The 72089-nt window shown below is 40.3% G+C and overlaps 2 protein-coding genes across 5 annotated transcripts; one reads left to right on the forward strand and one right to left on the reverse strand.

Moving 5' to 3' along the window:
- Nucleotides 1–16536: 16536 nt before the first annotated feature.
- On the forward strand, nucleotides 16537–19267 carry LOC104115490 (uncharacterized). 4 transcript variants are annotated; one of them, XM_070174963.1, is made up of 9 exons: nucleotides 16537–16641; nucleotides 16825–16899; nucleotides 16989–17102; nucleotides 17189–17459; nucleotides 17533–18146; nucleotides 18253–18312; nucleotides 18546–18629; nucleotides 18731–18838; nucleotides 18920–19267. In XM_070174963.1, exons 2-9 carry the CDS (start codon nucleotides 16837–16839, stop codon nucleotides 19226–19228), a joined length of 1623 nt encoding a protein of 540 aa, XP_070031064.1. In that variant the 5' UTR covers nucleotides 16537–16641; nucleotides 16825–16836; the 3' UTR covers nucleotides 19229–19267. The 4 variants fall into 4 exon arrangements, with proteins under 4 accessions (XP_070031064.1, XP_070031065.1, XP_070031066.1 ...); XM_070174964.1 differs by lacking the exon at nucleotides 16537–16641 and adding an exon at nucleotides 16731–16749; XM_070174965.1 differs by lacking the exon at nucleotides 16537–16641 and having other exon boundaries at nucleotides 16756–16899; nucleotides 17533–17977; nucleotides 18047–18146.
- Nucleotides 19268–19614: 347 nt separating this feature from the next.
- On the reverse strand, nucleotides 19615–52572 carry LOC104115491 (AP3-complex subunit beta-A). Its single transcript, XM_009626144.4, has 11 exons — nucleotides 52252–52572; nucleotides 51965–52041; nucleotides 48181–48430; nucleotides 47081–47692; nucleotides 45657–45830; nucleotides 44117–44243; nucleotides 43880–43989; nucleotides 23497–23697; nucleotides 21659–22665; nucleotides 20744–21013; nucleotides 19615–20194 (listed from the first exon to the last, which is right to left on the reverse strand). Exons 1-11 carry the CDS (start codon nucleotides 52465–52467, stop codon nucleotides 19837–19839), a joined length of 3402 nt encoding a protein of 1133 aa, XP_009624439.1. The 5' UTR covers nucleotides 52468–52572; the 3' UTR covers nucleotides 19615–19836.
- Between the last annotated feature and the right edge of the window lie 19517 nt (nucleotides 52573–72089).

Raw genomic sequence — 72089 nt, forward strand, 5'->3', positions numbered from 1 at the left:
TACAGGCTCAACAGGCAGCGATAGCCCAGTTGTAGAACCAAAGCCGAGCGCCGAGTAGGGTTGAGCCCGAGCCATCCCAGGAAGTCACTCGCAAAAATAAACCAATCACGGAGAGGCCGAATGAAAATGAATCGGGGACTAACCCCGAGATCATAAAAATGCTTGAGGAATTGACAAAACGAATAGAATCGGGGGAGAAGAATATCGAAGCCAATGAAAAAAAAGTGGAAACCTACAATTCTAGGGTCGACCAAATCCCAGGAGCACCTCCGATATTGAAGGGCCTTGATTCCAAGAAGTTTGTTCAAAAACCTTTTCCTCCGAGCGCAGCGCCAAAGCCGATCCCGAAAAAGTTCCGCATGCCCGAAATTCCTAAGTACAACGTAACGATTGACCCAAATGAGCATGTGACCTCCTATACATGCGCCATCAAAGGGAACGACTTTGAAGATGACGAGATCGAATTTGTCCTGCTGAAAAAGTTTGAGGAAACTCTATCCAAGGGAGCTATGATATGGTATCACAACCTACCTCCTAATTCTATTGAGTAGTTTGCTATGTTTGCATATTCATTCGTAAAAGCACACGCCGGGGCTATCAAGGTCGAGACCAGGAAGTCAGACCTTTTCAAAGTGAAGCAGAGGAATAATGAAATGCTCAGGGAATTCGTGTCCCGGTTCCAAATGGAATGGATGGACTTGCCCCCGGTCGCAGATGATTGGGCTGTTCAGGCCTTCACCTAGGGACTCAATGCTCGAAGCTCGTTGGCATCACAACAGTTGAAGCAAAATCTGGGGGAATACCCGGCTGTCACTTGGGCTGACGTTCATAATCGGTATCAATCAAAAATAAGGGTCAAATATGATCAACTCGGGGCCCCGTACGGGTCCGTTTATCCCATCAGATCAGTTGACGGAGTCAGGAGAGACATTGATCGTGAACTACGGTCGAACAGGGATCGGTATTAGCCATACAATGGAGACTGAAGAGGTGGTGGATTAGGGCGAAACCCCGTGAAAAGTGAAAGAAGATATGACCGAGGTCAAAACAGCCGAGGACTCATAAGCAAAAACAGTTTTGATAGGCCCATCGGGCCGAAAGAAGTGCCAAGACTATCGGAATATAACTTTAACATCGACGCCGCCATTCGTATCCGCCATTGGATGTATCAGAGACACTAAATGGCCTCGACCTTTACAGTCTGATCCAGCCCAAAGGGATCCTAACCTAATGTGTAAATATCATGGCACTCACAGTCACAGGACAGAAGATTGCCGATAATTGAGAGAGGAAGTAGCCCGGCTATTCAATAGCGGGCATCTCCGAGAGTTCCTGAGCGACTGAGCCAAGAACCACTTTAGGAATAGAGATTCTGGTAAATAGACTAAATAAGAGGAACCTCAGCACGTCATCGACATGATCATCGGTGGGGTCGGTGTTCCCCAGGGGCCGATGCTTAAGCGCACCAAAGTATCTATCACAAGGAAATAATGAACTCGGGATTATGTGCCAGAGGGAACCATGTCCTTCAACGACGAAGATGTTGAAGGGATCCCCACAATGATGCACTCGTAATATCAGTACTTATAAATAAAATCTTGAGTTAAGCGTGTATTAATTGATCCAGGTAGCTCGGCCAACATCATCAGATCGAGGGTCGTGGAATAGCTCGGCCTGCAAGATCAGATCGTGACCTGCGGTCCGAGTCCTAAATAGGTTCAACATGGAATGTGAGACCACTAAAGGAGTGATAACATTACCGGTGAACACCGTCGGGACCATTCAGGAAACAAAGTTCTATGTGATCGAAGGGGACATGAGGTACAATGCTTTGTCCGGGAGACCATGGATTCACAACATGAAGGCGGTACCCTCGACTTTGCACCAGGTGTTGAAGTTCCCGATGCCGGGAGGAATAAAAGCAGTTTACGGAGAACAACCGGCCGTAAAAGAGATATTCGCAATCGACGAGGTGGTCCCGATATCCACACTTTTGACACCGAAGGAGCTGGGTCCAGTCACCAAGGGAAAACCCAAATAGCAAATACTGACACTGACTCCGTCCCAACCGAAGAAGCAGGAGATGGGAGAGGACGACAACTACGGGGTTCCCAGGTCTTTCGTAGCTCCCGATGATTCTGACTCTACCAAATCGATAGTCGAGGAACTGGAGCAAGTCGTATTGATCAAACACTTGACCGATCGAAAGGTATACCTGGGCACAGGGTTGAATTCCGAGCTCAGGAAAAAACTCATTCAATTTCTTATAGCTAACGAAGATTGTTCCTCTTGATCCCACCTTGATATGATAGGGATCCCGTCAGAAATAACCAATCACAGGCTAAGCTTGGACCCGAAGTTCCACCCGATCAAGCAGAAGAATTGACCCCAATCCGAGGTCAAACATGCTTTCATCAAGGACGAGGTATCTAAACTCCTTAAAATAGGATTTATCCGGGAGGTAAAATACCCGGACTGGTTAGAAAACGTAGTAGTAGTCCCCAAAAAGGGGAACAAATTAAGAATGTGTGTGGATTATAAAGATCTAAATAAAGCGTGTCCCAAGGACTCTTTCCCTTTGCCTAACATCGATCGCATGATCGATGCGACGGCCGGCCATGAGATCCTCAGTTTTCTCGGTGCCTATTCTGGGTACAATCAAATTCGGATGGACCCGGATGATCAGAAAAAAACTTCCTTCATCACCAAGTACGGCACCTACTGCTATAATGTGATGTCGTTCGTACTAAAAAATGCCGGCGCCACTTACCAACGCCTAGTGAATCGGATGTTCGAAGAAGAAATAGGAAAATCAATGGAGGTTTACATTGACAATATGTTGGTTAAGTCCCTGCGAGCAGATGACCATTTGAAACATTTGCAGGAAACCTTCAGCATATTGAAGAAATACAATATAAAGCTGAACCCGGAGAAATGTGCATTTGGAGTCGGGTCCGGTAAAATCCTTGGATTCATGGTATCCAACCGGTGGATCGAGATCAACCCCAATAAGATCAAGGCCATCGAAGATATCACTGTTGTGGACAAAGTGAAGACCGTGCAAAGGTTAACCAGACGTATAGCCGCCTTGGGACGATTTTTCTCGAGGTCATCTGACAAGAGCCACAGTTTCTTCTCACTGTTGAAGAAAAAAATAACTTCACATGGACCCCGGAGTGCCAACGGGCCTTGGAGGAGCTTAAGAGATATCTATCAAGCCTGTCGCTACTTCACATACCGAAGACAGATGAACAGCTATACCTATACTTGGCAGTATAAAAAATAGCGGTAAGTGGAGTCCTGGTCCGAGAGGAGAAAGGTACGCAATTTTCAATTTACTATGTTAGTAGGACCCTTGGCGAGGCCGAAACTAGGTACCCTCACCTAGAAAAGCTGGCGCTCGCTTTGCTAAGAGCCTCTAGGAAGCTAAAACCGTACTTCCAATATCACCTCATATGTGTTGTAACCACTCACCCATTAAGGAATGTAATGCATAAACTCCAGTTCTCGGGACGGTTGTCCAAATGGGTTGTATAGATCAGTGGGTATGACATCGAATATCGGCCTCGGACCGCCATTAAGTCTCAAATTTTGGCAGACTTTGTGGCCGACTTTACACCATCCCTAATACCCGAGGTTGAAAGAGAGTTGTTATTGAACTCGGGGACTTTTTCGGGAATCTGGACCCTTTTCACGGACGGCGCCTCGAATGCAAAGGGGTCCAAACTTGGAATTGTATTGAAACCACCCGCAGGTAATTTAGTTAGACAATCTATTAGGACTATAAAATTAACTAACAATGAGGTCAAGTATGAGGCCATGATTGCAGGTCTCGAACTGGCCAAAAGCTTAGGAGCAGAGGTGATCGAAGGCAAGTGCGACTCCCTCCTTGCGGTGAACCAAGTTAATGGGACGTTCGAAGTCAGAGAGGAACGAATGCAAAGATATCTGGATAAACTACAGTTAACGTTACACCGGTTCAAAGAGTGGACTCTACAACATGTGCCTACGGATCAAAACAGTGAGGCCTATGCTCTTGCTAACTTGGGATCATCGGTCGATGATGATGAGTTCAACTCGGGGGTGGTCGTACATCTCATGAGATTGGTAGTGGAAGAAGGTCATGCCGAAATAAACTCAACAAGCCTAACTTGGGACTGGAGAAACAAATATATAGAATATCTCAAGACTGGAAAATTGCCCTCGAACCCTAAGGAATCAAGGACTCTGCGTATGAAGGCAGCCTGGTTCAGCCTGTCCGAAGACGGTACATTGTTCCGGAGAATGTTCGATGGCCCACTCGCAATATGTCTAGGACCTGGAGACACCGAGTACATTCTGAGGGAAATCCACGAAGGCACCTGTGGAAATCATTCGGGCGTCGAATCATTAGTTCAGAAAATAATCAGAGTCGGCTACTATTGGATCGACATGGAAAAGGATGCAAAGGAGTTCGTACAAAAATGCACGCTCCGATGATTCATCAGCCCGGGGAGCTTCTACATTCGATTTTGTCGCCCTGGCCAATCATGAAATGGGGGATGGACATCATCGGCCCCCTTCCATGGGCACCCGGTAAGGCTCAATTTTTATTGTTTATGACTGACTATTTTTCTAAATGGGTGGAAGCCCAGGCGTTTAAAAATGTCAAGGAGAAGAAAGTCATTGATTTCATCTGGGACCATATAATATGTCGGTTCGGAATGCCGGCCGAGATCATGTGTGACAATGGGAAGCAGTTCGTCGGCAGCAAAGTAAGAAAGTTTCTCGAAGATCATAAGATCAAAAGAATCCTGTCGACGCCTTATCACCCTAGTGGGAACGGGCAAGCGGAATCCATGAACAAAACCATACTTCAGAACCTCAGAAAGAGATTGACCGATGCCAAAGGAAAATGGAAAGAAATCTTGCCCGAAGTCCTATGGGCATACCGTACGACCTCGAAGTCCAGTACCGGGGCCACCCCGTTCTCGTTAGTTTACGGTGACGAAGCTCTAATACCGGTCGAAGTCGAAGAACCGAGTCTCAGGTTTCGATATGCAACTGAAGAATCAAACAACGAGACCATGAATACGAGCCTGGAACTGTTAGACGAAAAGCGTGAAGCATCCCTCATCCGAATGGCCGCCCAAAAAATGAATCAAGAGGTACTACAATCGAAGAGCCAACCTTCGATACTTCAATGTCGGGGATTAGTGTTGAGGAAGTTCACATTAAACACCTGAAACCCGAATGAAGGAAAGCTGAGACCGAACTGGGAAGGTCCGTATCAAATTATCGAGATCACTGAAAAAGGGTCGTACAAACTCAGAGCAATAAACGGTGAACGACTACCAAACAACTGGAATGTAACTCACTTGAAACGGTATTACTGTTAAGGTATGACCCCATTTACTTCTTTTATTTATTTACATTTTGAAATAACGCTTACAGGTAGTCGTCAAAGAACGATACAATGTTTTAGGCCTGAAAGCACACGTTGCACTCTTTTTTCCTTGAACCGGTTTTGTCCCAAATGGGTTTTTCGGCAAGGTTTTTAACGAGGTAACAGTAGATCGTTCTAACTTAGAATCGAACACTGGTTTTCAACAGTATTCTAGGCTTCTCTATGATCGACCTCGAACACCGGGGGTCATCACCCAGGGATAAATGACTTTGGCAAGGAAAGAAAATTTATGCTCGAATATTCTAGGCTTGATTGATAGGATTTACTGTAAGAGCCAAACGGTCAAATGAACTGTTCCCACATAGAACACCCAAGTCCGGACACAAAGCTTGAGCACATGTGTAACTTTGTATATTACGCATAAAAGCGAAAGGAAGTTTTTACCTTGCGGATAAATATTTTACCCCTTGAAAATTTTTCTTTCTTACATTCGATCCCCCAAAGACATCGAGCCCAAGGGCCACCTCACTCGAGGACTGCTATCCAAGGTAGGTTTGCACAGCCCGGGATAATAAAGTCCAGGGGCACAAAGCTTATTTGGCAGTTCCGAACTTTAAAGGCTATGACCACCCCCATTCGGGAACGGTTATCTCGGTTAAGCCTGAATGACTCAGGGTAACAAGACCACTAGGCAACACCCGAACTAGAAAGGCTACGGCCATAGTAAAACATCTCGGAGATGTCCGAGACTCGTAACAAGAAACGAGGCCTTCAGAATTTCTAAACCGGTTCAAAAGGCTACCCTCGGTAAATTATAATCTAAAATGTTCTAAGTATTTTGGGGAAAGTTTCTGGTCATACCGAGCCCCCACGAATCGTAAACAAAATAATATCAAAAGAAAGGCTTGTTCGAACCTCCGGGCAAGACCTAAATATTACATGCTAAGGCATTTCGATATCTTTGCAATCATAAAGAACAAAGCGAAAGGAAACAAGCTTAAAAACTGTCGAAGGTAAAAAAGAGCCTTATATATATATATATATATATATGAAAAGATCTTTACAAAGGCCAAACGGCCTTGACAAAAACAAAAGTACAAGAATACAAAAACAAAGAAAAATATACAAGGCACTTAAACGGCTTGGTCTCCACCGGAGCCCGCCTCATCACCAGTACCATCAGAGTCTTCTTCACCCCTGGATCCTCCGAATCCTCGGAGTCTTCTTCATCCTCAGGATACGCTAGTTTCTTGGCCTCGGCTTTGGACCCATTAGCACTTTTGACCTTGGCCGATAAATCAAAACCCTAAGCATGAATTTCTTCGAGGGCCTCCCTTCGGGACTGCCACTTCACGTATTTGATGATATCTTTCATTCGGTCCTGGGCTACCTCGGCATCGGCCTTATACTGGGCCACCATCTCGTTAGCATCAGCTTTGGTCACTTCAACCACCGACTTGGCCGCTTTAAGCTCCTTGGCAAGAGTCACTCGATCGAAAATGGACGAGCTTAGCTGGGACTGAAGCTCCTCAACTTTTTGGGACCGAGCCTCAGCTTTCTCCTTCACCACTTGAAGTTGGGCCTCTGCCGAGGCCAACTGCACTCGAGTAGTCTCCTTTTTTGAGGCCAGGAGGTCCATCCTACCTCTCCACTCTTCGGCCTCGACCTTGACTGCATCCATGTCGGCTCGGAATTGATCGACCCGATCAATCTTCTGCTGGACCTGCGGGTTTCGACCATTAGTCACCATGTCTAGCTCATCATCACTAACTTCAAAGATTTTTACCTGTTCAACCAGGTCAGCGTGTTCTTTTTGAGCCACCTCCAATTCAGCTCGAAGGCTCTTAGCCTATCCTTCATGCTGCTCGCTGAGAAGTTTGTAGGTATCTCTCTTCTCAATAACCCCTCTAACTTCGGCTTCGATCTTGTTCAACTCATCCCGATACCGAAGAAAAGTTTCATGGTGAAGCATCGAGGTCTACAAATACGAAGAAGAATATTAGGATTATCAATGAATTAGTTCAAGTATAAGAGGAGGAATTGAAATCATCGAGAGATTGTCTAAAGTTACCCGGTTCAGCACATGTTGTGCTTCGTTGAACACGCAGGGCGCGTCTACCTCATTCATTTTGTCTTGGTCTTCCTCGGTCACCAGGCACCGAAGGTAACTGGCCATCCCTATGGGGGCATAAAAAACCCGGGCATCCTCCGGAACAGAGATGATGATGGATCGCTTCCGGTCAGGATCCACGCTCGGGGAAGGGAACCGGTTGATCAGTTTCTGGCTCGAGGTAGGCCCACTTGCTCCCGAAGATGGACTCTTCTTTGGTACCTCTAAGTCATACAATCCAGTGACGTCCCATGTGGCAGTTGAATCCACACCATCAAAAAAGTTATGGAAAGGGTCGTCCGCCCCATGGGACCCCTCGTTGGGGAATTCTTTCGCCGTTTGGGCCTCGTTGTACATAGACTCAGTAAACAAGGGTGACTCGGTGATGTCTATCACACCGAGTGCCTCCTTTGGGGCACTGCCTGCATCCCGGGAAGCCTTGGCCCCGGCCTCCTCATCGACCTCTTTAGCTTGAGGTAGATCGGCCTCACGGTTCTCTGGTTCAGAGGCCTCCTGCCCTTCAAGCTGCGACAGCATGCGGGCCATCAGAACAAAGGATTCTTCTTCTTCTTCGGATTCGTCTCTCAACCGATAGAGTGAATTCGAAGATGGTGCTCTGGCACTGGTGCTTTCTTTTGACTTGTGCGCCACCCTTCTTCTTGTATTCATTTTCTCTGAGCTCGGGGAACTCAGGGCCCTTTTTCTTTTCTTATCTTCAGCCTGTCTCAGAGCAGGAGGGTACGGTAGGTAAGTCCTCGCCACCAATTGGAGGCCTCAGCTCGACGTCCTTAGATAAGCCTACAAAAAGAAGTAAAGTATAAGGCCGCGTAAAATTTCTCTCTATCTACTCTGGTTGGTGAGTCTATTTTGGCCGCGCGGGTTTATAGGGATTGTGTTGTCACGTTGCGGGGTCGGGAAATCGTGGCCGATCTTATTGAATTGATAATGGTATATTTTGATGTGATAATGGGGATGGATTGGCTTTATTCATGTTTTGCCAAGCTTGATTGCCGAACCAGAACTATTAGGTTCAAATTTTCAAATGATGCAGTTATTGAGTGGAAGGGTGATGATGTAGTACCGAAAGGTAGGTTTATTTCTTACCTTAAGGCCACGAAAATGATCAACAAGGGGTGTATTTACCATTTGGTCCGGGTTACGGACACCGATGCTGAGGCACCTACACTTGAGTTCGTGCATTTTGTGAATGAATTTTCGGGAGTCTTTCCGGATGAACTCCCTGGGATCCCACCAGACAGGGAGATTGATTTTGGGATTAATGTGATGCTAGACACGCACCCTATATCTATTCCACCCTACAGGATGGCACCAGTAGAATTGAAGGAGCTGAAGGAACAATTGAAGGATTTGTTAGAGAAGGATTTCATCCGACCAAGTGTATCACCATGGGGTGCACCGATTCTCTTTGTGAGGAAGAAAGATGGATCATTGAGGATGTGTATTGACTACCGACAGCTTAACAAAGTCACAATCAAAACAAATACCCATTACCAAGAATAGATTATTTGTTTGATTAGTTACAGGGTGCTAGGTACTTCTCCAAAATTGATTTACGGTCTGGGTACCACCAATTGAAGATCAGGGAGTAGGATATTCCGAAAACAGCTTTCAGGACCCGGTATGGTCACTTTGAATTTCTGGTAATGTCTTTTGGGCTAACAAATGCCTCGGCGGATTTCATGGATCTTATGAAGCGGGTTTTCAAGTCTTTTCTTGATTCATTTGTGATAGTGTTTATTGACGATATTCTTGTGTATTCACAATGTCGAGAGAACCATGTCGATCATCTCAGGGCAGTTTTGCAGACTCTTCATCAGCACCAATTGTACGCAAAATTTTCAAAATGTGAATTTTGGCTCGAATCTATCACCTTCTTGGGTCATGTTGTCTCCAGAGAAGGAATTAAGGTCGATCCTCAAAAGATTGCAGCGGTGAAGGCCTAGACCTACAACGCCAATCGAGATTCATAATTTCTTGGACTTAGAAGGGTATTACAGGAAGTTTGTGGAGGGGTTCTCTATCTTGCTTCTCCGTTGACTAAATTGACTCAGAAAGCGGTTAAGTTCCAATGGTCTGATGCTTGTGAAAGGAGCTTCCAGGAGTTGAAATCAAGATTGACTACGGCACCTGTGTTGACCTTACCAGAGGGTGCAGATGGATTTGTGGTATATTGTGATGCTTCAAGAATTAGGCTTGGGTGTGTATTAATGCAACAGGGCAAGGGGATAGCTTATGCTTTCAGGCAACTCAAGAATCATGAAAAGAATTATCCAACACATGACTTAGAACTTGCGGTGGTGGTTTTTGCATTAAAGATTTGGCGTCATTATTTGTATAGAGTCCATGTGGATGTATTCACGGGCCACAAGAAACTTCAATATATTTTCAAAAAAAAAGAGCTGAATCTAAGGTAGAGAAGATAGGTTGAGTTGCTCAAGGATTACGACATTGATATTCTGTATCACCCGAGGAAAGCCAATGTTGTGGCGGATGCTCTTAGCCGGAAATCTATGAGTAGTTTGGCTCACTTGGAGGCATGTCAAAGGTTGTTGGCCAAGGAAGTTCATCGATTGGCTAGTTTGGGAGTTCATCTTGCGGACTCTAGTGAAGGAGGGGTAATTGTACAAAATAGAGCTGAATCATCGCTTGTTGTGGAAGTCAAAGAGAAGCAATATAATGATCCATTTTTGGTGCAATTAAAGGAGGGGATTCAAAAACATAAAACTATTGCTTTTACTCTTGGCATGGATGATGATACACTAAGGTACCAAGGGTGGCTATGTGTTCCAAATGTAGATGATCTCTGGGAAAGAATCATGATTGAGGCTCACACTTCTAGGTATTCCGTGCACTCAGGGTCTACGAAGATGTATCATGATCTCAAGGAAGTCTATTGGTGAAATGGCATGAAAAGGAATGTGGCGGACTTTGTGGCAAGTTGTCCGAATTGTCAGCAACTAATGGCCTGGTGGGTTGGCACAAAACATAGAAATTCCAATGTGGAAGTGGGAAATTATTAATATGGATTTTGTGGTGGGATTACCACGCACTCCGTACAAGTTTGACTCAATTTGGGTGGTTGTGGATCGACTCACAAAATCAGCACACTTTTGCCGGTTAAGGCTACCAACACAGCGGAACAGTATACTCAGTTGTATATCAAAGATATAGTCAGGTTGCATGGCACTCCAGTTTCCATCATTTCCGATCGAGGGGCTTAGTTCACGGCAATGTTTTGGAAGAAATTTCAGCAAGGTTTGGGTACGCATGTGAATCTTAGTACAGCCTTCCATCCACAGACCGACGGGCAAGCAGAGCGGACTATTCAGACGCTTGAGGACATGTTGCGTTCTTGTGTTCTTGACTTCAAGGGTAGCTGGGATGATCATTTGCCACTCATAGAGTTTGCTTATAACAACAGCTTTTATGCTAGTATTCAAATGGCACCATTTAAGGCATTATATGGTAGAAGATGTAGATCTCCCATTGGGTGGTTCGAGATTGGGGAAGCAGAGTTGATAGGTCCAGACCTCGTGCATCAGGCTATGGAAAAAGTTAAGTTCATTAAGGAGCAGTTGAAGACTGCTCAGAGTCGTCAGAAGTCCTATTCGGATGTTCGTCGTAGGGATTTGGAGTTCAAAGAATATGATTGGGTATTCTTGAAAATTTCCCCCATGAAAGGTGTAATGCGATTTGGTAAGAAAGGCAAATTGAGTCCGAGGTATGTCGGACCGTACAGAATCATTCAGAGGATCGGTGAGGTAGCGTACAAGCTTGAGCTACCACCTGAGATGTCATTAGTGCACCCGGTATTCCATGTGTCTATGTTGAAGAAAGTAGTTGGAGATCCATCAGCTATTGTGCCGGTTGAGACCATTGAGGTTAATGAAGAACTGTCATATGAAGAAATTCCAGTTGCCATTCTTGATAGGCAAGTCCGAAAGTTGAGAAATAATGAAATTGCCTCCTTGAAGGTGTTCTGGAGAAACCAGCAGGTTGAAGAGGCTACTTGGGAGGCCGAGGAAGAGATGTAAAAGAAGTATCCTTACTTGTTTGTATAAGCTATGTAACCTTTCTATAAAACTATCGCCTACGGATTCTTGTATCACTTGTTCAGTTAATGTAAAGGTGCTTCTTTCTAAATATATTGTATGTGAGGCAACGGTTGGTGTTGTTATGAGTTATGTTATGTCATTGGATTATATATATATTTTGAGGATGTGTTTTTGGGGCTCTTTGACAGGTGGATAGGCCCAGTTACAATGGAAACTCTGGCAAAATTTCTTTAGAAATTTAGGGAGTTAGCCAAATTTTGAAACGACTAGTGAGTGTGAATTAACAGTTGGGCCACATTTGATGCTAATAATAGATTTTAGGTTGAACAATGCATTGAGGTGTAAAGGAAAATTTTTGGCAGAGAAATGCATTTCTGCGGTCCATTATGCGACCGCAGAATCACTCTGCGGGCTGCATAATGGCCGCAGAGTGAGGCAGGTATGGGCTGGGTTGGATGCCATTCTACGATCGACTATGCGACCGCAGAACTGTTATGCGGTTCATTATGCGACCGCAGAACAGGTCTGCGGGCCACATAGTGACCGCAGACCCAGGCAGAATTTTTCCAATTTTTGGCACCAAATTGTGTGGCCGGTATGCGGATCGCATATCCATTCTGCGGTCGCATATGCGACCGCATACCCTGTTCCGGAGCTTCATTTTTGGATTTTTATAACCCAACCCTACTTCGATTAAATAGACGCAATGTACCCTTTTTGAGTTAAACCTGATATTTTGAGAGTGAGAGAGTGCCCTAGAGTGGGAGAGTGATCTTCAACAAATTGTCCTTCAATTCTTGCTCAAATCTTTGAAGACTAACAAGGAAAACTCACGAGTTCTTCATCCAAGAGGTAAGATTCTACACCCTAGCTAAGGATGGGTAATTAGCAAAATGATTCTTGGGTATGGGAGTTGTTTATTTTGCATGCATGTGTTATCAAAGGGTGTAGGAAGATTGTGAGCTAAAAATGGTAAATAGTGGGTTGTGGGGTGATGGAATCCTCCATAAAAGGACCTTGAAACCTTAATGCACACCTAGTGTTTGATAAAATGCTCAAATGAGCTAGAACCATGATCATCCTCCTAATTTTTGGTTCAATTTATTATATTTCTAAAATAGATTGAAGTTGCTAAGAATTCCGAAATATTTTAGAGTTTAAGGAAGCTAAATTGAGGTATGTTGGCTAAACTCTTCTTTAAGAATTGGAACCCCAATATCCTTGTAAGTTCCAAGATATTTATTGCAAGTTGAGTATTCCGAATAAGTTTTGTGGCAAAGATATATGTTTAATTTGTGTTTCAAATGCTCTCATGATATTGTATTATAAATTGAGGATGTGTTCCAAACTATGGATTGTGTATCTACGTGTTATGATTCCAAGTCATGATTTATGTGGAAAATTATTTTGCCAAATTATGTAGAGATTGTGATTGGGGTTACACCTCCACCCGCATATATTGGGGTGAGGCGGCCGGGCCACTTTGTGTATGATTTTGGTATTGTTGTTGCACCACCACCCATATATATATATATATATATATATATATATATATATATATATATATATATTGGGTGAGGCGGCATGGCCGCTTTGTGTAGGTATTGGTATCGTTGATGCACTTCCACCCGCATATATTGGGGTGAGGCGGCGGGGCCGCTTTGTGTGAAAATGGGTATTGTGTTTACACCTCCACCCGCATACATTGGGGTAAGGTGGCAGGGCCGCTTGAGTAGAGTTTTAGTATTGTGTTTACACCTCCACCCGCATACATTGGGGTGAGGCAGCGGGGCCGCTTCATGTGAAAATGGTTACAGAGGATCTCATCTTGAATTCTATAAAAGTTAATGATGCTTTGGTTTAAACGGCTATCTATGCTATTCTATTGTCGCCTTGATTCATCATATTCATACTGTATTGCCGAGTTCTTAAATTGGTGTTTGGTTTTCATACTAGTACTATTCGACATGTACTAACATCCCTTTTGCCGGGGGCGCTGCATCTTTAATGGATGCAGGTGGTTCCACAACGGACGATACTGACCAGTGATAGCAGTGCTCATTCTTCCCAGCTGACTTGGTGAGCCCCATCTCATTCCGGGGTTGTGCATCTTTTGTTTCTTATGTGTTTTGAGGTATAGCCAGAGCCTTGTTGCCGGCACTATCATTGTACTCTTTGGTATTTTTAGAGGCTCTGTAGACTAAGTGTGGGTTGTGTATGGGTGTTGGGAATGTTAAACTAGTTGTGTTGTGATTAAATCACTTGTTCCACTTTGAAGCATGAAGGGGGTGTGTGTGTGTGTGTGTGTGTGTGTGTGTGTGTGTTTGAGAATTATTAAATGAGGTAACTAATGAAATAGTTTAGTATTATGTACATGATCACCTTATTGTCTAATTAACAAAAATATGTATTATCCTTATTCATGGATGAGTTGGGTAGAAGAAAATTTAACAGGCTTGCTCGGCCGGGTTCACTCGGTTGAGCGCCGGTCGTACTCCCCGATTTTGGGGCCTGACATAAAGGGAGTAAGGGCTTAATATTAAAAGAGGAATCCTAATAATACCTACTCGGGAAAGAAGTCTCACTATGGGAACAGGCCTCCCAACGGCCCTTCGAGAGCTTGCGCCACGAGCGCTCGGAATATGGCATCTGTGATGCGATACCCTCGACCCACTCCTTAAGTCGAGGGTCAGCGATCGGGACCCGTGCAACGGCTGCACTACCACAAAGCATCGGTAAGAAAAAAAAAAGTAAGTGTAAAATCAATATTCGAAAGTAAGTCATACTTACGTGAGGTATTCCACTTCTCGGGGAATGGCATGCACTCGGCTGGGATTAAGTTTGAAGTCCTCACTCGGACAAAATGGCCTTGCCAGCCCCAATCATGATCCTCATCAATACTTGAGAACGGGGCTTTACTGGCCCAACGCACAAACTTTATCAGTCCCCTCCCCCCTCCCGGAAGATTCGGGGACTGTATAAGCGAAGAAGATGGTCGATGGTGATCGAGCACCCATCGATTTTGTTCATGAAGAACCGGAGGAGGATCACGATCCTCCAAAGCGAAGGATGAATATGACCGAGGCATACCTCGTACCTCTTATAGAAATCTATGATGACCGGGTCCACTGGGTCCAATGTAAAGGGATAAGTGTAAATACTTAGGTATCCCTCGACATGGGTGGTAATGGCTTCATCGGGGTCGGGGATCACTATGTCCTTATCGGCCCAGTTGCAGTCTTTTTGGACTGTAGGGAGGACTTCTTCAGTGATCGAGCAGATGTATCTCGAGACCTCCTCACACCGGCCTTGTATGGAGGACGGTTTTTCAACCTTGAAATCGACGTTGACCGAGCATCCTCCGGGGATGAACATTTTCAAATGGGGGTTCAGGTACTGGTTTGTCGACGGCAGCGCGCGAAACAGTCTCCTCGGCCTCAGTAGCCGGCCGTGAAGTATAAGGGGTTTCTTTCTAGGGAACGATTTTTGAAGTCTTTGCCATTTCTTTAAAAATTGGAGGAAAATCTGAGAAAGGTGTTGAAAGAAAGAAAGTTGAAAGATTGGACTTGATGGCTTAAGATGAAGACGGGTAAAAATTCTTGCGAAGGATCTCGAAAAACCGGAGTAAAAGTGCTAGAAAGTATTGAAATCTTAAAGGTACGAGGGTAGAAGGTTTGGATGTAAAGTTAAAATGAACAAAGAAGGGGGGTATTTACAGTATTTCAGCGGCTGACATGCATTTAATTCCATTAAGACTTGACTGACGAGACGTTTCGGTTGTTTTGTCGTTTATGTCACGGTGCATCAAAGCAACAATCAGAAGCTCATGTCGTTTCTCGTCGTTTACTCTCCGAAAAACGAGGGGACTATCTGTATACGAGTGAAACTGAGCTCATGATGCATCCTAGCCTCCGACAAGATAAGCCAAGCTCGAGACATGGCAACAAGGGACCGAAATCGAGCCAAAGTCCCACTGGACTAGAACCCGGGGGCATGACACCTACCTTCGAGAATATCGAGGTCGTGATCTCGGAATCGGTTCTAGCCTCGAGCGACTTCGAAGAACATTGTCAGATAATCCAGCATAGCCAACAGAAAGCCGAAATATCCGGGACCGGCCGAATATTATGGCGGGGATCTCGGCGCGTATCGATAAGGAGCCGACAATCAATGAATCAGAAGATTTTTTACCTTTTATAGAGTTGTACCTAAAATAGGACTCCCATACTATATAAAGGGGGTCTAATAATTCATTTTGACACATTGTAATATGCACTCAAAAGCAATATATTATTATTTCTCTGTCTTTAAGCTCTTGTTCTTCTGTTTATCGACACCGGTCGTGGTGATCCCGGCTCGAGGGCAATTATTCCATCAAGGCTGAAATTATCCAACTCGTATGGTTTGAATTTATCTTATCTTTATTTACTCAATAGCAACTTAATTTATCGCTTTGTGTCAAGTTAATCCGTGTATCCTTAAAACCAATTACAAATTTAATTGTTATCCGATTTTGAGGATACACAAATTAACAGTTAGAAAAGTGATTATTTGCAAGTTCTTCCCAAACGGAATCCTCGTGGTTGAATCCTTTATCTTCTCCACTCATGTTTCTTTTTCCACTCTGTTTCGTCATTATCGAATTCTTGTGGAATATAAATTCTAAATTGCCATAAGATCAAACTATATAATAGTAGGATTTGTCGGCATTACCGAAACCTTTGTTGTCGAAGAAGATCATAATTGGATTTGTTAAAACCAGTGAAATTCTTCTTAGCTCAGTCGGTAGAGCGCATGGATTTTAAGCATCAATGTTTTTCATTTATTCAAGTAATACCCAGCTCTCCAAAAAAAGTCTCATTAATTTTTCTATTATGCTCGTGATCATGGTACATCACTTTCTTTAAATATAAAATATAAAATAAAAAAAATTAAATTAAAAAAAAAAAAGGGGGTCAAAGCCAGAGGAGTATCGAATTGGCGATGCTCTACCAGACAAACGGTTGAATGTTTAAACAGTTCATGGACATCACGTCTGAGTCACCTCACAATGTCCTTAAAGTTTGTAGGTGAAACTCACGTTCATTCATTTTGGGTTTACTTTTGCATTATCATATATTTAAAAATATGGGGATGCACCAAATATTCACAGATTCTTCCCCCCTCAATTAATTAAGGTCAGTACCCTCTCTTTTATAATAACCGTACCCACGGAATTAATTTTGTGGGATTGGATGGTTTTGATTCAGCAGGTGGGTTGGTGAATGATGAAATTCGAAGACTTGCTGAGCGACGAGAAAGAGAAAAGATTAATTCTTGAAGAAGAGGTTCATTAATTAATACTACAGCAGGTGGTTTAGATTTCTTCTTGTTAGATAGATGTTCATATTCTTAAGTCTTAACTGAATCATAACAGGTTGAAGAACTTGGACAAGAATTAGATGGGCAACTTCAACTGAAAACAGTTCTGCAGTGTGCGTTACAAGGACCTGTTCGCTCTTGTCCCTGCCTCTCTTCCCTCCCCCGCAGGGTATCTATCTATTTTTTTGAACTTATATTATATACACTGACTGACAGAACATTCCATAAAAAATAATTAAGAAATTATATATGTAGGTTCAACATCTGCTTGAAGAAGTGGTTATGGCGGAGGAAGAGATTGTTTGGCTGGAGAGGAAAGTAAACGTGCTGAAGCTGAAGCTGTACAGAGAGAAAGAGTTGGCTGAAAGATGGGAAATGCTGCAGCTCAAACAAGTAATTTCAAACCCAACATTACCTCCGCGACCGCCACCAGTCAAAGATATTGAATCACAAAACTATCAACAACTCAGAAAACAATATAGAATTCGAAGAGCCTCTGCCTTGGACTTCCACACCATTTCTTCTGGTAAAGCTAATTCTCTGCTATGGGCCTGAAATCATTGAGCATACCTTTAACACTATCAATTTTTTGGGCGCAGAGGAAATCGCTGAGAGTAGTTCCAGAGGTTCGAGAAGCCGCAGACACCATAGCCAACCAGATATGGAAATAGAAAATGAGAAGCCAAATAAGCTGTCGGAAGAAGTAATTAAATGCTTAATAAGTGTATATCTCAAGTTGAACAAAGCATCACTGGAGAGCAAAGGTTCATCTACTGCTGTTGTCAAACAGTCTCTAATTTCCTCCAAGAAACCCAAAAGCAGCTTCATATGCAAAACCTCATTAAATTGTACGACAGCAGCAGCAGCAGCACCCACGTTTACATTCAATGATTACGCGTCAAATCTTGATCCTTACGGGATATTGCTAGACACTGATGGAAGTCAAAGAGAGATTGGATCATATAAGAATTTCATCCAAGTCTCAAGAACTTCTCTCAACACAAGCCATATATCTGAATGTCTTCCGGAGATGGGAAAGTTGAGGTACTTTTCAAGATTACTTCATCATTCTCGTCAACCATACTACATCATTCTTTGTTTGAAATTTTATAGGTCTATGGTGCATAAACTTAGCAGTGTGGACATAACTTACTTGACCTACAAGCAGAAGTTGGCATTCTGGATCAATGTCTATAACGTCTGCATAATGCATGTACTGTAAGACATGAAAAGAGATTTTGAAAAAGTAATAGAAAATCCCCCCAAATTGATGCATGACAAACACTGATAATGTAATTCATTATTTATGCTCACTTCAGGCATTTCTGCAACACGGTTTGCCCTCTACAGAGGAGGAACAGCTGTGTCTCGTGAATAAGGTACGCACATTGTACTCTGAGACAGTTTCTCTAGGTTTCTCATCCTAACTATTTAGTAATCCCTTACTACCAATTTAATAAAACTTAATTTTATTTTGTAGTATTCAGTACCAACTTAATGATACTTGATTCAAACTTTTTAGTTGTAAACTCTGTAAAAGTCAAAGAAGTGGGTCTGCAAAGTTGAATTTTCCAAATTCATGGTAGTTCATGACATGCTTGTATTTTTGCAGGCTGCGATTAATGTTGGTGGTATTGTACTTAATGCATTGGCCATCGAGCACTTCATCCTCAGGCATCCAAGAGACGCTGAACATGTGAGTGCACAGCTCTAGCCAAAGCTTACATGACACTTAAACACTATGAGCTTTCATATCATTCTCTGTCTTGACGAATTCAATCATTTTGGATTTATAAGGGTTTGACAGATGATAAAGAAAGAGTATTGAGGAATACTTATGGTCTCGGGTATCCAGAACCTAATGTCACGTTTTCTCTATGTCGAGGAAGCTGGTCTTCACCAGCAGTAAGTTGATTACAACAACACAACAAAATCTCATAGTGAAATGCAAGTTCATTCAGTCTTAACAATGTTGTGCTGTTGCAGCTAAGGATCTACACACCAGATGAAGTTGTTAATGAATTGGAGAGAGCGAAAGTGGAGTACTTGGAGGCTTCGGTGGGAGTGACAAGTAAGAAGAAGATAGTGGTTCCCAAGCTCATGCAATGGCACATGAAAGACTTTGCCGATGATATGGAATCACTTGTAGAATGGATATACAGCCAATTGCCAAACTCTTGCTCTCTGAAAAGGTCAATGATGGATTGCCTAAGCGGGGAAACGAAATGTCCACTTGCTAAGATGATAGAGGTTCAACCTTATGCCTCAGAATTCCGATACTTACTGCCCTTATAATTGACAGATATACTAATAAACTCAAAGAAGTAACGACCACTTTTTCTGCGTATGCTGCCAATATTTTTTAGTTTCAACTTCAGTTTCCATTATACATTGTCTCACGAGTCACAACCACCTGTTCCACAATTCCCACTCAACGATATTTGTCAAGAGGGCTTTGGCTTGTCTGTTCGGGTTGAGAACTTGGCTAATGTCTCAAGTTTAACCCTAGGGGAAAGCAAGTCTATTTCGGCACCAATAGCTTATTTTGTTTCGGCTGGCAATTTAGAGAATATAGTGTCCCCCTGACTCCTTTTTTCCTTTCTTTTTTTCCTTTGAAAAGTTAAATCTAGAAAGCTCTGTTAAAAACATCACTATTTTTTCTTTCTTTTTTTCTTTTGGGATTTAATAAGTAACACCAATGCATTGATACAAGCAAAGCAACAGAGAACAAACAGTTCAATCCATCTTTACATCTGCAGTAACTTGACTTCATAGGGAGAAAGTCCAATTGTTTGGCCGGCCACCAAGACTACAAACAATACAAGGAAAATATACATCATTAACCCCTTGTGGCCGAAAAATAATCCAATGATCAGTTCATTTCAGATAAAACTAAATTCACATCATAAACGAGCAGGCTCAGTCAAAAAATTCACAACCCTGTTCAAAAAGTTCAGGCCAAAAACAGTCTCTTCACAGTTGACTTTTACTGATGTGTCCAGCGGTTCGGAGCATTTACCTTCAACAGTAATAGTAATTAAACATGGGATTGAGTTGCTTAAGATCTCGCCACTGAATCTAAGCCGTAAACCTGAAGTATCATCGAGGTTGGTACCAACAGGCATGTCCACAGATACAAGAAAAAGATTGGCATTACTAAGCACCTTTAAAGCCAAATTCTCACAGATCACAAGGAAGTTGTCCTTCACTAATGGGCTTTCAAGCTTATTAAGTTCTTCAATATGGTCGACGAAAGTACACCTGTAGCAAGTGATAGGAAAATGGTCAGAAGAGAGTTTCCCGAACAATAAAATGAAGCTAAGCAAACAATGAGAATAAAGTCCATGGAACAATAAATTGTGGAGAACTTCAAATTGTCATCTACACAATCAACTAAAACAAATATTTCTAAGATGGTTCCAGAACCAGAACCAGGCCAGAACTCTTCAAATTGTCATAAATAGAGGGTTATTACTTTCTTTCTTCATTTGTATGACGGTTCCAGAACCAGGCACCCACACACAAATCATGATTAGAGGAATGAGGGCTCAATATTTATCCAGCAATTCACTCATTCTTACTCATATAGAGTCAGAAATGGCATATTTCGGTTGACTTACTCTAACGAAATATCAGTAGGTCTGCAAATAACACAATCGGATTTGGTTTCATAAAAGCGACAATCTCTTGATCTCTCAACACAGACATGAGACACAAAACAATAACCAACCATATTTCAAGGGTTCAAGGTCATAAATAATTGACCTTTACATATACTTCACCAAAGACAAACAAATTATAATAACTGACCTCCTTATATATTCGAACATTCCAGGAAGCTGAGATTCCTTGCTTGAGAACACATCGATTTCCATCAGAAGAGGTTTTAGAAAATACCCAATATCAGGTCTCAACTTCACAGGATACTTCTTGCCATTGCACCACAAAAGCAGCTTAAGGGGCAAAAGATGATGGTGGAATCGGGCCTGAAGTAGTCTCTGCATAATCTGACCTGGCTCCAGCTTAGCAATTTCTTCCATTGGAACTAGAGTGGGCACATCATTAACGGACAACTTGGGACTACAAACAAATATGAACACTGTAAGCGCCCTCACCAGCTTGAAGAAAGACTAAGATGCTATAGCATGACTAAACAGAACGATCTTAATGCAAAGACAATGACAGCATGTGAACAAAGCAGAACATTTCATAGTGATAGAGGAGAATAAGAAATTATTTAAATAAAGGGCCTCAGAATGAGAGATACCAAATGCTACACTTTCAATCATATTAAAGGGTAGCTGACCTTTCAGGAACCTGGAAATCACGTATTGAGATCGTACCAAGTACGTGACTAGAGATGAATAATGTATTGACATTTGTGTATTGGTCTGAGACATGTCTATGATAATATCTATTTTTATCTGGTTGAGTATTTCAGTGAAGGCCTGAAAACTAGTGAAACAATGAACTTTTGACCACTAGTTCATAAAGCAACAAGAAGAAGTGAGGAACTGAAGAAGTGGCTTTCTAGATGAGAAAGAGAGTACCTTCACAAAGGACAGCAGTACTAAAAGAACTATCTTACCGTTACATCTATTTCCTCTTCTCTATCTAGGAAAAGGTTGACTGACATAAGAAATTTCAAAAGGGCATGTTCCAAAAAAGCATTATTGACCATAAACCAAAAAAGTGCATATTGGAAATTGCAAGTGCAACACTAACCTCTCATCTGATGTCAGCTCTTGATCTGAAGATTCTACCCTTATGCCAGAATCTTCTTCAACCAACAGTAAATTTGACATAGCTTCCACTGAACTGTTGCTAAATGAAACCTGTATACAAACAAGCAGAGGAGATATGCTTGACACCTCTGATGAAAATGTGTATTCCACACTCAAACCATTTCCATTTGCAGGATCTAACAAAGTGTAGGATTTACGTTTAACTCTGCTACTAATATCTCCAATTGAAATTCTGGCCAATGATTGACAGACATTATTCAATTCTACCAAATTGTGGGTAGAACAAGGATTGTCATCCAACCATGAGTCAAGAGCTCTTTTAGTCATTAATTCCCCAAGATCGTTGGAGTCAGAATTTTGATTAAACCTTTGTCTGGGCTGATTCTCATGAGCATTGCCACTATCTGAAAGATGAATCAGTGGACCACCGTGCTCATCATCATCACTTACAGACCCACTCCCATGGCTACCTTGAGTTCCACTTGAACCAGTTGGAGAATTGTAACCAGATGTGCTTTCTTCATTTAGTGATCCAGATACAGTGTCAGCATCATCAGTTTCATACGATTCGCTATGAGTGGCTCCATTCCCTGGTTGCTTCAAATCTTTTACCATATTGGATTCCTGAGCAGTGTCATTGTAAAAACTACATGGCTGTGGGAGATGTTCATATCCTGGAGCAGCATGAAGAACCATCTGTGAAAGAGATCCAGGAAGATAAAACCGATAAGCTAATGGTTCTGAAGAAATGGGTTTTGTTTCTCTCCCAAATAAATGCCCTGCAAGTACATGCAATGTGCTGTCAGGAGCTGCTTGGAAAGCTGATTCTTCCAACTCGTGAGTGCCTACATAGTGGGCCAGGAAATTCCGTAGAAGACGTGCACGGTCGCGGATATCGTAGCTCAAGTCACATTTAGCTAGTTCAAGTACGTAGTTTAATAGTGTCTTGAAGGTTGACAGTGCTTCCCCTTTTGCTTGTAATAAGACCTGAAAATAATACAAGCCTATTGTTATTAAATAAGACAAGGTTCCTGAACTATCAATTTGAGGTTCATGAAATCCAGCCATTGACTAATCAAAAGAAATTCTTTCATTAAAGACTCAGATTAGTTGCACATTTGGATAGCATCTCTTCCTCTATGAATACAGGAGTTTACGGCAATATCTAACCTTGTACTTTCAAAAAGCCCATATATCAAATCTAAGAGCAGAATAAATTTCAATATGGGAACTCAAGAGTATGTCAGTTCAGACACATCTCATCAATCATATCCTAGGGCAGACTAATCATATAAAAGAGTGCTTGAAAGTACAGCCAAACACTCCTGGTAATAAAGATACTCTCATAACTATCGTTAGTAAGTCAAAAAGATACATGTCATTTTAATTTTGTTGGATGCTTATGTAGACTTACAAACACCATACCGTGTTCTATATATAACAGAATTCGCATCTCATTTCAAGCATCTTCATCATAAAAAATGGAGTAACTACCAAAAAGAATCATCACCAACAGTGGAGATGAGGTTCCTATAATGTAAAATGTGCTTCTCAATAACAATTGAAGGCATTAAACAGTTCGCTCACCTTCTCCGCTGTTTGATTAAGATTCACTTTTCGTCTTAACAACGCAAAGTACAGCCATGGGCAAATATTCCACTTAAGCCAAGAACATGAAAGGAATATAATTATGACAAAAGAGCAAGATTTTTCCACAGTTGAAAAGCAATACAATTATGATAAGTGGAAGATTACATCAAGAAATATTTGACCTAGAGGCTCGTTGAGGAAAAACAAAAGCAATTTGTAGTTATCTACCTTGACCATGGCATTAAGAATCTGGAGCTTTGTTTCAGGTGCTTCTGAAGAAAAGGTCCACGCAAGATACTTGAGAACTGTGGGTAGCACCTTTGGAATTATATGTCCCATGGAGTTATACTCGCCCAACATCCAAATAATTATAGCACGTGCACTTGGTACTCGGATAGAATCCAACTTACGTGCCAAATGAACAATTACCTTTGTCAAAAGAAGTGAGTGAGTAAGTTCTATATCATAATTATTGTATATATTTCATTTTTTCTTTTTGGGGTTTCCATAGGTACATTAATCACTATATGCAGGGAGGGTATAAAGAATGTATGTAGCACCTATCATTAGCAAGGTATAAGTAAAGGTGTTACAGCTAGAAAATAAAATATGAACTAGAAACAGTTCTAAAAAATGAAATATCTGTAAGTATTGCATTTAAGGCGTACCAATACTAGCCCTGAATTTTGGTAACCTGCAATACATCCACATGGTGCTTACTGATGTATTGCATTAGGATTCAATTCCGGCTCAACCCAAACTGAATGGTCAAATTCTCATGCATTTCAAAGGTTGATGTTTAGCCCAGCAAGTGGACTTTGGGGATGTGAATGATTTGCAATTCAAATGATTATCTTACTTTAGATATTAAAAACACAATCAAATCAGAATTTGGGGATAAGAATAGTAGCTAAGTATATATTTCTCTATCCTCTAATGAACACGAGAGTAAATTATTAAACAAGACATAATTCTTTACTTCAAATTACACCTAAGTGCTTTAGTTTTAATTTAATTAAATTCCAAAGTTTCTTGCTTTTTTTTTTCCTCAGAAGCATCTTTGCAACTTCTAAATACTCATAATTCCGCAGGTTGAGTGCTCTTAGACTTTGTCAGCTCCTTCCACTTTGAGTAGGAGCATACTTTTGTAACCTTTGCATCCCCTGGATGCTTTTCGCGAATAATAGTTTACATCTGATCAATAATTTAAAAGAAAATTGGGCAGGATGATTTACAATCATAACCACACTTAACATTGACCCAATCCATTTTGACGCAAATGTCGTATTGGTGGGGTTGCACCCATGACCTAGTCCATTCTTAACATGCCCAACACACCCAATTGACACCCCTAATTAGTAATTGCATTATATTCACTATCACTGACAGTTATAGAAAGCAAAACCCAAGAGTGACCCTCATACTGGAAATACCAAGTTAAACTTAATAATAGAATAACATAAATTTAAAACATAAAAGAACACTGTAAATATAAGTAAAGGAAGGGGCACCTTTAAAATTGCAACAACACAATGTTATCAAGCCAAGGACTGAACAATTGAAAGTGTATTAAAGATCATGTTAGCGGAGTGAAATAGAAATAAGCTATGCTTCAGAACAAAAAATGGGTTATTAGGAACTGCAAGTCGTTGGTCGTTTGTAGAAAAGAAAGGGCGCTTAGATACTTGAAAATTATTGAGTTGCAAAGAAGAAAAAAGAAATCAATAAGATTGAATAATAAAACGAGAGAGAACAACAATAACAACAACAACAACAATCCAGTAAAATCCCACTAATGGAGTCTGGGGAGGGTAGTGTGTACGCAGACTTTACCCCTACCCCGAAGGAGTAGAGAGCCTGTTTCCGAAAGACCCTCGGCTCAAGAAAACAAAAAAACAAAAGGACAAAAGGAGACAATATTAGTATCACCACAGCAATCATAGGAAAAATAGGAACACCATGAAATCCAGAAGAAAGATGCAAAGCAAAAGCGATAGGTAGTAAATAGGACCTGCACTGAAAAGCGAAATAGTAAGACACAACATTGCCACTTGCTATCTTAGACAAAAACCCTACCTGGCTAGTCCCACAATGGTACGAGGTAAGGCAAGACTCAACTACCTCCTAACCTACAACCCTAATACTCAACCTCCACATCTTCCTATCAAGTGTCATGTCCTCCGAAATCTGGAGCCTCGTCATATCCTACCTGATCACCTCTCCCCAATACTTCTTAGGCCGCCCTCTACCTCTTCTCGTGCCCTCCACAACCAGCCGCTCACGCCTCCGTACCGAAGCATCTGGGCTTCTCCTCTGAACATGACCGAACCATCTAAGCCTCGCTTCCCGCATCTTGTCATCAATGGGAGCCACTTGTACCTTCTCCCGAATATCATCATTCCTAATCTTATCCTAGTGTGCCCGCACATCCACCTCAACATCCTCATTTCTGCTACTTTCATCTTCTGGATATGTGAGTTCTTAACGGGCCAACACTCAGCCCCATACATCATGGCCGGTCTAACTACCGCTTTATATAACTTACCTTTGAGTATCGGTGGCACTCTCTTGTCACACAGGACTCCAGATGTTAACCTCCACTTCATCCATCCTACCCCAATACAGTGTGTGACATCCTCGTCGATCTCCCCTCCCCCCTGGATAACCGAACCAAGGTACTTGAAGCTGCCTCTACTCGGGATGACCTGTGATTCAAGCCTCACATCCACGCCCACTTCCCCCGGCTCAGCGCTGAACTTACACTCCAAGTATTCCGTCTTCGTCCTACTCAGCTTGAAACCCTTAGACTCAAGAGCCTGTCTCCAAACCTCCAACCTCTCGTTAACACCGGCTCGCGACTCATCAATCAAAACTATGTCATCGGCGAATAGCATGCACCATGGCACCTCCCCTTGAATATGGTGTGTTAACGCGTCCATCACCAGGGCGAATAAGAACGGACTGAGCGCAGAACCTTGGTGTAACCCCATTACAACCGGAAAATGCTCAGAGTCGCCTCCTACTGCCCTAAACCAAGTCTTAGCCCCATCATACATGTCCGTAATCGCCATAATGTAGGAAACCGACACACCTTTTGCCTCCAGGCATCTCCAGAGAACTTCTCTAGGAACCTTGTCATACGCTTTCTCTAGGTCAATAAACACCATGTGCAGATCCTTCTCCCTCTCTCTGTACAGTTCCACCAACCTCCTAACAAGGTGTATAGCTTCTGTAGTCGAACGACCTGGCATGAACCCGAACTGGTTGTCGGATACAGACACTGTCATCCTCACCCTCGCTTCAACCACCCTCTCCCACACTTTCATGGTATGACTCATTAATTTGATACCCCTATAATTGTTACAACTCTAGATATCACCTTTGTTCTTATACAATGGAACCACCGTACTCCACCTCCACTCATCCGGCATCCTCTTCGCCTTAAAAATAACATTAAACAACCTAGTCAACCACTCCAAACCTGCTCTCCCCACACACTTCCAAAATTCCACCGGAATCTCGTCTGGCCCGATCGCTCTGCCCCTACTCATCTTACGCATAGCTCCCACGACCTCCTCAACCTCGATACGCCTGCAGTACCCAAAGTCACGGTGACTCTCGGAAAGCTCCAATTCGCCTAGCACAATATCCCGATCACCTTCTTCATTCAGAAGTTTATGAAAGTAAGTTTGTCATCTCCTCTTAATCTGGGCATCTTCCATTAATACTCTACCATTTTCGTCTTTGATGCATCTCACTTGGTCCAAATCCCGAGTCTTCCTCTCTCTCAACTTGGCCAGCCGGAATAACTTCTTCTCCCCGCCTTTTTTCCCCAGTTCCTCGTACATACGACCATAAGCCGCAGTCTTAGCTTCCGTGACCGCCAGCTTAGCCTCCTTCCTAGCTGCCTTATACCTCTCCATGCACGCTCGCCTCTCCTCCTCACCTATGCTCCCCACTAACTTCAGGTATGCCGCCTTCTTCGCTTCCACTTTACCTTGGACCATTTTATTCCACCACCAGTCTCCTTTGTGCCCACCAGAGACGCCCGTCGAGACCCCTAACACCTCTCTCGCAGCCTCCCTAATACAGTCTGTTGTCGCCGACCAAATAGTGCTCGCGTCACCACTGCTCGTCCAAGCTCCCATAGCCGACAACCGCCCCTCCAACTCTTGGGCTTTATCCTTAGTTATCCCCACCTGATTCTCGGTCTTCCTCGAGTAGACCTTTTCCTCCTCTTTAACATAATATCAACGTCCATCACCAAGAGCCTATGATGCGTCGCGAGTATCTCACCCGGAATCACCTTGCAATCCTTGCACAGCCCTCTGTCATACCTCCTGAGGAGGAGATAGTCAATCTGAATCCAAAAGCCTTAGCGAAGTCCAACATCGATGTACCTCCTCCGTTCCTCTCCCCAAAATCGAAGCCTCCATGCACCTCGACATAACCACTTGCGGTCGACCCAATATGCCCATTGAAATCCCCTCCTATGAATAGCTTCTCAGCAGGCGGAACCTGGCGCACAATCTCATCTAACCCCTCCCAGAAGCGCCGTTTAACCTCCTCATCTAGGCACACATGCGGCGCATAGGCGCTAACGACGTTTAGGGTGCACTCTCCAACCACCAACTTAATAATCATCAATCTATCATTCACTCGTCTAACCTCAACCACAGACTCTGTAAGTTCCCTGTCCACCAAGATGCCCACTCCATTCTTACCTTTCTGGACTCCAAGTACCAAAGTTTATACCCGTCTGCGTCCTTCGCCCTCGACCCTACCCACCTTGTCTCCTGGACACACGCTATATTGACCCTCCTCCTCTGGAGGATCTTCGCCAACTCTATAGACTTACCCGTCAATGTACCTACATTCCATGACCCAATTCTCAACCTACAGACACCTTTGTTCCCTTTACCTCTCTTGCCTCTCGCCCACCCCCTAACTCCTGCCCTACCTTCCGCCCCACCCCCCGTTCCCCCGAGGACATGACCTCACTCGACCATCCCAGACCACGGCCACTATACCTACGGCAGAGTAAGGGGAATCACTATCACACACAATATAACAGACCAAACCAGAAGAAGACAAGTTGCAACTACAGGCACACTAATACGGTGAATAAACTAATACGAACTAAGATGACAGCAATTTAACTAACACAACAAAGGGAAACAGGAAAACGGGAGGTACCAACTCCCGCGAGTAGAACCTTAGAATTGACTTGGATAAAAGGATAAAAGGCAGCTGACCCAATATTAACAAATAGCAAATTCTAAGCAAGAACAATAGAACCTGAAGTCACAACGAGTGCCGAGAAAGGTGTTGTCCACAGCAGCTATATTTTGGAAGTTCCCGCCCGCTTCGCCCGAGGCTCGCTGGAAAATTGTCTCGGCCGCCGCCGCTAGGCTAGGTCAGTGCACTAGAAAATAGGAGGACGGGGGTGGAAGAGACGAGGTATAGGGGAGAGAAAGAAAGGAGAAGAAGAAAAGGGAAATATAAAGGGGGAGGAAAATATGCGACAAAATCAGCTACCCAACAGTAAAAAAAATAGAAAATTATCACATAACTACTGGCAGTTTGGCTAACTTTGCTCTCACATGCCACAAAGAGGGTGAAATCACTCCCCATGCCACTTGGCACTCTAGGGGGTTTTAAATACGAAAATTATAGTCTAGAGAGTATTGTGAAGACCTAATAGTTTAAGTATGACAGTAACAACACACGTATAGTTTGGGGGGTTTTAATGTATTTTCCTGCCAAGGTTCTCTATCATCTAACTACAAGGTTTGCACTGTCACTTTTAAAAATCAAGGTTTCTTTTAGCTATCCAAGACAAGCACTTAAACAACAAGAATAAATTGCAGTGAAGCCTATGTAAAGTTCCTTCACAGAAGGAAGAGCTTTCCCTTTGCCACTACAGACCCAATTTGTAGGTTCTTTCTTCTCAATGAGATCAATTTGCATATACAACATGGGAGTGGTTGAAGCGGTTTGCTAGCATATGGCCATATCCTTTGGTTATAATAAAGAGGAGGGGAAATTTTTTAAGCGAGAAGAGAGTATGGAACTGAGAAAAAAATGAAGGAAAGGAGAAGCATGGGATCATCAGAGGCAGTCGAGAACTTAAAGAATTGCATAATCCAGTAAACTTTCGTAGAGGATAAGTAGGTGAACAAGGGAATAGTGTAGCATGTCAATTGTGCCAGGTAAGCTTTGCTAGTGTCTTTTGGTGAAGGATTCTGAACTATGGTTCATTTTAGCTTTGTTTGTGCTGGTGTAAGGTACCAAAGTTATGCATTAAACAAGCATATAAAAAAATGCATTTTTACTTGACATAAAGGATTCCTCGCTCATCCCCTTTTTCGGTCTTCTCGAAGTCCTTGAGACAAGTTTGGCCCATCTTATGTAAGCATAGTCATTGAAATTCACAAGACATCCATGTGAAAACTCACTGCATATTTTTGCTTCACAATTCAGGGAAGAGGATGAAGGTTAATTGATAGCTCATGTTGCCATCTCAAAGAAAAAAGTTATGTGGATTTTACATGTAAAGTTTCTACCCGTGGCTCAGCATACATGCAAGGATGCTGACATTTCCCGTGCCACTTGTCACTACGGCCCTTAAGTAGAGTTCTTCTCTAAACTGTAAACTTTTTGTTTAATAAGTGTTTCTCTAAATTCCAATTAGAACTCAGATTAAAAGTACCATGTCAGAAAAAAGTTAACAGTGTTTTGAATTTCTGCAACATATTTAAAAGAATTTTTTGAAGTCCACATGAGAGAGGCAATACAAGTCCATTAGCAACTTCGTCCTCCGAAGCACTACGCAACATTACCCATTAAAAGACTCGTAAGATGATAAGCAGTCTCAAATGCTGCCTTAATAGCCAAATAAATGTAACGACCCGATCGGTCATTTTGAGCTTTAGCACTTCATTCGGAGACCTTAAGTAGCTTCACATTATGCATTATGACTGGCGTATATGGTTGGTTTCGATTTTCAAGAGGTTCAGAGTTGATTTGGGAGAGTAATTCTCATTTCAGAAGCTTAATGTAGGAAGAGCTCACCAAGGTTTGATTTTTGAGTAAACGATCTCGGATTCGTATTTTGATGGTTCTAATAGGTTCGTATGGTGATTTTGGACTTAGGCATATGTTTAAATTTGGATTTGGAGGTTTCTAGGTTGATTTAGAGGTTTCTAGGTTGATTTGGCCCAAATTGTCGAAAGTTGAAAATTTGAAGGTTTGGAAAGCTCATAAGTTTGATCGGGAGTTGACTTTGAGGCTATCGGGGTTGGATTGTTATTCCGGGAATTAAAATAGGTCGGTTTCGTCATTTGGGACTTGTGTGTAAAGTTTGGGTTCGTTCCGGATTGGTTAGGCTTGAATCGGACGCTTGGTTTGAAGCTGGAAGCTTATGAACTTAAGAGATTGATCTTGATAGACGATTTTTTATTTTGATGTTAATTATGGTGTTAAGAGCCTTTGGATAAGTTTGGATAATATATTAGGACTTGCTGATATGATTGGACGGGATCCCGTGAGGCTCGGGTGAGTTTCGAGGTGGTTTCGGGCCACTTTGGGTTGTATTGCATTGCTAATTTCTGGTGTTCTCCTAATGAGCATCGCGATCACGGCAGGAACTCCGCGATCGCGTAGGGTGTTTTTGGGTGTTGTTTATTTAGTTCATCGTGTTTGCGATTAAGGACCCGCGTTCACGTAGTGTTGGGGCAAGAAGCATCGAGTTTGCGTTACGACATCGCATTCGCGCAGTTGAGGTGTCAGGCGGGGCTTTGGCCTTCGCATTCGCGTGGGCAGCATCGCGTTCGCGTTGACCTAGGCAGTGTAGGTCATCGCGTTCGCAGTAGAGGCTTCGTATTCGCGAAGCGCAACTGGAGCTGGGACCTGTTTGGCCTTCGCGATCGCGAGGGGTCTTCCGCGATTGCGTAAGGTACTGCTGGGCTAAGTTGCTCCGACATGGCAGTTTAGGTGCCGCACCCGTGTCGACACGACACTAGTATGGGTATGGGTATGGGATTCGTACCGGATCTGGTCAAACAATTTTGGGTACTTTGACCACGACGGACGAAAAAATTCGAGACAATATACAATTTAATTCCCGAAATCAAAACCAAAACTAGGGTAAATTTGAAGAAAATAGGAAATCAATCCTCTACTTATCTACAACTTGAGAATAAAAAAGAAATCCACACTTTACAAGCTACACATAAGTATTCCACAAAATTTCTCATAATTTAGAAATATTTTTTATATTTTTATTTTTTTTAATTATTTTTAGTCGGATCCCCGCACCCGTATTGGTACTAGGATCAGTATCCCCGAATTTTAGAATTTACATCTAGAAGGATCCAACCTCTAGATCCGCACCCGTGTCGGACACCTGCACCCGTGTCCGAGCAACTTAGCTGCTGGGTAGTGTATTTAAATTGCCTTTTTCGGGAATTTGCCCAATATTTTATATTTTGAGACCTAGACTTAGAGAAGAGAAGATTTTGAAAAGCAATTTCATTACTACATTGAAGGTAAGCAATTTTCACTTGGATTTGGCTTTACATCTTGACTGTCCATGGATTTCTACACCTAAAACTTAGAATTTTAAAAGAAAATTTGGGAATTTTGCCTACCCTTTAAGAGAGTGTATTTTGGGAATTTGAGTACTGATTTGGACCCGATTTAGAAAACTAATTACATATTTGGACTCGACAGGTTATGGGACATCGGATTTTGGTATTGGTCTCGGATTTCGGGCACGTTGGCCTAGGTTGACTTTTGTTGACTTTTGGGAATTTATTCAAAGATCGAAGTTTTATAGATTAGGATCGCTTTCTATGGCAGTGTTGACTTCCTTGAATGATGTTTAGCTTGGATTTGCGCGATTGGAGAGCTAGATGGAGGTTTTAATGCGATTCAAGATTCAAAGATAGCCCGGATGAGGTAAGTATCTTGCCTAAACTTAGTTTGAGGGTAATTTCCCTGTGGCCTATGGTATTTGTTATGTGTTGGGGTGATGTATATGCGAGGTGACGAGCGCATTGCTACGGGCTGCCTTTGTTGACTCTCGGCGCTCGTAACGGTGCGCGCCCCAAGCGGGTTGTGCGAGTGTCACTAACACCTATTCGCCCAAAGCGGTTGTTGGTGCGGCACACGTGCCAACGCCCATGTGCTAGCTCGGCATCTGCCTCGCATAGCACTCAAACTCGCAAGAGCTTGCCCCATGCTATGGGCTCTAAGCCCACTTGTCCGGCATGGATGTTGAGGGACTCACCTTCCTTTTATTGCAACCCTTAAGATGGCTAGCTATGTCATTGAGGACGATGACGACTTTGAGTGGAGCAGAATGTTACGGGCTACTTTTGTTGACTCTCCGCGCCCGTAACGTTGTGCACCCCAAGCAGGTTGTGCGAGCATCAGCCGTGTTGGCGGCACCGTGCTGAGGATGAGCTTCAAGAAGGAGCATCAGGCAAAGGGACTTTTCGGGAGGCAACGACCATCTAGACATGTTGTATTGCATGTCCTAAGAGTGCCAAGGAAGTATAGCAAGGACTTGGGAGGAGCCCAAAGGGTCTAGCCTATGGGCGACGGCCGGGTGCTTGCCATGAATGTCAGCACCACACATTTTCAAGTTATGGATGGAATATAGGGATTTCGGCTGCAGGCCTTGTTCCTAATATGTCCTTATATATGCTTACCATGTTTGGCGTCATTTGGAGTTCGTTTACCTATGGGCTTGACTTAGCCAAGTTCAGTGGCATTGTTGTAATTAACTGAATCTTGCGAAAGCTATTTCTTTCCTCGGATATGGGAATGGGATGAAACTTCATGGAAGTATGAAGGAAGTCAAGACAAATCATTGAGAACAAATGGCGCCTCATTCGGAGTTCGGAGTAAAGAGAAAGGTCCATTATGATACGATTCTCTAGCCAAAACATGTCAAGTGGGGAAACATGGGCTTTTTCTTTTTAAGCATATATAAGGGGGGCAGAGGCGTTGAATGCTCCGCCAGCCTCCCATGCGCGTGCTACAATCAAGCCACACCAAGTGAGCAACCTTGAGAGGGAACCTCAAGGGCCTGCATAGGCATCTCTAAGGAGTGTCCAAGGTATCCACATGAGTTAGGGAACTCTATAGACGGCGCCACGCCTCAGGGCTAGCGTTGGGCGCACAACTAGTGCCAGAGGCTTGACATATGGAATGACTAGGCCCTGCAGGCTACTTTAGGGAAGGATAAAGACCTTTGTGCCGATTGGACACTCGAGGCACCACTCTTAAGAGCCTCGTACGTTAGGCCTAGACATACAGTCGTGGGGCGAGGCTGCACTATGCGGGATGGAAATATGTTGCGAGGGCTATGCTTGGCAATGCCATATGACAACAATAGGCATCTTATGAAAGACGCACATGACAAAGGCCAAGGATTGAAGGTTTCCCTACTCGGGCGAAGCACAGCCACGTGCCAAAGAACAAGGCAAGTGTCAAGCTTGAGGATTGGACTGTGCGCGCGAGAGCGACGCTCAGTGCCAAGCGAGGGACAAACATGTCCGTAGCAAAACCCCAGGTGTGTGCAATGTCAAGACCCAGCTTATGAAATGCGCCACAGGAATATGTCAACAAGACAAGACCGAAGCCTTGGCATCAAACGGCGGCACAGGAGAAGCTAAGCCTCTGAAGCAAGCTTCGATATAAGCACAGGATCGTGCTAGAAAACCTGGGATAAGAGAAGGTTGGCTTGTAGTCATGTGGGACTACGGGCGCCGCACGGGCTATTGGAGTGTCGTTGACGCTTTGGAGGAGTCGGCCCGTGCCAGTATATGCGTGCGCCATGGTTATTCATGATTTGGGTAGTTCTTAGGCCATTATATGCCTTATTTTGCTATCATGCTTCTTTGATATCATGTTTTCTCCATTTGTATGACTACGTGAGCTATCATTCGTGCTAGAAATCATGTCTAGGTTGTTTGCATACTTGTTGAGGCATGATGGGGCTATTTTTGAAATGTTGAGCTATTTGCCTTAGTCATAGTCATATTTTCCATGCGCCGCGTGTTATATCGTTGTCTTTGTACACTTTTGATATGTTATCTCATATGTTGTTGGTGTCCTTGTAGTACGTAGGTATATTCTGTGTGGTATATTGTATAATGTTTCTGTGAGATGTTAGCATATGGAGACTTGAGCGGATTGATGACTGATCTTAGCAATAGAGCCGTGTTGGTATTAATATTGAGGTGATGCGTACGCCAGGCCCCATATTGGGCTGATTAATATTGATCGATGACTTAATTCTGATAAGAGCTTGGGCCATGACCCGCCCCTCCGGAGTCAGGTAATAACCGTGGGCGCAGGAACACGGGTCATATATGTGCTTGGTGAGGGAGGCACCCATACACTGCTAGTGTGTGTATGTGTGTGAGAATCCATGGGCATTGAGCCAGGCATCATCAGCGTGCTGAGAGTATGATTGAGGGGTACTTTGTGCCAGGTACTATGAATGTGCTGAGATTATGTATACTTGATATTTAAACTGTGATTCCTTTGGCATGCATAACTGATATCCATGTAGAGATGTATTATCCCACATGTTGATTGGTATTTGATATCTCTACTTGTTGTTTAGAGCTCGATATTACACTTTTGTTTTTTAAATACCTGTCTAAGTGAATTCTGTGGAAGTTGATGCCTTGACTATTATATCTGAAAAGCATGCCTATTTTTCCTCCTGTTGTGTTAAGCTGAGCCTGTCATTATTTGAGCTGATTTTTTTTATATTCTATTATTCTGTTGTTATTGTTGTTGTTGGCTGTGGAAAGTGAGCATCGGACCTTGCCAAGCTCGTCACTGCTTTCAGCCCGAGGTTAGGCTTGCTACTTATTGGTACATGGGATCGGTTGTACTCATATTACACTATGCACTTCGTGTGCAGATTCAGGTGTTGCTGATCATTATAGTTGCCCGTGAGCTGGATCCAGATTAGCTGGGCGATTTCGAGGTAGCATTGTTGTTCTGTTCGCAGGCCTTTAAGTCCCCTCTTTTATCTTATGTTCTTACTGTTCAATCTTCCAGACAGTATTGTATTTTTTTCAAACTTTGTATTTAGTATTCTATAGAGCTCATGCACTCGGTGACGCCAGATTTTGGGGTGAATTCATTTGTATTGACATTTTAACTTCAGTTATTTATGCCATTCCGCTTTTGAGAATATTTCTTATCATTATCGAAGTTTATTTCCGCATATTTGTTGTTGGCTTGCCTAGCAAGCGGTGTTAGGCGTCGTCACGGCTCCAATAGGATTTTGGGTTGTGACAAGTTGGTATCAGAGCACTAAGTTGCATAGGTCTCACGTGTCATGAGCAGGCCTAGTAGAGTCTTGCGGATCGGTACGGAGACGTCTGTACCTATCTTCGAGAGGCTATAGGGCTTTAGAAACTTTCACTTTTCTTGATTCCTTATCGTGCGGCTTTATCTCGGCTTGAAGCCTATATCTTCGATTCCTTCCCATTCATCCGTACGCGATGATGAGTACTCGAAGTCAGTTGGGCACCAGCGAATTGTGATGATGATACAAATGTGATGCGGAATGCTTTTTCCCGTGTTATGAGGCCATACTGCTATTGCCGTTTTGCGGATGAGTTTCCGTTTATTGCAGCCCCAGTGTTGGTATTGCCCGTGAGTTCAGGGCCCTATACAGTGTATTTTGATGATTCACGCATTGGTCTTGACGCGGTGTTGGTACAGAATGGTAGGGTGATTGCTTAAGCTTGCGGGAGTAACATCCGCATGAGAAGGATTATCCGGTTCACGATTTGGCATTTGTTTCCGCGGAGGCGAGGTATTGGGCTATGGATGTTCAGGCTTTAGTTGATAGAGTTGCGAGATTAGGTATTTCTGAGCTTAGTAGAGTTCTCGCTTGTGTTGTTGCGCGGCATCTTTCTTTGAACGCATAAGGATCGTCAGTATGATGGTTTCTATTTGCTCGTCCTCAGGGACACGGTGTGCGAGTTAGTGTTAAGGAGGTTGTCCTTAGTATGGATGATGTGTTGCGACTTCCTGGTGGAATTTGCATTCCCAGTGTTGATGATTCGAGGAAGATAATCCTTGAGGAGGCTCGTAGTTGTTGCATTCTATTCGTCCAAGTGTTACCAAGAGGTATCCTGATTCGAGGCCGCATTATTGGGCAAGTTTCACAGTATTTGATTGTCAGCAGGTGGAGAATAAGCATCTGAGACTGAGTGGTTACTTTAGAAGATGGTTACTTTAGACTGAGTGGTTACTTTAGAAGATGGTTATGAAGCAAGAGCATATCATTGTGAATTTTGTGCTAGGATTGCCACGGATTTCGAGGATGTTGGACGTTATTTGGGTAATTGTGGACTACTGAGGGCATTTCATAGTGGTGGCGGCTTCTTACATTTTAAGAGTTTGAATTTGATGAAAAGGGTTTGCTTGAGCTACTAAGGGATTGTTAATGCTTGATTATCATCTTGGTGTGCTTGTTGTCTTCAGTTGGGATGTGATGAAGGGTTTTCTAGTTGTACATTGGTGGAATGAAATAGATTTTTGCAGCTTGTTGACGAGTGTGGGCTCGGGAGGAGTCATTGATTACATAGTAGTTGTACCATGGCAGGTCACACATGTAGGCTATCTCCTGCGTAGAAGTTGGAGGTTGCATGATTTCTTACGAGGTTTCTAAGAAGAGTTATACCTTATACCAGGTGGGGTGCATATGCTAATGGGTTCGAATCGCTTGGCACGATTGTCACAAGGTTGAGTGTGCATTTGGGTTCATGATCTGGGATATATTATGGTTGGTGTAGCATGAGCTTATGAGAAATTGAGCTAAGTAACTGTGCAGGATCATGGCAGCTAAAGATGAGCAGTCACTATGGGTTCTTGGATTATGTGATGGTGGCTTAGCGCTAAGTGGGGGAGCCTACAATCGGCGATTGGGTCACTGAGTCGAGTGTTGTTATAGATTCTGGACAAAGGGACACTTGTGGATTAGATGGGATTTGAGGAAGATGACCTTAGGATGATTCGAGCAAGGAATTACTAGGTGTGTGTTGTATTTTACCTTGGTGATATATGGAGACTATGGGAGGACTCGTGTTTAATATTCTTATGTGGAGGTAGTGTGCAAGGGAAGGATTCGAGCAGTTGTCTTCTTTTTTGGAGTATTCATGTGCAAGCGGAGCACTAATCGTTCGGCATGATTGGTTATGTATTCAGGTCAAGACTGAGTGGGTGACTCTCGAAAAGATTCTAATGGATTCAAGATTGAATATGTGGTATCTAAGAATTTTCAGATTTGTGCGTTGACTAAAGATTTGACATTTGTGTTAGTTTGTGGAGGAGACTTGGAGTATTTCCATATCATTATCAGTTATGCGAGGCAATGTTTGAGAAATGAAGAGGACAGCTCCATATTCATAGAAGGCTCCTTCAGAACAGGTACTTGGGTTGGAGGTACTACCGGATGTATAAGAGGGAATAAGTGGCTCACGAGTCTTAGGACAACAAGTTTTCACTTTGCGATCACATGGGATGAATTTTGATTGAGGTCCATAGTATACTTGGAAAGAGTAGCATTGCCATGAAAGCGGGTCATGAGTACTCTGAAGGAATTGGGTTCATTTAGCAGTGGCTTAGGTCAGCATGGTAATAGAGACGAGCAGTTCATTTGGTATTATAGGGCTTTACATGTATTTTTGTGGTAATACTGTAGGGTTTGGTAGTCTATGTGACTTGGGTGATTTAGAGGTTTTCGGTTCAGTTGACTTGGTTAAGTGCATATAGATTCCGAAGAGTTTGCGATAATTTCGACCACGGCTTGTGGTTGCTATCCTCTCTACAAGCATGGGAATTTGGTTGCGTGGTGATTTTCTCCTGAATTGAGTTGAGTGTAAGGTTTCTTGTCGATGGAGTATGTATCATATTCGTGATTCAGAGTTGATAAGGGGATTCTCGTATTTACGCATATTAGCATGATTGATGCGATAAGTTGTGTGTTATTGGGATTGAATGGACAAGGTTGCGGTTCAGTTTTGAAAGGAATATTATAAGTTCTAGACAGCATGGAAAATATCTGATGTTAAGAGAATGCTAGCATTGTTTTCGGTATCGCTTGGGAAGGGTGTGTTCTTGCGGAAGGTGCATTGTATATTGATTGCGGATGCTTGGCTTGTACTATAGAAATCGCATGGTTGGTAGCCATTGATGTCTAGGTTTAGCCACTTGGTGCGGAAGGTTATGGGAGTATCTCCCATGGGGTGATTGTGTATGCGCGACGTGTCAGTCATTTGAGTGAGAGAGTTAGAAATCATATTTTGGTACTCTCGCGGTTTGAAGATCATATTTCTAAGAGGCGAACTACACCTATGGTTGCGGACTGTGGAAGTGTATTCAGGATTTGACAACTGATTGTATGTGTCGTGGATGGGATCACTGTGAACTTTGGAAGGCTATTGACTTATTTTGGAATGGCCCGAATCAGTTTAGAGGCCCATTAGTAGGCCTAATGAGAATGTGTAATTTACACTGATTGGATTCGCTCATTCAACGCAGCATTTTCTACGGGTGTGTCATCGGGCGGAATGGATATTATTTCTGCGTTGATCTATTCCATGTGTTACTTCCTTAAGCTATGATGGATTGTGAGACTACTTGATTATTCACACGCATGTTGTAGTCCTGTTTAGGCCTTGTGACGATATTTGAGCAAGATGGGTCTTGAGATATTGATTTGCTTATTGCACCTTAGTCGTGCTTGGCCTTTTCCGTAGCGCATTATGCTATTTGTCTCCCCATGGTTATGTTTATGCGCTTTACGTGCTTGTTGTTGATACACAAGTGTTTAGTGAGCATGAGCATTATGGCTCGATGAGTATCCCCATGTGGATTGATATATGTGGATCAGGTTGCACGCTTATATTAGATATGATTCCTTGTGCTCGTTTTGTGTGTTTTGGTTTCTCCCTTGTGGGATGGATTCATAGCATTATGCTCTTAATATTGTATCTGTTGGATAGTTTCCTTTTGGTTGTTTTTTCATTACTGGTCATATTTAAGCAATTGCTTGTTGGCGCACGGATCACGTCGTACAAGGTTTTGGATGGTATTGATGCGGCTTGTCGGTTGAGCAGCTTGTACGGGGTGAAACAGAGTTATTAGACCTGGAATCAGTGCAATCGGACTTGTATAATGTATGTTTGGAAGATGAATGCCACTAATCAGCTCAGAATTTGGCAATGGTTTTTGTAAAGGGAGAGAACTCTATGACTTATTGATTTGACCGGTGGTTATGAATTTCTACAAGTTTCTTTCATCATTAGTATTATTGTGCGGATTGGACCAAGATTTTATGTGTCATAAGATATATTATTGGTACCGGATTTGGTAATGAGCAGCTATTGTGGTAGGAAGTTATTGATATGGGCATATGAGTCATGCGGTACATCGCATGGTTACATCTTGGGAGTATATTATGCTTTGATACAGCTTGCTGAGATTGATACAGTGTATACATTTAAGAATCGGATCTTAGAGGGAGTTCCGGAAGTTAGAAATTAGTCCTATGGATTCTTAAGCTAAGGCTGAAGGAAGAAATTTCAGTCCAGATTGTGTAATGGCCTTATGTGGCTTAAGGTGACATGAGATCACCCATGGGCAGGTGTATGATGAGTCCTATAGTGATTGTGACAACTTTGGTCGTTTTGAGCTTAGAGGGGAGAATGTAACGACTTGATAGGTCGTTTTGAGCTTTAGCAATTCGTTCGGCGGTTTGAGACCATGAGTAGCTTCACATTATGCATTATGACTCGCGTATATGGTTGGTTTTGATTTTCGAGAGGTTCGGAGTTGATTTGGGAGAGTAATTCTCAATTCGAAAGCTTTAAATTGGAAGAGTTGACCAAGGTTTGACTTTTGAGTAAACGATCTCGGATCGTGTTTTGATTGTTCCAATAGGTTCGTATGGTCATTTTGGACTTAGGCATATGTTCGGATTTGGATTTAGAGGTTTCTAGGTTGATTTGGCCCTGATTGTCGAAAGTTGAAAACTTGAAAGTTTGGAAAGTTCATAAGTTCGACCGGGAGTTGACATTGAGGCTATGGGGTCGGATTTTTGTTTCGAGAATTGGAATAGGTCTGTTTCGTCATTTGAGACTTATGTGCAAAGTTCGCGTTCATTCTAGATTGGTTAGGCTTGAATCGGACGCTTGGTTTGAAGTTGGAAGTTTATGAACTTAAGAGATAGATCTTGATAATGATTCTTGGTTTTGATCTTAATTACGTTGTTTGGAGCCTTTGGATAATGTATTAGGACTTGTTGGTATGATTGGACGGGATCGGGTAAGTTTCGGAGTGGTTTCGGACCACTTTGGGTTGTATTGCATTACTGATTGCTAGTGCTCTCCTGATGAGCTTCGTGATCGCGGTAAGAGCTCCACGATCGCGTAGGGTGTTTTTGGGTGTTGCTGATTTTGTTCATGGTTCGCGGTTAAGGGCCTCGTTCGTGTAGTGTTGGGGCCAGAAACATAGTGTTCCGTTATGGTATCGCGTTCGCATAGTGAGGTGTCAAGCAAGGCTTTGGCCTTCGCGTTCGCGTGGGTAGCATCGCGTCCGCATTAGCCTGGGCAGTGTAGGTCATTGCGTTCGCAGTAGAGGCTTCGTGTTCACGAAGCACAGCTGGAGCTATGGACTATTTGGCCTTCGCGATTGCGAGGGGTCTTCCGCGATCGCGTAGGGTACTGTTGGGCAGTGTATTTAAGTTGCCTTTTTCGAGACTTTACCCATTATTTCATGTTTTGAGTCCTAGACTTAGAGAAGAGGAGATTTGAAGAGCAATTTCACTACTACATTGGAAGTAAGCAATTTTCACTTGAATTTGGCTTTATATCTTGATTACCCCTGGATTTCTACACCTAAAACTTGAAATTTTGAAAGGAAATTTGGGGCTTTTGCCTACACTTTAAGAGAGTGTATTTTGGGGACTTGAGTATCGATTTGGACCCGGTTTTGGAAACTAATTACATAATTGGACTCGGCAGGTTATGGGTCATCAGATTTTGGTATTGGTCTCGAATTTCGGGCACGTGGGGCCGGGTTGACTTTTGTTAACTTTTGGGAATTTATTCAAAGATCGACGTTTTATGGATTGGGATCGCTTCCTATGGCATTGTTGACTTCCTTGGATGATGTTTGGCTTGGATTTGCGTGATTGGAGAGCTAGATCGAGGTTTTGACGCGATTCGAGTTTGAAGGCTAGTCCGGATGAGGTAAGTATCTTGCCTAAGCTTGGTTTGAGGGTAATTTCCCCGTAGGATATGGTATTTGTTATGCGTTGAGGGTGACGTATATCCAAGGTGACGAGCGTATATGCGTGCACCGTGGTTATTCATGATTCGGGTAGTTCTTATGCCATTATATGGCTTGTTTTGCTATCATGCTTCTTTGATATCATGTTTTCTCCATTTGTATGACTACGTGAGCTATCATTCATGCTAGAAATCATTTCTAGACTATTTGCTTACTTGATGAGGCATGATGGGGCTATTTTTGCTATGTTGAGCTATTTGCCTTAGTCGTAATCATACTTTTCAGGCATGATATTATATCCGCGTGTTATATCGTTATCTTTGTGCCCTTTTGATATGTTATTTCACATGTTGTTGGTGTCCTTGTACGTGACACGAGTTTGAGCTGAATTGTAGTACGTTGGTATTTTTTTATAGTATTTTGAATTATGATTTTGTGAGATGTTAGCATATGGAGACTTGAGCGGATTGATGACTAATCTTGGGCCATAGAGCCGTGTTGGTATTGATATTGAGGTGACGCATACGCCAGGCCCCATATTGGACTGATTGATATTGATCATTGACTTTGATCCGATCAGCACTTGGGCCAGGGCCCGCCTTTCCGAAGTCAGGTAATAACCATGGGCGCAGGCACACAGGTCATATATGTGCTTGGTGAAGGACTTGTGTCAGGTACCCGCACCGTGCTGTGTGTGTGTGTGTGTGATAGGGTCCATGGGCTTTGAGCCAGGCATCGTGAGCGTGCTGAGAGTATGATTGAGGGGTATTTTGTGCCAGGCACTATAAATGTGTTGAGATTATGTATACTTGATATTTAAATTGTGATTCCTTATTGATTTGGCATGTATAACTGACATGCAGGCATAGGGATGTATTCTCTCTCATGTTGATTAGTATTTGATGTCTCTACTTGTTGTTTAGAGCTCGATATTACAGTTTTGTCTTGTTAAATACATGTCTAAGTGAATTCTGTGGAAGTTGATGCCTTGACTGTTATATCTGAAAAGCATGCCTATTTCTCCTGTTGTGTTATGCTGAGCCTGTCATTATTTGAGCTGCTTTTCTTTGTATTCTATTATTCTGCTGTTATTGTTGTTGTTGGCTGTGGAAAGTGAGCATCGGACCTTGCCAAGCTCGTTACTTTCAGCCCGAGGTTAGGCTTGCTACTTATTGAGTACATGGGGTCATTATTTGAGCTGCTTTTCTTTGTATTCTATTATTCTGTTGTTATTGTTGTTGTTGGCTGTGGAAAGTGAGCATCGGACCTTGCCAAGCTCGTCACTGCTTTCAGCCCGAGGTTAGGGTTGCTACTTATTGAGTACATGGGGTCGATTATACTCATACTATACTCTGCACTTCGTGTGTTAATCATGGTAGTTGCTAGTGAGCTGGATGAGATTTCGAGGTAGCACTATTGTTCTGTTCGCAGGCCTTCAAGTCCCCTCTTTTATCTTATGTTCTTACTGTTCAATCTTCCGGACAATAATGTATTTTGTTAAGACTTTCTATTTAGTATTCTATAGAGCCCATGCACTCGGTGACACCAGATTTTGGGGGTGAATTCATTTGTATTGACATTTTAACTTCAGTTATTTATATCATTCCGCTTTTGAGACTATTTCTTATCATTATCGAAGTTTATTTCCGCATATTTGCTATTGGCTTGCCTAGCAAGCGCTGACAGGCACGACTCTAGTGAGATTTTGGGTCGTGACAATAAAAGAAACATTACATATGAAATATTGAGTTGGTTTGGTTTTGATTGGTAATGCCAAGCACTATCAAAGATGTTCTATTCAGCTGGGCTTTTGGTAGTCCGAAAAGAAGGCGAAGAGCATGGGATGTCGTTTCATAAGCACTTATGTGGATTGTCTGGAGGGAGAGAAATAGGAGAGTCTTTGATAGAATAGAGAAAGATTTTGCTCATTTGAGGAATAGCCTTTTATCCCGTATTTCTTTTTGGTGTACTCATCAGTTACCTGTAGGTATAGATGATTGGGTGTCATTCGTAGAAAATCATATTAATTTGTAGGTTCGTCTACTTTTTGGTATACTTCTTGTGTACGGGTCTTTTGTGCCCATTTGTTAATAAAATTTTATTACTTGATAAAAAAATTAGACCAGCAAAATTCCCAAAAAGACTGTCCTTTAACATTACAAATCCCTTGAAAGATATCTGATATCATGCATTAGTTAACAGCTAAAACAAAATCATAGCAACTGGCTAAAAATTGCAAAATGCGTAAATTTGATGAGTTAGTAAAGCAACTCACTTTGTCATGACTTGAGGGTTCATGTTTTATGATTGTTTTGATGGAATTTATTGCTTGAATCAGAATAACTGCTTCTTCATCCGTTGATGCTATGTCCACATCTGAAATTTCTGCATGTCCATGATCACTTAAAGAACTGAAACTAAATAAATAAAGAAATAATGATGCTCAGAATTACCCAAAAAAAAAAAACTCTCCTATAGATTCCCAGTATTCCATAGACAGAAGATGCTTTACCAGATGAAGTCAAAATCAATAGCCCTTCCAAACATGTGCTTGCTATATTTGGAAGTCGTTCGGCACATAAACCAATGGCAGCAACAGCATCTGCAGCAAACCTTCTGTATGGATCTTTAATATAATCCTAGAAATTCACTAACATTAGCACCCACATGCATGACCAAATCCACGACAACAAAGAGAAAAAGAATATAATCATGCTGTAGAAGCTATTTTTACTTCCTCAAAAGGTTATCAAGTTAAATGAAGCAGCTTGTAGAAGCTACTTGTGGACAGGTAAGGCTACCATCTCTAGAAGGGCCTTGGTTACATAGGAAAGGGTCTGTTTGCCTAAAGGAGCAGGGGGGCCTTAATATTCTATGGAATCAGGCTGCTATATGTAAGCTTCTTTGGGCCCTAAGGCAGCACAAAGAGAAGCTATGGATTGCCTGGGTACATACATATTATATAAAGAAGCAGAATCTCTTTACTATGGAGGTGCCAAACCAAACTTCTTGGATAGTAAAGAAAATATTAAATATGAGAAAGATTTGGCAGAAACTGGGGACTTGCTCTGATCAGAAAGGGAGAATTTTATATCAAGGCTGCTTATAAAGCATTGAGAGAAAAGGTTGACAATGTCCCGCGGAAGAACCTGGTTTGTCACAATGCTGCAAGTCCTAAACAGGTTTTTATACTTTGGTTGGCTTTACTGGGCAAACTGAGAACTAAGAATCTTCTCCTTAGATAGGGTATTAGTATTGATGGTGGCTGTGTTCTAAGCAAATCCCAACCTGAAACTGCACATCACCTATGTTTTGAGTGCACCTTCTCAAAATCTTTCTGGCAAAATTTTCTGAGATATGAAGTGGCAAAGAAACATTCTGCCCTGGGATTTGGAGTGGCAATGGATTCAAAAGACAGCTAAGAGGAGGACTTCTCAAGGAACTTTACTCAAAACCTGCTTTGCTACTGCTGTTTATGATATTTGGATTGAAAGGAAGACTCAAGTGTATCAAAATAGAGCTAAAAGTATGGAGAGAATGCTACATGACCTGAAGACAGCTATATTCATCAGAGTGAGGGGTATTAGGAGGATGTTTGCGTTTATTTAGATGTTTTTTTAGGAGTTAGTAGCTAAGGAGTTTTGGTTGTTCGTAGGGGTGTTACGAGAGGGGCTAACCTGGTAGGTTGCCCTTGTTTTATACAGACAATTGATGATTAATAAAATTTCTTTAAATGCCAAAAAAAATATAATCATGCTGATACAAAAAGTTAACACGCCGCTGTAAAGAGATTAGAAACCCCAATATGCAAGCAACAAAATTGTAACGATTAAAAAATCGATTACCCACACATTACTCCCTTTTTGTAGATGGAAAAAAACAAATATTACATTTAATTGCATATAAAGAAAGAGAGAAAGGTGCTTTTGAAGGATTCTTGAGCATATGAAGCTGAGATTGGCTAGTATAAAGCATCTCACATAATTAGATCAAGAGAATCATTATGTTCTGAAAATTGTGCAAATGGGTAAAATTATGATGAGAAAATGTACCTGGAACTCGTTAAAAATAGGTGAAATGGATGAATGTGTCGCAATTAAAGATAGTATGTCAAGCTTCAGAGCTTTTACTTGATAAGGATCGGTAGAGCTCACGAAGAAGTCTTCAAAATGGGAAACAAACAGGGTAGGCATTGCTTTAGCAAACACTTGAATGTTGCACAGTACCTGCATCAACCAAATCATTACATATAGACAAAAAACAAGGAAATGCATTATATATGGCAGCAAAGTTGTGGCCGTAGTGTTTTCATAAAACAAATTTCTACTTAACAGATAAATGTTTGATTGTAGCAAAATAATGTGGTCATAGTGTTTTCAGGAAGACAGAGTTCTAAATATAAGCCCCTACAGGTCTGAACACATGCCACAAGCATCTCACTAGCTAGTAAGTTTATGGAGAATTTGATCTTCTTAAACCATGGCCAAGAACTCTTTAACTTGTGAAACATTTCATCAAAGGATAGTTTTAATCCAGTTCTTGAAACCACTTTTTTCACAACCTAAACTGTGGATAAACTTCATTTAAGGCAAAGAAAAGCTGGCATGCCAGTTCAAATGTGAAAATGACTTGAACCAGCTAAATTTATCTGTGCAGTAAACTTTGGAGCAAAAAAAATTGATTGACATAGTTGATTTAAAGGCAGAACTTAGGAAAGCATCAATTTGACCATCAATACTATTTTTTTCCTATACAAGGGACTGTCACTACTATTAAGTGGTCCAATATGGATATTCAACAAGAAATTTCATTCTAAACGACGAGAAAAGTGAGAAATCAAAAGATGGTTATGTGGTGCACCCCTCTGCCTTGAGTTGTCAACATCCCTTCCCAACCCATATTCCTCTTCCTTTCTCCTCTAAGTCGCACTCTCCCAGTAACACAATGATGACATTGTTTTATTTCTCTCTTTTTTTTTCTTTTTCTTTTTCTTTTTTTCCTTCTTTTTTTTGAGCATACAACTCCCGCAGCAACTTGTGAAATTAGGATGCTGAGATTGTCAAACTATTTCTACATGTCTTTGTCCCATTGACCAGTTAACCGCACAAGGTGACATTTAAAGTATTACAAACAAGAGAATTAAGAGGACTGGACAATGTTATAACCTCTTGTGCAATTTATATTCCCATTTTTTTCACTCTACAATGCCAATTTCCACTAAATTGAAAACATCAAAGCTTGAATTTCCATAGAAGAAGTCATATGCATTGCAGGTGACAAACTCCTACCAAAACTGTCCAAGAAGTTAACAGAGAATCAAGGTCATGTCGTCAATACTTAAATAACTAAAATGCCGCTTCTCAATGTTCGTTGTCCATCACTCGAGGCAAAATATTTCAATGGCCCCTGAGATGTATTACCATGTAGCTAAATAAGAATCAGTTTTGACTCAAATTATTGCGAGACAAAGAATTACCACATATTTTGAGGCATTGGATGATCTCAACAGAAACAACAAAGGTTTAACAATTCTCTTAATTTCCTCTTTTGGTGCCATAATCCAGTGCATCCCAGCAGCAGCAAGTACTACTGCACTATTTTGACTCCACAATAGAGGTAAAGTGCACTGCAGCAGGACCTTCACATCATCGTTACTTTTGGCAGACGTAAAGTCTGAAAAGTCCTTCACAGAAGAAGCTCTCTCGGAACATGGGCAGGATAAATACTTATCTGGTCCTTCAAGATAACTCCTAAATACCATTTCTGCTATCTCAGATTCACAAACTACAGTGCCAACGTCATTGGTGCTCTCTTTGATTTCAAATTCGTTTTCTGAATTGTAATTCTCTGAAGAATGGGAAGCTGCCATCAAGGATTCTTTAACAAGCCCATGCCTAGCAATAACATATCGTATAAGGATCCCTATCAAAACAATCTGACCCCATTCTTCCACATCAGGGAGAGTCTCACACAGCCTTCTATAATTTCTCCCAATAAAAGAGAAATTATTAGGACAGATACAAGCAAATGCAGCAGCAGCAGCTCCAACTACTCCAGGAGAGTTGTCATTCAGAAGAATTCCAACAAGCTACAAAACATAATAGTAGTTGCAGTAGAAGTCACGTGTCGTAAAGATGAAATTCAATTCATATAGGAGCTTTGCTTGAAGCAAGGATTTGTGGTTTACTCGTATCACACAAGTATGACTGAAGCCATGAATGCATTTTAGTTCTGGAAGTATGGCAACAGGGAAAAATTGTGAAAAATCTAAGTTGAGTAAGGTTCCTCTTTTTTTTTTGTGAGAAGAGAAGACCCTGCACCACTGACAAAAGTTCAATGCAATTAAAGTTAAACAGCTTTAGCTATTTTTGAATTTCACAACTCTATTTTTTAGGACAACCAGAGACACCCTCGCTTAGCAAGAGATCTGATATGATTTTTAGATAAATAACTTATCCATTGGGAGCAGTTCTTTCCTCAATAAGTAAAACTGGATGGTGGCTACAAGGACATGGTTATTTTATAAGAAGCCTAAGTTATGACCAACATCCCCGGCCTCAAAGCTACAAATTTTACCTCTTCAATAGTACTAGTATTCTCCTCCAAACGCAAATCATGCAACTTTGGAAGTGCATTAGCAGCACACTTCCTAACATACACTGATGGATCTCTTGCACATTTTCCCACAGCCACCAGAACAAGGGGTGCAATCACATGAAGGCGAATTCCTGCCATCGTACGGAGTGCCCATGCCCGTACCAATGGATTAGGATCGCCCAAATCCTTCTGGAAACAGTTTATTGAAAGCAATGCTTCATTTGGACGCCTAAAACATAAATAAGAACAGACGTGTAAGTTTTTTCAAGTTATTCTAATATCATTAAGATTGGTTATAAGGTTGTTTGTTAATAAGTATAATATACAGACACATGCATACATAAAGCAAAGCAAAGCTCTAACCAGAAATACAATAGAAGTATCCATGTGCACAAACCAGCTTTACATCGTCTTAGTTTACCACATTATATTCGTAAATATTCATCTGCACAAACCAGCTGCACATAACCTCAGCAGAACCATAATAGAGTTCTCTAACTTGGTAGAAGACTTAGAGCTAGCTGACCGCCTCTAGCTAGAGGCAAGGTTACCTGGTCAAGAGACATCCAGAATTGATTGTCTATTATCCTTAGTAGGTTGGGATGACAGCTTCAGGCTTCAGCAACATCAGACAATCCACTCTTCCCAGAGCTACTTCAGATTCACCAATATCAGTGCAAAAAAGGTGCCTTTGGCGAACGAGACATTAAGGCCTCATTTGTTTGCACTTAATGAAGGTCTGAATCTTAGTCATTCAGATCTCAGACATTAAGTGCGTTTGGTTTTTAAGTCTGAATCTTAATCATTCAAATCTTAATCATTAAGTGTGTTTGTTTTTTTTGATTAACAGTCACTTAATGGGCCTGAATAGGTCTGCATGATTCAGATCTATAACAAAGATTTAATTTCATTAAGATGTTATCATCCACATTCATTATTAATTGCTACCACTACTGCCTACCATTATCAATTATCACCATGCCATCCACCACCTCCATACTCAGCCACCACCATCCTCAATCATAACCGCCACCATTATTGGCAACCATCACCCACCATCCTCACTACCCCACCACCACCATTCTCAACCATAACCACAAACTCATCCACCTCAACTACCACAACTAACCACCCCATCACCATCAACAACCATAGCCGGCACTGCCCACCATTATAAACTACCACTACCTTTCTCAATCACAACCACAACCACCATCCACCATCATTAATTATTACCACCCACCACCACCATCCTCAACTATAATCGCCATCATATTAATCACCACTAGCTACTACCCAGAACCACCACCATCAACCAAAACCACCACCAACCACCGCCTCTAGTCAGCATTCACAAGCACCACCGTTAGCCATCACCACCATTAACTACCATATTTTAATAAATATATATTTTATTGACACAATAGTAGATTAATTAGTATTTTATTTAAATTTTATGTTTATTACTATTCAAATAAAGATTATTTTTTATACATTCAAATGTTAAAAATAAACAGTCTTAATCATTTAGCATTCAGATCTTAATACACATCTTAATATTCAGATTCAGATGTCTTAATCTTAATGCACGTCATGATATTCAGATGTGTATTCGGATGCAGACGTATTAATCTTTAAAAAAAAACAAATGAGGCCTAAGAAAGCTTTTAATAAAGTTCACTGGAGTTTCCTTCTTAACTTATTTAAGTGTATGCGCTTCGATACAAAATGGATTAGATGGATTTCCTTCTGCATTTGCACAATAAAATTCTCCATCATCATCAATGGCTATCCACAGGGTTTCTTCTCATTGCAAAAAGGTCTGAGATAGGAAAACCCCCTATCTCGTCCCTCGTTATTAAGGTCATTGAAGAGGTTAGCAAAATGCTTTTTATAGAAAGGCAAAAGAACTGGATAAAGGTGTTCACACATGGGCCAAGAATCCGAAGACATGGCTATTTCATCTTATGTGATATGATAATGAACTGCAATAGATCATCTATCTCATATTGATTCTTTTTATTTTCAAAGCAATCTTTGGGTTATAGATTAAATACTCCAAAAGTCATCTCTTTCCAGTTAACAAGGAAATTAACTTGCAACAACTTGCAGAGGCACTTGGTTGCAGCGTAAGGACTCTTGCCCAAGTACCTGGGTCTACCATTGGGAGCTAAATCTAAAGCTTCTTCTATACAGGGGGTTTCGGGGAAGTGTTAAAAAAGGTTGTCCAATGGGAAGTACCTCCCAGTTGAAGTCAGACTAATACTGTCAACAGTGTACTAGAATTCCTCCCAACCTACAGCATGTCATGATTCCCCCTTCCTCTGCAGCCAATGGACTAGACAAACTACATAGAAATTTCTTGTGGTAAGGCAATGAAGAAAGGAGAAACTTAACCAAGTCAGACAAGAATCTTTTATTACTGACAAAAAGACTAGGGAGCTAAAGACTAGAAAGCTAGGAGTTAAAAACTTGAAGGTACAAAATGGCCGATTTTTTTTTTTTTTTTTTTTTTTGTTGTTGCTTAAAAGAGTTGCAACCTGATCTTTACACCTGTGCTACAGACCTACTAGCAATGATTTCTGAAATTCTGATTACTGGTTAAACCAAGGGTTCAACGTCATCTTTAGAAGAAATTTCAATGACCGGGAAACAGACAGTTATTTTTCTCTGCTGCAACTCCTTAATAGCTACCAAATACCACAAAACAGACCAGACAACTTACTGTTGAGGGGTTCTCCTTGTGGGAAATTCTCAGGACAGATCAGCAAACCCGTTCCTCCCCAGAACTACTGCAACAAGCAACAACTAGCCATGGAAATGACATGGAAAAACAAAGCCCCCCCTCTTAAGGTGGCATGTTTCACTTGGTTGGTAGCACAGAAAGCATGTTTAACCAAAAATAATATCCTAAAAAAGGTGGTCTCAACATTTGCAACAAAATGTGTTCTTTGTAAAGATCAAAGTGAAGACATCAACCATTTATTATTGCACTGCAGCTTCTCCACTACGAAATTTCATTTTTAGTATTTTGGGTTTTAGTTTATCGATGTCTAGATCAATAATGGAACTCCTTCAATTCTGGCACAGGAAAAATATGGGAAGAAACTCAATTAAGGTATGGAATTCGATACCAGTGGCAATCTAGTGGTCCATATGGAAGTTAAAAAATACTAATGCAGATGTATTTCCTTATTATCTTTTTTGGTGCAACTTGGCTATAGTAAATCATGTAGATGGCATGGTTGATGTTTCTAAACAATTTGTGATGTAGCTATACTTTTGGTTGTGAATGCTTTCCAGCATACACTTGTTACTGGAAATCAAAAAATTACCTTTACAAATCAAAACAAAAATATCCGCCAAAATCCTGCATGTGTCTGTGCAAGTGCAACAGCAACAAGTTGCAGAAAGTTTGATTTTTCTTATTCTAACTAAGTGAGATTAGATAAAGAATAGAGTCCCTAATGTTACACCAGAAGTAGGTTTGGTGACATAACTTTCTGCTTGTTCAACTACGAACTGCTCATCTGCTTGTTCATAAAGCTTTATTTAATAATAAACCAAGTTACAATAAGTTACATAGCACTAGGTTTAAAAAGATGCATGACGTTGCAGTATATATATGGATAAGCCAAATGTGATATTGTGAGTGCTTAATTTAGTGATCTAGTTATCCACCAATGCAGATTGCAGGGAGCGTCTTCGTACATGGCAAAGCAACGCGCAAGTCATTTATCTACAAATGCAATTAGTATCATACTTTTCAGCATAATGCAGGAGGTACAAGTAGACCAGCTTCTTCACTTCCATTGATTGTGAAGCCACATTTTTCACCACCTGTAGTAGTCAAACAAACTTCATTAAGTGCAATTATCTAACAAGAAACAATGATTCCATCATTCCTTCAAGAAATACAAACAAAACTCCATCCCATTAGGCAATCAGATTTATGCAGTGCATCCAACTTTGATTGTCAATAACAATTAAAAAATTCTCATCCAAAGTCCAAAAGAACTCTACGGAAATTGGCAAATGAGATGAAATGACCTGAGGGAAGAAATTGGAGACGTCGCAGCCTTGGGCAATGAGAGCGAGTAATCTCTTGAGAGCTTCGCATTTCTCGGAGTCAAATTTGCTGTCGAGAAGGGGGGCAATGTTGACGTCATCGGGATCGTCATAAAGGTGGGCGTCCGTACCGATCCGGAACACCAAAGTAGAGGCTTTGCTCAGTGAATCAGCCGTCGCGCCAAACTGTGTGAACATTTATTCGGGATGATAACTATTAGCTCTAAGACATTCGAAATTGTAATAGTCCGTCTCCGACTCTGATACCGGGGTTTAGATCCTTCTATCCGAGATTTTTAGTTATTAAAAGGAAAAGGAAAAAAGGATAAAGGGTGTGTTTGGTAGGAAGGTGAACATTTTTGGTAAAAATAGTTTTTCAATTTTTCTATGGTTAGTTTAAATATTTTGAAAATAAAAATTCTCATTAACTCAAATAAAATATTTTACATATCAAGAGAAAGGATAACATTTTTCAAAACTCTCTTTCAACCTTGCTCACTCTATTTTCTATTCTTTATCCCCGCCAAATCCCACCAAATCACCCCCATACCCCTATCCCAGAGGCGTATCTATGTTAGCAAATGCGTGGCAACCATCCTCTTGCCAAGTAAAAATAGATTTTATGTACAAATTTTTAGTGGTTTAGCCATATATAGTAGATGGCATCCATGCTCAGATTTTGGCATTGATGCCTCCAGTCGAGACCCCGTGGACACACATTAATATAATAGTACATATTTAGCTTGTACTTCGTAGCTCTCTTTTTGTTTTAGTTCTATTTTTTTTCCTTGTTTATCTCCTTCTCTGAGTCTTCACGGTAAACAACAACTTAAGGAGTTAGAGGTTAAACTACTTATTACTTCCATTGAGATTTGTCTTATCTTGAACCGCTATAAATTGGTTTTATTGTAAATAATATACGTGACAATAAGATCTAAGTTCGTGATGAGACTTGTTTAAATATTTTTATCCCAAATTATTGCTTAAACATATTTAGATTTCAACGTAGTTTATGCATAAAAAAAGTAAAGCAGCACATTAGTTCATTTGGGTTTGTGTGAATTTTTAGAAGAATAATTAAATTCTTAAAGAAAATAAAGTTCTGAAATCGTTGAGTATTTGGGGGGAGGGAGGAGGGAGAGCATAAGAAACATGGGACTTGGGGGGAGAGGGTGAGAAGAGTAGCATAAAAAATATTTTCTACTCTTTAAACCAAACACTAGAAAATAATTTTCGGAAAAAGTTTTTTACTCACCATCCAAACAAGGAAAAATAAGTGATAAAACCACTCATCTCCATGAAAATATTTTCTAGGAGAACTTTTTTTATTGAAAATATTTTCCTTCATACCAAACACACCCAAAGAAACGTGACTAGACGAGGACCATTTCATAACTCACAGGGAACCAACATTAACGTAAAATGCAACTTGAAAGAATCAAAATAACATTAAAAAGAATATAAAATCAAATTACATATACCACATGCGATATATATGTGGGAGGGGGGGGAGGGGGCTAGCAGCAGCCTTCCAAAGGTATATAGCTCATAACTTCCATATTATATGTCCCAATTCTAAATCCCTTTTTCTTCCTCGATAGAATGGTCCCCTCCCATAAAAAAATAATTTGCCATTAAAGGCCCCCACAAGGTCTCACAAGACAATTATCACGACCCAAAATCCCAACAAGAGCCGTGATAGCGGCTAACTCGTTCGCTAGGCAAGCCAACACTCAATAGTAACAGTGGTAAAATAAATATGGTAAAATAAATATTAAATTTATTCGAATGAGTATGGTAAAATAAATATTAAATTTAAACAATGTAATAAAAAGCCCCCGGGTGTGATTCGGATTGAATCCGGAACAAGTTTGAATCTTGTGTGATTGCTGAAGGTTGATGTGTCTGGTGCAATCGCACCTGCGCATTTTGGATCGCAGGTGCGGTGCCGCAGGAGCGGCCCTTGAGCCGCAGAAGCGAAAGTGGCCTTGCTCAGTTGGGACTACAAGTGCGGTCATTTGTCTGCAGAAGCGGACTCGCAAATGCGGAGGTGGGCATCGCAGAAGTGGAAATTGGGAAGGCATTGGGCAGGACCGCAGGTCCAGTCGCTTTTTCTGCAGGAGCGGGCTCGCAGGTGCGAGCCATTGTCTGCGGAAGCGGAACTCTTGAAGTTAAGTTGGAACCGCACCTGCAATGAATTTTCCACTGGTGCAGCGTCGAAGGTGCGACCCCAGGCGTGCAGAAGCAAGGATCGCTGGACAGAAAAAGTGGTCTTCGAGGATTTGAATTTCATTTTCATATTTTGGACCTAGAGAGCTATGTTTGTGGTGATTTTTCGAGAGTTTTTCAAGGAAATCTTTGTGTAAGTGATTTTAACCTGGATTGGACTATATTTCATGAATCTATTATTATTTTTATTATTTAATTAGTGTTTTGAGTTAGAAATTTGGGTAAAAATTTGTGAAATTTCTTTGGCTAAAAATTGGGGATTTGAAAAGCGATTTGAGGTCGGATTTGAGTAATTCTTATATGGTTGGACTAGTTATTGAATTGGTGTTCGGATTTTATAATTTTGGTCAGGTTTCGAGATGCGGGCCCGTGTTGACTCTTTATTTCTTTGAAAAGGTCATAACTTTATTATTCAAAATAGTTTCCTATTGTTTATATTTATGGTATGAAGTTGTTTTGAGTCAACTTTTTATTTCTTTGAAAAGGTCGTAACTTTATTATACGAAATAGTTTTCTATAGTTTATATTTATGGTATGAAGTTATTTTTGCTAGATTCGACCCGTTCGAAGTTGGATAATCGAGGGAAAGGCTTACTAGTGGATTGATTTAGCGTATTTTGAGGTAAGTGTCTTGCCTAACTTTGTGTAGGGGAATTACCCCTTAGGATTGGTGTTGTTTTAGATAAATGTGATGTGTGAAAGCCGTGTACGCATGGTGGCGAGTGTGTGCACGGGCTAAATGTGAAAATTTACCGGTTTTAGCTATATAGATTCCTTTCATGCCTTAATAAGTTACCTTAACATGTTATAATCATCATTTTTAGTCTATCTTCACATGTTCTAGTTGTCTTATCTCTTACTTGTTAATTGCCCTACATGTTTAGTTGATGTTGTTGTTGTTTCCTCTATTCCTTATTCATTATTTAACCGTGAGTTCATTACTCACAGTTCTTATTCTTGGAATATCTTGTTTACGAAACTGGTATTGAGTTATAAAGGTCGTGATTCATATTGAGGCAAAGTGTTAACTTGTGAAATACTATTCTGTTGATTTATTCACTTTTGATTGTTATTGTTGAGACTCTTGTGTACATTGTGGTTGAGCCATGGGCTCTTTATTATGAAAATACTGTTATTGTTGCTTCTTTGGCAAGTTGTGATATTGGGCACTTGAGGTGCGATTTGTGATACGTTGTGATATTGATACGCATGCGGTGGTATAAGATTTTGGGGTTGAAATGCATGCAGTAAGATAAGGTGGGCTTGATACGCTTGGCTAGTAGAAGAACTACTAGAAGCCACGCGGTGTGATAAGGTAGGCTAAAACACGGCCTCATTTCTCATGAACCCTAGCCGCCGTTCCTAACAACCCCCCCCCCCAAATCCGACCCCAAAACTGAATCCACCATGGATTCCCTTACCTTATTTACCTCTCTTCACTACTGGCCACTCGTCTACGATCTTACTTAGTTGCTTGCCTAACATGGCAAGCAAATCTTGCCAAAATCGAACTAAATCGGTTCACACCTCTAATTTCTATGGCTATTCCGTCTATGTTCATCATTGATTCTTTGTGAGTAACGAATATTCTTCATATCTGTTGATGATTCTTACCTACCCCAAATTAGGGTTTTCAAACCCTTTCAATCGAACCAAAATAGGTCCGATTTTCTGATTTTTAATGTTATTCCGCTTCTATTCATCTTATTTTGTGCGATTTTTACTTTATTTTCTACTGATTTCACACTTTTCCTAAAACTAGGGTTTGAAACTTTCTCCTTTTCTTACCGATTCTGGTGAATCTTTCCTTTTTGTGTTCGATTACTTTCTTTCCTTATGTTTTCCCTGATTTTTACTTTAATATTTGTTTAAATATTCAGAATAATTTTTGTTTTGGTATTATTTGTGTTTCCTTTAATATTTTCTTAAATATTCTGAATAATTTTTGTTTCGATATTATTTGTGTGTCCTTTAAAGTCTATCTTAATAAGTCTGAACGGTTTGTGTTTTGGTATGTCTCTATATTTACCTTAAATATTCTGAATAATCTCGGGTGTTTCCCTGATTTGCTGAATCCCTTGATTTGTGCCCTAAATTACCTATAACTGATTCTGAAATATTTTCTTGTATATAACTGATTTGTTTCCATGTTTATGTGCTGATTTCTATCACTATATATACTCTTCCCCCATTCCCTTTTAAAAGGACCTTCGACTACTTTTTGAACTCACTATAGACTTACTAGACCTAAGGTTATTCTGATTTTGCATTCTATACTCTAACTTTGGCCGGCTGGAAGCCAAGGCCAGTCAGCTCTAAAATCTTGCTATATACTATGGACTTCCATACTTTGTGCATTTTCCTTGCTTAACTGGTGAGTCACCTAACTTCTGCACTTTTATTCTTACATGTCCCTGATTTGTATATGTGATTACTACTGAATTTGTTATTCAATATGCTTTGGAAGGGTGTTTAAGTATAGCTCTATCAAATCTGTATGTCTTAGTCCCTTTACACTTAATTGCTCCTAATGTTACCTGTGCTGAAGTTATTTGAACTTATTTAAGGTCTATCCAGTTAGTGTATCAATCCTTGAATGCCTATGAACATGTTTATCCCCTTACCCTGAATCCCTGCAGTGAATGCCTCACATCTGTGACTCTTATTACTAGTTATCTGCCTCTTTGCTATTGTGTTAATATGATCACTCGATCCCACACCCCCTCTAGTGTTTGTTTGTAATTTGGAATAGCTGTCTCATCATGTTCGAATTGCTGCTTTATCCTTTGATACAAACTGGATCATCTTTGATTAAATCATTATAACAAAGTTACCTGCTACTTAACATGATTTTACTGAGTGTGTGTGTCTTGACTTATGGCTGTAAGCATGATGCACTTCCCCATTCTATGATGTTGTTCTGGTTTTCTTGATAATAACACTAGGTTATGTACTTAACATGATTCGGCATGCTTTAACTCATTCTACACCTATGACTTTGCCAAACTTGCAAACATGTTCTTTGCCAACTTTTAGCATGTGACTGCTACTGTGCTGAGTTTGAAACCTGTTTATCAGTTTCATTAAACCAGTTCTTTTTTTTTAAGTTCTATTTAAGTGTCTGCTTGTTGACTCAATTTGGTCATGTCTGTTTAAATCCTCAATTCCTGCCTTCTCAATTTTGGTCTTTCTTTCTCTGTCACCTAAGCTCTTTTAAATCCTATTCTTAGCCAATGTTGCCCAAGTTCTGTCCTTTGGTCTCCCTAGTGTGAGCACTGCTTAGGGTTCATTAGAGACCCTTGTGAACTCTGACACTATGGGATTTGGTCCCTAATCCCTCCTCTGAACTATTCTTGTTAACCACCCTAGTGTGAGCACTGCCCTGGGTTCTTGAAGCCCTTGGGAACTCTGACACACTAGGGCCTTGGTTCTATATGCTCAACTCTATCTTGTGTTCACTGGGTGAATCATTCAATTCCTGGCTGCTGTATATCTATGAGTGTGTAACTTGGAGACTGTTGTGATTTGTGAGAATAAAGGCCAGGCCTGTCCAGGTGCATTCTGGGCCTGCTGTAGGCTCCATATAGTTATTCTCCTATGTAATTCATGCTATTCATTCTGGGTCTGTAATAATTATTGTAATAATATTTGGGGTATTAGTGAAATTGAGAAAGGGATTTTTTCTTATATTTGCAATAAATGGGGTAGAAATCCTGCCTCTAGGTTCAATAATGTGTGTTTAGTTATCGTGTGTTAGAAATCATGCCTATAGGTATCCTATTATGTTCAATCATTATATGTTAGCAATCTTGCCTATGGTTTCAATACTTGGTTCAGTTGTGTTCTATTTTTGCTTATTAGAAACTATGCCTATAGGGAATTGTATGATTCAATATGCGTTTATATGTTGCCCTATTCATAAATTGTGGAGATCATATCTATAGGATCTAAAATCGGATTAAATTGTAGAAAGCATGCTTATAGGTCTGAATCAGTTTAATTATCATCTTGCTCGTTTATTCAGGAGTTCTCGACACTGTGTCATTATTATCACTAGAAAATATGCCTATAGGACTAAATAAGTAATTCTGAATATCCTTACGTGATTACCATTATTTATTATTGAGTAGAACACCTAGACATCATGCCTATAGGTTTAATCCCCTTATGCTTAAAATCAGTAGGCAAATTATGTAGGTTTCTGGAAATCGTATTTAGGAAATGGCTTTTGCGTGTAGCTGTCTGCTCATTAATTTGGTATCACATAGAGATCCTGGCTATAGGATTCTGCAACTTTAACTCATTAAAATCTGTCAATGTTAATCAGTTTGGCGTGCATTTGTTGTCTAAATGTGGAGGCTAACTTGAGCCCTTATTTGCTTATATGTGAAAGACCTAAATATTTTGCTTGTCGCCTAGTATTTTCCCTTTTGAGCAACCTAAGTTAAAGTCTAGAACCACTCTGAAATAGAGGTCTAAATGTCTCCTGGACCATAGGCATGGGACAGGTAGTGCACGCATAGAGTACAACTTAGAATTGACTAGTGCGCTTTAGGTAAATAATTTAAAGATAGTAATCGGGTAGCAGGAGATGATAGTCTGTGCCCGTTGAATAATATGAGTAACACCCCATATTGAGGGAGTTACGAAGTATTATTTATGTTGCGGGGGGTGATCCTTTAGGCTAAAAAACTTAGGACCCCCCTCTCCCCCCCCTCCCACCTTTGTTTAAAGTCAATCATTTTATTTGCCCAAATTGCTTCCCTTCTCTTAGACTAATTCATATAATTTGAGTTCGGCCGGGACCCACTGTTGTGGACCTCGAGGAGTGCCTAACACCTTCTCCTCAAGGTAATTCGAGCCCTTACCCGATCTTTGGTGACGCGAACTAGTTAATCCCGAATTATTTGCAAAATAGGTGCCCTAACGCACCTTAATCCATTAGGTGGCGACTTTCTCTTTTAGTACCCTTCCTCTAAAAGAGTTGTCACGACGTCGAAGCCTGATTTCGCGAGAAGAAGGGGCGTGATAGCATGACGACTCTGCTGGGGATATTTTTAGGCTCTTACCATAGCGAACTTGATCTATATGAATTAGTCTTCTTTGATGAATGTGTTTCCTTGTTCTTTATCGTTACATGAACATCCCGCTCCCATTTTCCCTTTTTATGGCTAGATGCACACCCTTTCCCCTATTTCCCTCTATTTTGAATTTGTATGCAAATCTTTGCTTAATTTGATTACAATGTGCATTTTTCTTTACTTCCTAGTCATGTTCACCTACTTCGAATCATTTTTAAATTTGCTACATCATGTCTCTCTCCCTATCCCTACCTCCTTTTGCTTTATTACAATTTTTTCATATTGCGCGAACTAACTTCTTCCTTGTTTTATGCAAAAAAAGAAGGATAAAACTTTTTTATATTTTAAATGAGAAAGTTTTGTTTAAGTATGATAAGAAATGACATGCATGTGGATAATTCCACATAACTAAAGTGTAATCGATAAAAAATTAAAAATATTAAATAATAAAAATAAACTAGTGATAATGTGAGGATATTTATACTAAGAATTACTTTAAAAAAGAAAATAAAATAAAGTAAGTATATAATATTTAAAAATATTATTGATAAATTTGAACTATTTAATAATTTCAATCAATAGTTTAAAAATAAATAAATATTTAATTTAACATCAAAAAATCGCATACCTATCTATAATATATAAAAAATAGTAGTGGATAAAAATATTAAATAAAGTGTAAAGTTAATAAAAAATCACACGAAAATGTGATAATATTATATATTAGATAACGTTATAGCAAAAGTGAGAAAAACAATTAAAATTCAAAAATATATATATTAAAAACAAAAGCAAAAGATATTTGAACTTGAGATTAAAAAGTTCTTAAAGTTATGATGAGAACTCTTAAATTAAGAATATTACCACAAAATTGAAGTCTTGCTGATAAAGAAAAATAAAAATTTGATACCAAATTTAAAAATTAAATATACTAAATAACTATCTCATGTAGGCAATTTTACTAATGAAAATTTAAATCCAAATTTATATCTTGAAACTAAAAAAGAAAAACAATTAATTGCGCATAATACAAAAAATAATTATAGTAAAATTCAATAGATTTGAAATATTATAAAAGAACTTAAGTATTAATTTTTGGAGTAATTCAAAGTTATATTTTAAAATAAAATATGATATTATTTTGAATATTTATGTAAAAAGTTAATTAAAATTTCTTAGCAGGGAAGATGATGTATAAAGAAGAAAATAGAGATAGTGCGATGAAACTTATATTTTAAATTTATTTAAAAATAAATAAATAAAATTATTAAATAATACTCAAAAATTTTATTGGTATATTTAAATGATGAAAGAGTTCTGAGTAAGAGAATAATAGTGTAATAACATATTAAATTTCATGAAATTTGTTTTTACATTTATTGATGATTATTAAAAGGGTAATAAGCAAGATATTAAGTGAATTTATAAGCTAATAAAAGATCACATTATAGTATAACAATATTAAGTAATAAATAACGCAAAATCTATAAGCAAGGAACAAAAAAGAGGAAAAAAGACTTATTTGAATTTGAGATGAAAAATATAGTGGTAGTAAGAATTTTGTTAAAATAATATGATTTAATGTGCTCAAACAAGACAAATCACAACGTTACATGTTTAGTATTCTTTAATATTGATCGTAAAATAAAATACAAGTGTCAAAATCAACGGGTTGGGTTATTACGGATATAGAAAAAGAATAAGTTATCCACTATGAGATTTGAAAAATGATTTCATGTCCTGCTTTTTTAAATAACTAATAACTATATATAATTTTTATATAGATAGTTTAATTTTAAGGTTATTTGCAGATAATCCAGATAACCCAAATCATAATTTGATGCGGCTTATGTTTGCGCATCGCGCGAGTACTAATACTAATTAAAAGAAAAAAGAAAAAAGGATAAAGAAATGTGACTAGACGAGGACGGTTTCACAACTCACAAGGAACCAACGTTAACATAAAATGCATCTTGAAGAATCAAAATAACATTAAAAGGAATATAAAACCAAATTATATATAGCACATGCGATATATGTGTGGGGGCTAGCGACAGCCGTCCAAAGGCATATATCTCATAACTTCCATGCTATATGTCCTAGTTCTAAATCCCCTTCTTCTTCCCCGACAAAATGGTCCCCTCCCATAAAAAGTTTTTTGCCATTAAAGGCCCCCACAAGGTCTCACAAGACAATTGTCACGGCCCAAAATCCTGACGAAGGTCGTGATAGTGCCTAGCTCGTTCGCTAGACAAGCCAACACTCAATAGTGACAGAAGAATCCAATTATTAAATCATTTAATTGATTCATGATATGAATAACAATGCGGAATAAATCTCAATTCAATATTAAAAATGCATAATTATAAATAAGGTCTAAACACGATCGCAATCGTCTAACGATGCCCAAAATCCGATGTCACTATATCACTAGTATCTAATAAGACTAGATAATCTCACCAAAAAAATAACTTCTGTCTGGGAAGAAAATATATAGACACATATAAACGAGTAGGGAATGATACTCCATGTGCTGCGGATTGGATCAAGCATAGCAGATCACTACGAAGTCTACAAAACTACGGTACTCAATAAGTAACAAGTTTTGCCTTGAAGAAGTAGTGGCGAGGACTCGACATCGATACCTACTAATAGCTCAATAAGCATATGAAGCATAAATAGAACATGGTATAGAGCATGATATAATTAATCGATCTACCAATAAAACCACAGTAAAACTGGAATTTAGACATGATTTCAGGTATATAAGTCAAGGCATCAACCTTTCCATAGAAATCACTTCTACAGGGATTTATCAAGATTAATTGTGATTTCAAGCTTTAAGCATCAAGTAGAGACATCAAATACTAATTAGCATGAGAAAAATTATCATGACCCAACTCTTACCGGAGTTGCGATGGCACCTAACACTACTTGCTAGGAAAGTCAACAGTCACACAAACACAACGAATTTGGATAAACAAGGTTTAATAAGCTCTACAATAAAAATATCATGAAATATCTGATGAAAACAACCACAATACTGCTACAACCATCCCAAAGATCTGGTGCCAATGAGTATATGAGCACTACTGAATATGAAAATACAAGGTCAAATTCTCAATACAACTATCTCAATAGTAGAACAGTAATAGTAGAAATAATGAAAGAGAACATTAAGGTATGCAGACGGTATAGCGGCTACCTCGTAGTCTCCCAAAAGCTGGTAGCAACAGAACTCTAGAAATCACCTCGTCCTAAAGTACATGGATCTGCACATGAAGTGCAAAGCGTAGTATGAGTACAACCGATCCCATGTACTCAATAAGTAATAACACTAACCTTGGGTTGAAAGCAGTGACGAGCTCAGAAACAACAGTCAGAGACTAATATCAATAACTGGTAACAGTTCAGAATATAAAGAAAATAGTAAAAACAGGTAACTCAATGATATTATGTTCAGCTTGTTCACATTTCAGAAATTTAGGCATACTTTCCAAGTATAACAGTTTAAGCCCAACACGGATAAGACATTTCATTACCAGCTAGAATCAGGAAGGTACTTCTCCATGCCTACATGTCAAATATACATGTCAAATCAATAATATCACAGGGAAACCATTAAGAATGACCACACATCAACACTTAGTATTGTACGGGTGCCTGGCATAACTACCCAACATCAAGCACGTATATAAAATAATGTGCCTGCACCCACTGCTGGTATGTCAAACTCCAGAGGGACGGATCCTGCCTAAGCACTAATCATAATCACATAGCCCAATATGAGCCTAGCGTATACGTCACCTAAAAATCAATACCAAATCGCCTCTATGGCCCAAGCTTAGTCATCAACTGGTCAAGTCTTAGTTAACCATATCTCACAATTTTTAATTTCAACAATCTTACACATATGAGGCATCAAAAACATGTGATGAATCAAACAAAAACGTACTGAGACAGAGCTATCATACACATATATAGCATCATGACTGAGAGTATGTGTACAATTAAGGCAAATAGCTCAAAAATGGCAAGAATAGCCCTATCAAGTCTCAACAAGTAGCACATAGCCTAGATATGATTTCTAACATAAATCAGAACTCAAATGATCATACATGTTTAGAAAGCACAGATATAACAAGGCATGATAGCAAAATAATCCCATAATAGACTAAAAGCCACCTCTAATCATGAACACTTCGGTACACACACTATCACCTAGCACGTGCATCATCCAAATACCTCTTATGTAATATAGTTCCCAAGGTTAGATACCCTTAAATCCAAGTTTAGATATATTATTTACCGTAAAACGCACAAATCAATACTACAAAAAGCTCTTGCCACGCGAATCGGCCTCCGAGCAACTCAAATCTAGCCAAATTAACTTAATGTAATCAATAAAAACCATCGAAAATAATTCCAAATGATAAAGCTAAAGTCTTGAATAAAATATATAAAGTCAACCCCCAGCTCGCACCCCAAAACTCGACAAAATTCATAAATTCTGAATACCCATTCAATTACGAGTCCAACCATACTAATTTCATCCAATTCTATCCACAAATCGACCCTCAAATCACCAAATCTCACTCTCCAATAACATAGCCTAAAACCCCCTACTTCAAATTCACATAAAATAGGTGTAATAATCAATGGGTAATCAATATTTATCATCAAAAGTGATTAAACTTCACTTACTTCTTCAATTGTAGCAAAAGGTCTTCCAAAAATAGCACTTAGCCGAGCTCCAAAACTCTTAAAATGAGAAAACACTCAAACCCGTCAAATATACGAGCCTGTCAGTGATTCCGCATATGCGGTCACTAAACCGCATCTCCGGTCCCGCAGGTGCGGTCCAAACATCGCATTTGCGATTTCCCTTCAGCCTCCAGCCTCCAGCCTTTCGCATTTGCGGTCATTCCTACACATCTACGCGTCCGCTTCTGTGGACACCTTCCACACCTGCGCAAGTGCTTCTGCGCACACCCGTCCGTATCTGTGGACATCCTCTACTAGCCTCATCTTCGCTCCTATAACCCAAAGGCTACAGCTGCGGCTCCACATATGTGGCTCCCCATCCGCATCTACGGACCCAGCCATGCCCGGCCTTACCTGCTTCTGCGATCAAGCTGCCGCTTCTGCGGCCTCGCACCTGCAGACAAACCATCGTAGGTGCGAATGCATCGGGAACCAGGGAAAGTAAAAGAAATCTCTCTAAGACCAAACATGATCCATCAACCATCCGAAACACACCTGAGGCCCCCAGGAACCCATCCAAACATGCCAACAAGTCCTAAAATACAATACAAACTTACTCAAAGCCACAAATCTCATCGAACAACACCATAACCATGAATCACACCCAATTCAAGTATTATGAAACTAATGAACTTTCAAATTCCAAAACTCATGCTGAACCATATCAATTCAACTCCGAATGACCTTAAATTTTGCATGCAAGTCCCAAATGACACAATAGACCTATTCCAACTCCCGAAACCATAATCTGAAGTTCCGAACCCTATATCATCAAAGTCAACTCCCAGTCAAACCTCCCAACCTTCCAAACCTTCAACTTTCCAACTTTTGCCAAAAAGCACCAAACCAACCTACTGACCTCCAAATCAATATCCAAAATTACACATAAGTACAGAATTGCCATACGAAGCAATTGTAACCATCAAAACTCCATTCCAGAGTCGTCTATACAAAAGTCAAACTCGAGTCAACTCTTTCAACTTAATTTTTCAACCTTAGGACTAAGTGTCCCAATTCGTTACGAGACTTCCCCGAAATAAATCTAACAACCCAGGTAAGTCACATAACCACAAATAAAAATAGAAGAGGAAATAAATAGGGGATCGGGGCTACAATTCACCAAACGACCGAGCGGGTGGTTACATTCTCCCCTTCTTAAATAACTGTTCGTCCTCGAACAGGTCTAGAATCATACTTGGAGTCTCAAATAGGTGTGGATATCTGCCTCACACTGCTCGGTCTCCCATGTAGCCTACTCGACTAGCTGACCTATTTAATACACCTTCATTGACGCTATATTCTTTGATCTCAACTTTCTAACCCGCCGGTCCAAAATGGCCACCCGCTCCTCATCATAAGTCAACTCCCCGTCTAGCTACACCGTGCTAAAATCTAATGTCACGATCCAAACCAAAGGGCCGCAACAGGCACCCAGTGCCTTACTCAACCGATTACTAACGTAACATATCTTTCTTATCGTACAATTATGGGTACATGAGCCGGAAAGGCCGTCATGAGATAACCAGAATAAAACATAAGGGAATACTCGATATAGGACGATCCAACAGGATATACAAACTTATACATGTGACATACGGGCATATAAGGCCAATATGATCATTTGTACACTCAAAACATAGGTCGACAAGGCCATACAAGTATCCATATATATGACATTTGTCTACAAGCCTCTAAGAGTACATAAATATCATAAAGGTTGGGACAGGACCCTGCCATATCAATCAATACATGTCCAAAGGATACTGACTAAATAGGCAACTCCGGAGCAAGTGGAGTGTGCCAACACCTTTCGCTGAGCTGATAGCCTACTAGGAAGACTGTCAACCTGTCTATCGGGACATGTGAGCATGAAAAACAACGTCCCCAGGCAAAAGGGACGTCAGTACAAATAAAGTACCGAGTATGTAAGGTAGGAAAGCATAAATAAGAATAGTAATATAAAGAGAGGTAGATGAGATACAACTTGTAGCATCTGAGTGCCTCTGAGAGCTACTGACATGAAATACATGATATATAAACTTTTAAAAACATATGCCTCTATGGGCATCATTATCATCATATCGTACCCGACCTCTAAGAGGACTCGGTAAAAACGTACCAGGCCATCATAAGGCTCGATAGAATCGTACCCAGCCACATGGAGCTTGGTAAAACCCAACTGATCAGTGGTTGCACAATAGGTGCCATACCCGGCTGACTATAGTGCGACTCGATAGAGTAAAATAGATACATATATATATAATGCATGTTGGACTCACGGAATCATGTTCTAAACCTTTCGGAGTGACGTAAGGTCGTTGCACCTTCGATTAACGCTATGGACATCATACCATCAATATGAACCTCAATAGGATTCAAGCATCATACATACATACTTAGAATAACTTTATAAGGAAAGAACAACAAGGACAACCTTAGTTGCTAGGAGTAGATCCGTTATGAAATAGCGTATTATTTACGTTCATTTCACTTTAGATCATGCTAAAATAAAGAAGTAATTGCTTTAACATACCTTTGCAATCTTCTCTCTAATCCTCAACCAAGCTCATTATGATTTTCTTACATCTACAATGAGTAAACCGACTTCTTTGTCATCATATAAGTGTTGTAACTCTCATATTTCGAAACCAATATTCTACAAGAAAACGGACAGCACCTCCCCTTTTTGTACTACATACCATAAGTTACTAAAAGTCACCAAATAATCCAAACAACAACCAGTAGCTATAAATGGAACACAACCAACACAATAACACATCGAGCGGCAAGCTCGGTTCATGTCTAATAACACTATATTTCGAATCTTTTCCCTCTTATTTATATTCAGGAAATTATTGATAATAATAATAATATAATATACTCAGGTTATTCAATAAATTTTCCAGCCATAAAATGCTGCAAGAACACCTCCCAAATAGTCCAACAATCAACAACATTACTAACAAGCCTTTCGATCGATATCGCACAAGTTCTAACTTCAACGACTTAGCCGTAACTTGTATAAGCTTAAATAAATGTAGACTAAGAGGTTACTTACCTTTAAACAGATAGAAAAACTCTAATTTGAGCTTACTTCACCACGAAATATCCTTCCAACGCAGCCACAAGAACAAGGAAGCGAAACTAGCAATCAATTCGGGTTTCTCGGTACTAGAATCACTTTGGAAGATTTAAAATCACCTAGGGTTGATATGTAAAATTTGGGAGAGTATTTTACAGAATTTAAACACTTTAAACAACTCCCCACACGAGATGGAACCACACCAAAATTAGCAACCACAAGAAGAACAAGAAACTCACTAGCGCCACGGGATTCCTGACACTTGATTTGTGTTGTTTGCCCTTGGTTTGGGTCTTGGATCATGAGAGAATATTGAGAGAAATTTTTTAGGTGTCTAGGGTCTGAATAGAGTGAAAATAATAAGCTAAAATGGGCTTTAGGCATCACGTATATATCATGATATGTCAACCGCCTAAGTGGGTCCCGTAGGGAGCTGCTTGCGCAGTCTCGTGAATATATCTGTACTCTGATATCGTATCGACAAACGGTTTAAAGTGTTGGAAACTAGACTCGTATATATTTAGTTTTGTAGGTGGATCATCCCTTAATTCCAAGTACATTGGTATAAAAGCGCAACTACATTTGACCTAAATTTTAGCATATTTATGAGTGTAACTCTTGATGACATTTATCAACTTTTGTTCCACAACTCGCTTGACTTCAAAACTCAATATACGACTATCATGAGACTATAATAACTCATAACATAGCCTCTTTATTATGTTAAGTACCCTAGTCTCACCTCAAAAGTACATGTTATAACATTCCTAACTTGTCGACTTCCGACGAAACTTATTTTCTTTAAGTCGTTTAGCTTCTAAGCCTTCCAACCCTCTTAGTACTTGTTATTTATAATCTTAAATATTTGTAACCTCCAAGGTAATATGATTAACTTACTTTATGTACTTTCAAATATGATCTAATTTCTTAGCTTACTGTTGCGACCAAACACACTCACGCAAGTATACGCGGTCGTCAAGTAATAAAGTGACTAAAAGTCGGATGTCGAACCCACGAGGACTTATGATTAACTATTAACTAAATTAGACTATCCTAATTATCTAAACAAGAATTAAACATAAAAATATTTTATTCTAAACTAATTAAATAAAAAAGATAAATAATGAACTTTGAACAGAGAAAGAGTAGATTTTTATGATATCAATGTAATGAAAACGATCTAGGGTTATGGGCTATCTAACAATCCTATTGTATTCTTCAATTGAATTGACCGACTAATTTATCTAGCTTATTGGTTGACAGGGTTAATATTGCTCATAAGAATCTGTCGAGTTCTTACTCGCCTATTCAAGCTAACCTAACGCCTATATGTCTATGGAGTTAGAATCAACAAGAACGCATTTATAATTCCTGTAAATCAACCACGCAAGGCAATTAGGTATATGTCTATCCTAACCACGAATCCGTTCCCCGATGCCCGAGTTCAAGAACTTGCCCTACTCAATCCTATATGCAATATAGAATTCCCACTTTCGAGTTCAATTCTAGATTCGTAGATAGTATTCAATTGGTGATCAAGCAATTAAATAATTAAGCGCAAGATTGAATAAATAAACTAATATGATAAATCAAGAAGTCAAAATCAATATCCGAATAACAATAGTCATGAAAGAACCACAACCCTAGAACGTGAAGTTTAGCTCCATATAGACATGGTAGCCAAATAGCAAATCATATAAAGAAACATAAAGATTACTAAGTTTGGTGGGAGAAAGATGAAACTAGATGAATTCCGGCCTCCACAGCTTTTTCGTGGCTTTTTCCCTCTTCCCAATATGTTTGATAACCTAAAGGAGGCGTTTTTGTCTTATATATTGCGTACAAAAGTCGTGGGCCAAAGCTCTCCTATTCCTAGTCCAAATCGGCTTCAGGGATTGATGCTAAGGTGGATGCGATGCATCCACCTCGTCCTCCATTTCAATTTTGCCTGGGAAGGTGGATGCGACGCATCCACCTTGTCCTCTATTTCTCAGCTTTGCATGCGAGGGTTCTTCCATCTCAGCTTTGCCCAGGTGCGGATGCTATGGCGGATGCTATGGGCTGACTTCACTGCTAAGGGTGCGCGAACTGATCTTTTTCTAGATTGGATGCGACGCATCCAATCTCTCTTCCTCTACCTAGAGCACCTTTTCTTCATATTTTTGCACTCCAAACACCCTAATTCACCACACACAACTCAATTAGTCATAAAACCAATAATTAAACCATGTTGGGCATTTTAAAGATCAAATAACATCAAGAAGCGGTTAAAACATGGGTAAAGTAACATCAACACATATCAAAATATGCCAAAATCACTACCCCACACTTAAACCTTTGTTCGTCCTCGAACAAACCATCCTATAGTAGACAAAACAAAATTAAGCTCTTATCATTCAAAGCACACTGCACCTATGACCATGGTTATTTGCAACAATTAGGCTCTAGACTATGCATCAACACACTTCCCTTTTCTTATGCCCTTCTTTAAACATATTCGAACAAAGACAACATGCTCACAACAATCCTAACCTCAAAAACCGACTCAATGTCACAATGCACTCATGGCTTGAACAACCAACATCATAGAGAAGTCTAATAACGTTACCTATCCCTCGTGAAACCATGTGCCCTCACAACAAAAGCAAAGAGAGCGAGTTCAATCCACACATTCGAATCTCATGATCAAATATTTTAATGACTCACATATATCAAAGAAAATCGCTCACTCTCACAGAGAAGTCACATGCATGCAATTGGTACCATATGCTTGCCCTTAATGTAAATCTCTACTAATGTAAGCTCGCTCGATCTAAAATCAATTAGGACTTTTTTATGGTTGTAATGTGGGCTAAGGGACGGGTAGGATATATTTAAGGAATAGTGACTCACCCTCCTAAGCACTTTAACACATCATCAAATAACTTAAGCGCGAATTCTTCAACACCACTTTCAATTTCACAAATAATATCACTCCAAACAATATTTCCTCTTTCTTTAAGTACTACTTTAATTCATACCCACTAGCAAGAATAAGACAATAATTTATTCATCTATATTTTTCTTTTCTTTTTTTTTTCTTTCAATTTTCGCTAGTGGCGTATTATTTTACAAAATAAGTGCACCCTTTTTTTCTTTCATTGGTTCCACTCAAAAGTCACCCCACACTTAGTCCCTTCTTACTTCTTTTAGCGCTCATCTAACAATTAAAGTGCTTTAAGAGGTAAAAGGATCAAAACAATGTCAATTAAGAATAAAAAGGGTATAGGCTTGTAATGTGGGTACCAAATAAAAGGTCTACAGGCTCAAAAGGGTTAACTAGGGATAGATTTTATTTGTGATAAGCAATAAGCTCAAAAAGATCAAAGAAAGCCTAAAATCATTTTTCAAACCGAGCATCACCTAAAATTTCGCTTCAACTCACATACCGGGCAAGTTCTAGACACAAGTACACTACATGGACTACACAAAAACCTTACCACACATGGCACATGACTCATTAAGGACGGTCACATTCCGACTCTCAAACAATGCAAGTATTCACGGAGCAACGAGATATTAAGCATTAAGCGCAAAGTGAACACAAGTCAAGAAAATGAGAAATAGGCGCCACAAAACATGCTATCCATTTTAACAAGGCATCATCAATAATTTCAGAGTGAGAAGGGAAGATATTACATATGTAAAAGCCTAAATATGCCATTATCAACCAAGTCAAGGTCACCTAGGTTCATCATTCTTCCTCCTTTTATTCCCTACATTCCTACTCTACTCTAAAAAGAAAACAAAATTACCCGGTTCAAACTACATCCCATGGAAAAGAACCGAGGCACAAAGAAAAACCACAGGGGATTATTACTACCTAAAGAAAGCTAAAAGACATATTTTGAATTTTTGTTTAGACTTTAATCCCTCAAGAAAACTGTCTAGGAGATCAATCGTCGGGAAAAGTCCAATTTTTCTACTTTTTCGTTTTTTTTTTTAATTTTCTTTTTTTCTTTTTTTTTTCACAAAAGCTACTACACTTAAGAATGAGTACTACAACTAAGCTAAAATAGCACAGAAACTCATCCAAACGATCTCCTCACCCCACACTTAAAATTTTGCAATGTCCTCAATGCACATTATAAATAATAAGAGGGTAAACGAGACTCCCTGGTAGGCCAAAGGCCGAAGCAATAGCGGCTCACGAGGTACTCAGACTTCCCCAGGCATCGTCCTTTGTGTGGGCACCCCACACTTAGTCCTCACCATCTAGCTCGCTTTTGCACTCTTCTAATGGCTTTGCTTCCTATGCTCATAATCCTACAAAACAAAAATAAATACTACAAAATAATAAAAATAAAATAAAATAAAAAGTGAACAAAAATAAAAGAAAGCAGTAACACTGGGTTGCCTCCCAACAAGCGCTTGATTTAACGTAGCGGCACGACGTGAACCACTTTTTGCCTCCACCTCGAACTTATGAATTGAGCCCCTAACATGGCATCCAGTTTGCGGCTATGCTCCAGTGGTGGGGCTACAAAGATAACCAGGCCAAGTAATAAATTTTTCACTCTACACTTCTCGGCCTTTAGATGAGGAATGTATTTTTTGCTTTTTGGCATGACAAATTCAAAAATATAGGCATCATGTTCCTCTTCCATTGACTCCTCCAAAGGCTT

Source organism: Nicotiana tomentosiformis, chromosome 5, assembly GCF_000390325.3.
Source record: "Nicotiana tomentosiformis chromosome 5, ASM39032v3, whole genome shotgun sequence".
NCBI lineage: Eukaryota > Viridiplantae > Streptophyta > Magnoliopsida > Solanales > Solanaceae > Nicotiana > Nicotiana tomentosiformis.

What these genes read in the sequence shown, in the direction of transcription:
- LOC104115490 (XM_070174963.1), top strand. Translation starts at nt 16,837, where the DNA reads ATGATGAAATTCGAAGACTTGCTGAGCGACGAGAAAGAGAAAAGATTA. An exon ending in CTTCCACACCATTTCTTCTG is followed by an intron (nt 17,460 to 17,532) that starts GTAAAGCTAATT and finishes TTTTGGGCGCAG; the next exon opens with AGGAAATCGCTGAGAGTAGT. An exon ending in ATCCAAGAGACGCTGAACAT is followed by an intron (nt 18,630 to 18,730) that starts GTGAGTGCACAG and finishes TGGATTTATAAG; the next exon opens with GGTTTGACAGATGATAAAGA.
- LOC104115491 (XM_009626144.4), bottom strand. Translation starts at nt 52,467, where the DNA reads ATGTTCACACAGTTTGGCGCGACGGCTGATTCACTGAGCAAAGCCTCT. An exon ending in CTCCTGCATTATGCTGAAAA is followed by an intron (nt 48,431 to 51,964) that starts GTATGATACTAA and finishes TTTATGTTTTAG; the next exon opens with GCGTCCAAATGAAGCATTGC. An exon ending in GAGCTGACATCAGATGAGAG is followed by an intron (nt 21,014 to 21,658) that starts GTTAGTGTTGCA and finishes ATTTGTTTGTAG; the next exon opens with TCCCAAGTTGTCCGTTAATG.